We start from the raw sequence: 71026 nt of genomic DNA, 5'->3' as shown, positions 1-71026 counted from the left end.
CGTTACGAAACTACCAAATGAAACTCTCACCTTACCTCATCGTTGTGGCAGAATTAGTCTAATAACTGAACGAAAATAAAAAACGTAGTTTCTGCAGAAAAATTTTAAGCAAGCTGAATTTTTGTATGTTACGTTATTTAGTCATGCTAAATAAAATGTCAAAAGTCTCCAGCATTCTGTTGTAAGCTTAACGAAAAAGACTTCAGTTTAAAATTTGAGCTTTGTAGACCAAGTAGTTTTTGTCTGCAGTGCCGGACGAAGAAAAAGAAGAAAATACAGCCTTTTTGGCGATTTTTACGCTTTTCAATTGCTTATATTTCGGCAACCGCATTACAGAAAATTTTGAAATTTTGCACACTACCTAAGAAAACGACTTTCTTTCGAACGAGGTATTCGGAATTACTTCAGATGTTTGGGAGGCGGAGAAATCGACTCCCGAAAATCTGCAACTTAGATTCTTGCATATGTAGTCAGTCAGTGATTTTTTTACTTAGCGAGGAGTCAATGCCATGAGTCATAAAGTATGTTATCATTTTTACCAAAACTATTTTACTCTTTTAATATCCACATGAATGCAGCGATTTATACTTTCAACTTCAAATTGAGCGGGAACTATCGTTTGTATTAAAAAATTGATACCGACTATTGTTGTATAGAATTTTCTCATCTTTAAATTTGTATACATACTTTTATTGCCGTAAAATCAATAGCAACAGAGATATTACCGAGAAACCAATTTTAAATCCCCTATAAGCATTTTTCAGCACTGTAAACCATTAAGCGTATAGCATTCTCTCGTCTATTTGCAAAGTAATGAAATATAATGATTCTGATATGGAATTCAGTGTTAAAAAATCCACCAACGAGTTGCTTAACTTTCCAGGCAACATTTGGTGGCGCCATCTGTTCTGCTATTTTATTAAAAACATTATATATTTTTTAACTACTATAAAATGGAAAAAATGCTTAATTTTGAGAGTAAAGTTGGGTTTTTATAAAAAATCATAAATGCTAATTACGAGTAAATCGTTATTAACTCCGACCCTATTGGAGATACATACGATCCCCTTTATCTCCCTACCCCTCGACCTTTAACCACCAAAATTTAACAGAATCATTCTTTTTACTTTCCCGGATGTTATGGGAAGGTAAAAACAGTGATATCAGCATATGACGTTGAATAGACGGTAAGCAAGTACACTACGTAGTAAATACAAGTATGTACAAAATTTTTCCATAATTTTATAACATTATAAATTTATGTATTTATAAAATGTGCAAAAAAATACACCAACACAAGTTACATACAGAAATTCGCCACAAGTAGAATAAAATTATGTACTAAACATTGACATTCTCGCTATTTTTTAATTTTGTTTACGGACACAACAACCAGTGGCTTATTGTAGGCTATAAAACCACTAAGCACTGGTGTGATTGTGAGTTGGCATCTCTGACCAATGAGCTGGCCACGTGGAGATTTCTTCACCATAAAGGAGGATGCACACATGCGGCGCGGCAAGGAAAAGCTGTGTCGCAAACGCGTCTTCGCCGCGCGGCAGCACAACCACACAAGCGGCAATCCGTTTACATTTTGGCGCATGCGTTCAGTATTCAAGATGGCGAACGATACTGACACTGCCGCTATCCACGTGTTTAAAAATTTTGTTTGGTACGGCTTGTTTTATTTAGCTAGAAGATTTCGCTAGAAAATTCGAATGGAGATTTTGGATTAGAGATATCATATTGGCAAGAATCTTGCCGAAATATTTTGTTGGATCGATAAAGAACTGATGTACAAAGTAAGCTTATTCTTCGATTAAGATCTCTCGATAAAGAATACTATTTCGAGTAAGATTCGGTTGTTTTGTTCTTTGAATTAAATAATATATGATTACTGTATTTGTGTCGATTTTGTGTTAAATTTATTATTCTTTTCTCTTTATTCTGATGTTAGTTATCTCGGTTAACCACGTCGAACTTTCTGCCATTAAAACACCAGATGATTGTCTTTTCTCACGTGACTGCTAGACGAATTGTTATTGGCTGATAGAAACGCGTCTTGGCGGCGGCCGCCGCGAAAGATAGAATTCGACCAACTTTCGCGTCACGAGAAAAGCGGCACGAAATAGACCTCTGCGGCGAGAAAAAGTGACGTCATTCTGTCGCTTTTCCTTGCCGCGCCGCATGTGTGCATCCGGCTTAATAGGGACTCGTTTCCCATAGAGAATGCTCTCCGACGACAGGACCTTCTATAAAACTTGGCTGATCGTCTAGTGTTTTGTTTTATTCCTTCAGTCGAATACAGTCTTATCTTTACAAAAAGCAATAAGGGCACAGAATGTACACACTACATTCCGTATCCTTATCTACACAGATTCAAAACTAAAGATTGGTATCACTTAACTTATAAAGTAATAATTCGCCTCAGGATAAACATTATTCAACCTCTATTCTAAGAATTAATTTCTAATTAGAAAATCAAACTTATGTAATGTATGGTAATAATTATCGATATTATATTCAGATCCAACAAAATTAATATTAAGAAAATATTTAATAATTTTTTACTGTACCGTATAATATCAACTTTTCTTATAGACAAAATCTTACACCTTTAAAGAACCTATTTTTTAAATTTCTTATTTAAAAAAATAAAAATTATATTAAAATTTATAAAAATGAAAACAGCACAGACTCTTAATTCTTCAAATTCTTTTTTATCTTGCTTTAAATTGCACTTTTAACTCTTTAGCAGGTCGAAGAAGAATTTCTGGACATAGAGCAATCTTATCAGGAAAAGCAACAGATTTGACAATGAAATGACGTAAAATATTGCTTATAATAATCTTCTCCTCCATCAATGCAAATTTTTGGCCTAATTACAAAATTGCACAGTAAATTTTACATGTAAATACATTCCATTACACATATATTGTACTTACCAATGCAATTTCTTGGCCAAGATGAAAAGGGGATGAAGGCAAAAGGAAGTCTTCCTTTACGGTTCTCTGGCAGGAACCGATCAGGATCAAATACTTCAGGATTTGGATAATACTGAGAATCGTGATGTAGTAAATAAATTTCAATAAAAATAAAGGAATTTGCTGGTATAGTCATTGTATCATCTAAAAATATATGATTCTTTCATATTTTTTTTCAATTTATAGTACGAAATAATATCGAGTTAAATTGCTTACTTAATTTTACGTCTTTTTTATTTTGTACTGAGATAACTGAAACTGATGGTTATAACCTAAGAGATTCCTAAATTTACAAGATTAAGTTAAATAACAGCTTTTCTTTATTCTTTTTAAATGGAAGACAGAGTAAAGTCGTTTTATTAGGTCATGCATTAGTTCTGTCTTTTATTTAAGAATAATAAAGAAAATAATTACTGACAGCGCGGTTCTCCCCAATTAGGAATTAAAAAATAAATAACCACATAAATATATATAGTTTGTATTGCTATAGTTATATATTTACCTTTATAACACAGTCTAAATACTTCATCTCTTTGATATCTTCTGATGTAATTGATGTTCTCTTATCATTTCCACATACTCTAACAACCTCGTCGTATACTTTCTGCTGTATATCGGGGTAAAGTCCGAGATTGTATAATGTCCATGAATGCCTACTGAAGTAGTATCGTGGCCCTGGAGCAAGAATAATTCTAAAGTACTTAAGAATACGTCTCGTGTTATATAAACAGCTTATATACATACAGCGAACATAAAGGTATTCACTTCTCTGATATCTTTTTCAGTAATGTCTCCATTACTCAAATGATGATGGAGAAGAAGGGTGAGGAACGGTTGCGTGCCTTATTTTATCTCATGGGCAATGCAGCACGTGGGACAAGCAATCTACGAAAGGTAGTGATTTCCTTCTCTGAGAAGACTTTCAATGGGAGACTGGCCCGTATTTAGTTATTAAACAGTTGAATAAATCCGGATAACTCCATGTGACTATCTCTTTGGTCAAGTGCGAACCTGCGACCTACCAGTATTAAGTGGTTTTCCTCACTTGCTCATCAATAAATGAATAAGAATGTAATATCTCATACTTAAACTGCTTACATGTAACGATATCAAGTTATAGCAAACCCTGTATGTAGAATATTATACCTTTCTTGTAAAGCTGTGCAGAGTGTTAACAACACGATTAAATTCTCTTCCTGAAGGTGTTAATTTGAAAAAAAACTGTCCGATCAGAACCAAGGACACATATTTCTGCATAGCATCAATTCTTCAATTCTAAAATTAAAGGCAAATATATAATTTAATATAAATAATTCAACATGAATATCAGAAATATTTATCTATTAATTGACTTGACATATTCAGATTCTTCATCCTGTTGAGCATTTATTTCCACTCCTGCTGATCATATCTGTCGGGAGCAGTGCATTCAAGAACAAGTGCATCTTGAAACTCATAGTGTGTTATTAATGGAGGCTGACGAAATGCCACTCGTCACTCTGGAGCATCTTACACATGTTTTTTGGATTTAACTGGCATTCCGTGCGAGCATTTTTGTCCATTAAAGTGAAATCTGCCGTAGAATCTCGGAAAAAGTTTCACACTTTTCAAGGGGTACAACGACAGTAATAGAACACCTTGCACAAACGTGGAGCTTGATACAAACGATTCTCGAATATTTTACGATTTGGATAATACTCAGGATGAGAATATAGTGCATATATTTGTAGAAAAATATAAGAATTTGCTGGTGTAATCATTGTTTCATCTAAAAATATACCGTATGTTGTTTTTATAATGTATTAATAGAAAAGTATTAATACAGGTATCCCATGTATAATACGGGAGATACGTTCCGAAAAAATATAGAATAACGAGAGTTTGTACTTAAAAGTTGTGAAAATTTCTACGGAGAATTTCTCAAACCGTATTGTACGAAGGATACCTGTCTATATTTATGTATGTGGTAATATCACTTACTTAATTTAAAATTTTTGATTTCACTTTCAATAACTGGGCTGATTGCTATAACCCAGGATTTTCCTATAACTGTAATCATTTCTATATCTGCTTGAGACTTATCTGCATGCCAAGTTTCACAACGATACGACAACTCCTTCTTCATGCGCTAATTTTTCATGGCAACGAGTGTACATGTTGATAACAAATAGATTAGACTTGAACATGAACTGAAAGAATGCAAATTAATACTATGGATATTTAAATATTAGAAAATTTCCTATAAGAGGACACTGAAGAAATAATTCTTTGATTTTGAATTAATGGGAATAATTTATCTGACACGAGCAATCTGCCTCTCGAGAGAACTTTGAATGAGAAATTGGTCCTTATTTCAGAGTTAGATTGCTACATTTGTCTATTTGTAAAATATTATTGAAACTAGAAAATTCAATGAAAGCTTAAAAATTTTAACCCAAAATATCAAATTTTATTTATCTATATAAATAAAAATGTACATGTTCGTTTGTTCCTAATAGCTAATCTCCGAAAGTTCTTAACCGATTGCTTTCAAATTTTCACACAACGGTGCATTCGAATTCGCGCGTGTTTTTATATAATATAGATGTCGAAGTCCCCCCACGGGGAAGAGGGACAAATTACGGCTTACCGTGAAGAACTGGGCTACTATTATACTATTTTAGATGCGGTTTTTTTGCGTTTTTGATTGCGTTTTAATAGGGTACGTTAAGAGAATGTACACTAAGAAGGGATTTTTCGAAATTCCCCCAACGTGAGGGAAGTGTTATACATTTGTAATAGATAAATTTTGAGTCACAGCAACGCGTGGCGAGTACTGTAGTATAACATAAAAAAATAATTTCACTACAGTTAAAACAATGGTGATTTTATTTTCAGACATATTACACCAAAGACAAGATTCTATTACTATAATTTTATATTATTAACTTTTATTTCTTCCTCCAATTTGAATTTCAGTCATACGTTCTTGTTCAGTTGAAAGTTGAAATTAAAAAAAGTTCAAATTTCAAACCTTTCAACTTTTTAAACACATTATTTCAGTATTTAATTAAAGATACAAAATGCATTTATTTTCTTGCTTCTTTTATAATCTGAAAAACAAACATTAAAAGTAATGATGAGTAAATAATATTAAAGAATTTTACGAAAAAATATCTAAATTTGTATAAGGTTAAAAAAATCACCCTTTTATCGCTTCTGGAATTTTAAATTTATTCCATTCACAGATCTAAGTACTAATTGGCCACATTCGATCATTTTATCAGGTTTCTCTTTGGCATATATTCGGAAGTGACGTAATATATTAGCTACTACCACTTTCTCTTCCATCAGGGCGAATCTCTGCCCTGAAATTTTAAAAACATTAATATATTATTTTTCGACGATAGGTGGCACAGTTGTAAAACGTCGCGCTATGGTCTTTAAACACAAGATCTGAATACGATACCGTGATACATTGCGGCAGTCGCCATATTGGTTCCTTTGTGGTAGTGTATACGGTGCTTATAAAGCGAATTTGGCTCTGTTTTTTTTTTCATTTCAATTACATGGATATCTTGTTATCTATTTTTGTTTTAAACTATTTGCTATTAGGCACCGAATTGTAAAATTGAGTCAAAAAAAGACGTAAGATTTTTCTGTTTTCCTCGCATACAAAATTAGGAGAGCTAAATGGCTTCAATATTGCAGAAAAGTCAAGTGTAAACAACTGAGAATTCGAGGCTGTGTGAGGTTAGTAGATAAAATAATGTTGAGAATATTACAAAGTTTTTGCAATAAATTTTTGTAATGTAAAGCGGCTGAATCTTTTAGTATCTAAATTCAAATATATCTAAAAATACATTTGAAGAGTTTCAATTTGAAGTTAAAAGAGTGGATCAGAGAAAACTATTGCTGCTGATCATAAAAGCAAATGTGTAAATTATTACAAATATCATAAATAAACGTCGACATTTTATCTCTTTGTTTAAAATTATATTTCTATAAACACCGTACATACGACCACAAAAGACCCAAAATGGGAATTGCCGCGATGCATCATCAGACCTTGTGTTTATTGACCTTGGTTAACAGCATAATAGCGCCATCTATCGTCAAAATTAGATATTATTTTACCAATACAATTTCGTGCTCCTGCAGAAAATGGAATATATGAAAATGGATTTCTTTCCTTGCCGTTTTCACCATAAAATCGTTCGGGATTAAATTTCTCAGGGTCTGGATAGAATTCAGGATCTCGATGTAAAGAATGTATAAATATATTCACTATTGAATTTTTGGGTACAGTTGTCTCACCTAGATATTATATTATTGAAATTGAGTTTATAACCATAAATTTAAAATATAATTATAAAACTTTACCAATTTTAAATTCTTCAGAATGCCAACGGGATATGACAGGAACTGGAGGATAAAGTCTTAATGTTTCCTGATGATGCGACCATATTTGTAAATTTAAATTTGCAATTTAGGATTTTTAGATTATATGTAATTTACCTTAATAACACATTCTATATATTTCATATCTCTCAAATCATCGCAAGTAATTGGCCGCTCCCTATCATCTCCAAAAATCGTGTACAGCTCTTCATAGGCTCTCTCTTGTATATCGGGATATAGACCGAGATTATAAAGTGTCCAGCTGATTCCTATAGCTGTAGTATCGTGACCCTAAAGAAACGGGATTAATATCAAAATGTATAGAACCCTGTAATTCAGTAATTGAGTTTAGTTTGCATGTTTTAATTATCAATGAGCAGCAACTTATGTGTATTTTTAATGATGAGAATGCACAAAGTGAATTTAAGAGTGCCTTTATTTTTCTATGCCCATTGTGGTTAGGCCCACAATGGGGATGGACGAAACTCAACATATCCATGACAAACCACCCATAGTAAATTATTGGGGGCTGAACCTGATTGAATTTTAAATCTCGTAGAACAGTAGGTTTTAAGGTGATTTAAAGTATATGAGAAGCCGTATTGATTGTCGTGTCTTTGAATTACTAGAGGATACAAATTTAATTATTATTAATTTATTCAGTGTACTTTAATTTATTTATTAAAGCGAGATAACTATACTTCTACTGGATATTCGGTGATGACCGAATATTCAGTAAGAGTATGGTTATCTAACTTTAGCAGTCAAAGGTACATTTTGAATTTTATTATTAATTAATCAATCATATGTATTTAAATACAATTTAAAAATTAAAATAAATGTATCTTAAACATTACATACCTCAAACATGAAGGTGTCCACTTCTTCTCTGATATCTTCTTCAGTAATGTCTCCATGGATTAAATGATGATGAAGTAAAAGATCTAAAAATGGCTTTTTCTCTTTCTTCTGAAGGAAGACATCTTCTTCGCTTCCATCTTTCAATTCTTTTAAAATTTTTATGAATTCTTCTTTTCTCTCCGATATGACCTTAGATTTTTTGAGTTATATAATTAATAAAAGATTTAATTTTCTTATAAGGTTGACAAATTAATAATTGTTCATGAATCATTTATCATTTGCTATGCATTAGGAAAAGTAGATTTTACTCACCTGTCTAGTGAAATTATGTATGATGTTCACATATCTCTTGAATTTTTTTCCAGCTGATGTCAAGTAGTAAATGAAATCGAATTGATACCACGGATACATCACTCTTTCTGTAACCAAACTATCCATTCTTATAATATATATATAACGTTTTAATTTATAGTAAATTAATTTTCTTTTTATTGTTTTTATAAGAAAACTCACTTTCCCACTGCTTGAACGTATTCAGAACTTTCGTTTTCTTGTGATCTCAACTTTACTCCCATTGCTGTCTCTACAATGAGATATTTGTCATAGCAAATTTTATGAAATATTAATTTTTAGCATAAAATTTATAATATTTACCTCCAATTATGTCTAATGTACAGAGAGACATCAGAGGCACAATATCGATCCAAGAGTTGGGTTTTAATTTATTTAATTTTTGTACAAGAACAAATGAATGTTCGTTGAAGATGGGTTGAAAGGTTTCTAAGATGTTAAAATGAAATGCTGGAGTTAAAAGTTTTCGTCTTTGTTTCCATTTTTCCTTGGTACTACAATAATTAAAAGTAATTTGTAAGATTTCAATGTAAAGTAACAAGAAACACAAGAAAATAGAGCCAATAATAGAAGGAAATTTATTTCAAGGACATTCATTAAGAGTAACAAAGAGGAAGAAAATTCAAGAATATTTGAAGCAATCTCATTGAATCTCTCTTCAGAGTTATGATTAATGATGATATATAACACACTTAAAAGTGGTTAAAGATCGACTTTTATAATAGCAATTTAAAAAGCAAAACAATTTGTCTCCATATTGTAATCCTCGAAAAATTATAATAATGATAAGTGGCTTTAAAAAAAGAAAGAAGACACAGAGAAGAGTTGGATGACTAAAAATAAGAACGAAATACATGTGAGACCGCGGATTTTAGCGGGAAAATTTTGTAAATAAAAGGAAACTTTCATTTTTTTTGTATAGGAATTATTGTAAACATCCTCCTTCAATTATCAACAGTTAGGTGAGAAAATTGACACTTAGCTGTCTAGAACTGCAAGTCACAGTCAACAACGGACTGTTTTCCCACGCTAACGCTATAAAAGCCCACACACCCAGAAGCTTGGCGTGCGTGAGCACACGGAAGTTATTCTTGTACTTGTGCCCGTTAATCTCCATGTCTTCTCTCCAAGAATAGCATCCCGGGGAGAAGACATTCAACGACAACTTTCGTACCGTCGGCGACCGCCATACTTCTGTTATCCCATCTCACATCCAGAGGTATTTTGTTAGAATTCTGTGAACTCTCTCTCCGTAGTAACGGCATTAGGCCGAGCTCATAGCCGTCCCATTTTGAACTTGTAAAACCTTGCATTGATCCTATGTTAACCACATCTAATCTAGTATAGCGTATAGTAGAATAGACTTGTAACAAACTTTGTTGGTTGATCTAGTTAATCAATAAATCTATTTATTTGTTAAGACCTGTCTTCTGTCAATTTAAGGAAACCTGTTCACTTACCGACGCACTCCCCACTCACTTTTTGCCCTCCTAGCCATCCGAAGCGTCATCGAGATCGGGTTGTACCAACCTGTGCAGTGTAAGTAATCGGGAAGGTTTAGCCCCTGACCCTCTGCATATCTCACATACAGATATCTTCATGGAAATTGGATTGATAGAAATACGACACACAGTACGTGGATGTCTGCAAGACGTTGCCTTCAGTAGGACTTTCTATTGAACAGAGGAAACAGGTCCTTATTTATTGTGTAATACATGTGAAGGAATTGCCGAAAACTCTGGTTAGTCTGTTAATCATGCGCAAATCCACAATTATAGGTGTTAGTGGATTTATCAACTATTCTTGTAGGCTGAAGAAAGAATAGGCTTGCAATAAAATTTTGATTAAGAAAGTAAAATGATAAAATATAGAAGAATATTTCGATTAATTAAATAAAAACGAGCAACTAACGGGTTGAAATTTTTAATCATATTTTAAATTTATTTAATTTAAAATATATGCTCTCCACTTCAAATTAGTACTGTAGTGTCTTGCTCCTGTACATCATACTTTCCTGCTAAAGGAGTGGCCGTTTTTCATTAAATATTTAAATAAACGAGAAACGATTATCCTCATTGCAATAATGACTATTTCTCAATTTTATAAATATATTAAGACTTGAAATGCCTTTAGGAAATGTATTAAAATTATATAAAAATCAACGATAACTTTAAAAGATTTTTATTCCTTATTTAATCTATAAATACGAAAATTACAATCATCGAGTTAAATAATGATATAAATAACCTTGCAAACAGATAAAACTTTATCACTGAGATAATTCAAGTGTTGCAAGCATATAAAAACTCAATTAAATTACAAATATGTTTTTATAATATTGAATTTTTTTACCTTGTAAGCAGACCAGTTCCGATCCAAGGATGCATCAAATCATACAATCGCGATTTATTTAGTACATCGTTGTTACTTAAAATTGCCTAAAAATCGCGAAAATACTTAGGTTAAATACTTATTGTATTTTAATTATTTAGAAGAAACCTTCATACTTTTATATATTCGGTTTTATAAATATGGATAATAAACATTCTGTTGAAGGTGACAGCGAAGATTCGCTCCCTCTCAAACAACTTGTTCATTCCACACATTCTGCTAAATAAATCTTCAATAGAATTAGTGTTTAAGTAATTACATTTAACAATGCTTTTACTTACCAACTTGGTCGTTAACTTCTCGATTTTTAAATAAGAATTTCCAGAAAAAGTACCACATTGGAGCAAGTGTAAACAGGTGTAAACCATTTTTCTTCGCTTTTGTTACTTGTTCCTTCCATCGAACATACGAAATGATTGCAGTTATAGCAATAAGTAGTGCCACGGTCAAAAGTATATACGCCATTTTATTTCTTAAGTAATATCAGTTAAAGAATTATCTGTGTTTAAACTTACACTTCACCTATGCCCTTTATAGCTGATAAAGTCGTGTAAACATCTTCGGTAAACGTAATTAAAACAGAAATTAATTTAATGTAAAAAGGTTTTAGAACATAGGTTTTAGAAGTAAAATATTAGGCAATTACATTCTATACTTTAAATTTATCCAAAAGAGATTTATACGTATATGTGTTTGGTACATTCGGATAAATCCTAGATTGTTTCACTCATTCATAAAAGACAATAATTAAATTCATTTCAAGTCTCACCCAACAAAATTAATTAATATAAGTTAATTAAATCAAGAAATTATATTGTAATTTATAATTTATTCTTATTACTAAATATTACATAGAATTTTCTTAAAGAAAACACGTTATTTGTTTAGTTAATTAGCTAAAAATACACTTTTAAAAATTTATTATTGAAAATACGTAAAACGTTACATTAAAATTTGTAAAACTTGAGATACTTGAGAACTTGACTAAAGATTCATATTGTTTAAAATTCATCTTTTATCTTGCTTTAAATTGTAGTTTTAACTCTTTAGCAGGTCGAAGAACAATTTCTGGACATAGAGCAATCTTATCAGGAAAATCAACAGATTTGACAATGAAATGACGTAAAATATTGCTTATAATAATCTTCTCCTCCATCAATGCAAATTTTTGGCCTAATTACAAAATTGCATAGTAAATTTTGCATATAAATGCCTTTAATTGCTCACACATTGTACTTACCTATGCAATTTCTTGGCCCTGCTGAAAAGGGGATGAAAGCGAAAGGATGTCTTCCTTTACAGTTCTCTGGCAGGAACCGATCGGGATCAAATACTTCAGGATTTGGATAATATTCAGGATCGTGATGTAGTGAATAAATTTCAATAAATATAAAGGAATTTGCTGGTATAGTCGTTGTATCATCTAAAAATATATAATTCTTTCATATTTTTTTTCACTATAAAATACAAAATAATATCGAGTTAAAGTGCTTACTTAATTTTAAGTCTTCTTTACTTTGTCTTGCAATGACTGGAACTGATGGATATAACCGAAGAGTTTCCTAAATTTACAAGACTAAGATAAACAACAGCCGTTCTGTACTTACTCTTTTCAAATAGAAGACAGAAAAGCGCATGATCTGATGTAATGATTTTATTAAGATTTTACAATAATGATATACATACTTCAATTGCCTTCATTCATTCATCTCTTAACACAGTTACATAGTTGCATAAAACTTTTTTTATAATATGTCTAAAGAGAGAAGTTTAAGATCCATACAAATGAGCATTACAAAAACCTTAAAAACTTTCTAAGACACCAAACTATTATGAAAAAATAAAACCGAAAACTAAACCTTAGGGTTTTAAAGTTAAAAAAGGACAAAGAATTAAAGAAATTCAGTTTTACTCACTCATTTTGAATATACAGTACAGTATATTAACATTCACCAATGTGGATCTTTTAATTTTTAAATATTTTTTTATAATTTTTTGGGATTTAGAAAGTCGTTTGGGTAATGTAAAAAGTTAGTAAAGTCGTTTTACCAGGTCATGCATTAGTTCTGTCTTTTATTTAAGAATAATAAAGAAAATAATTACTGACAGCGCGGTTCTCTCCAATTGGGAATTAAAAAATAAATAACCACATAAATATATATAGTTTGTATTGCTATAGTTATATATTTACCTTTATAACACAGTCTAAATACTTCATCTCTTTGATATCTTCTGATGTAATTGGTCTTTTCTTATCATTTCTACATACTCTAACAACCTCGTCGTATACTTTCTGCTGTATATCGGGATAAAGTCCGAGATTGTATAATGTCCATGAAATGCCTACTGAAGTAGTATCGTGGCCCTGGAGCAAGAATGATTCTAAAGTACCAGTACTTCTTATCTTAAGAATACGTCTCGTGATATATATATATACCCCTTATATACATACAGCGAACATGAAGGTATCCACTTCTTCTCTGATATCTTCTTCAGTGATGTCTCCATTACTCAAATGATGATGGAGAAGAAGGGTGAGGAATGGTTTTCTGTTCTTACTTTGAGTATATACATTTTCGGAATCTTCATCCCTCAAGTTTTGTATATTTTCGTAGTTATTTTGCATTTCTCTTTTCCTTTCAGATATTATCTGTTTACATGGAAAACGTGAGATGAAGTTTATATTTCAGTAAAAATTACTGCCAAGTGATGTAATGTAGATACTTTGGCAGATTGCCATGTGTTGCGTGCCTTATTTTATCTCACGAGCAATGCAGCACGTGGGATAAGGCAAGGCAGCTCACATGCAATCTGCGAAAGGTAGTGATTCCCTTCTCTGAGAAAACTTTCAACGGGAGACTGGCCTCTATTTAGTTATTAAACAGTTGAATAAATCCGGATAACTCCATGTGACTATCTCTTTGGTCAAGTGCGAACCTGCGACCTACCAGTATTAAGTGGTTTTCCTCACTTGCTCATCAATAAATGAATAAGAATGTAATATCTCATACTTAAACTGCTTACATGTAACGATATCAAGTTATAGCAAACCCTGTATGTAGAATATTATACCTTTCTTGTAAAGCTGTGCAGAGTGTTAACAACACGATTAAATTCTCTTCCTGAAGGTGTTAATTTGAAAAAACTGTCCGACCAGAACCAAGGATACATATTTCTGTATAGTATCAATTCTTCAATTCTAGAATTAAAGGCAAATATATAATTTAATATAAATAATTCAACATGAATATCAGAAATATTTACCTATTAATTGACTTGACATATTCAGATTCTTCATCCTGTTGAGCATTTATTTCCACTCCCATCGCCGTTTCTTAATAAATATATTATAAAAATATACTAATACCTTATAAGATTAGGCAGCAATTAGATTAATAATAGATACCTGCTATAATATCAAGAGTGCATAGAGATAACATGCGAGTGATGTTCACCCATGGATCTTGTACTTGCTTTTCTAGTTTATCGATTAAAATAAAGCAATGCTTATTGATAACTGTACGAAAATTTTCTAGAATTTTAAAGTGAAATGCTGGTGTTAATAACTTTCGTCTTGGCTTCCACAATTCTCCGGATCTGTATAGAAAAATATAAAAGCCACACTCTTGATACATTCTTAGTACCAAAATATATAAGTTTTTTAGGTGTTTATAGATTTAAATATGTTTTAAAAAGATAACTGCTAGAGTAATAAAATTACAAAATTTTTATTTATAATAAATGAATTTACCTGGTAATTAACCCATTTCCTAGCCACGAATTTAAAACATTATACATCCAACCTTTATCTAGAACTGTGTGGCTGTTTATAATTACCTTGTAAAAAAGTACATCTAATTAATATAAAACGTACTTTTTAATTTAATATAAATATTTTTGCAAACTTTACTTCGATATATTCCGGTTTGTACAAATGTACAATAAAGTTTCCAGCTACACAAACAACGTACAGTCTCTCTCTTTCGTATAAACGACTTTTGCCATACATATACTGGAAAATCCCTGATTAAAATTAAAATAGAAGTTAATAAATCTCACAAATCTTATTAAAATAAGGAAATATAACAAACTTACAAACTTGAGGAATGTAATCTGAATTATTTCTATTCAGCATTACTTTACAAAACAAATAAAAAAGGTTAGGTATTGGTGAAACAGGTAAATTACACTCTTTAAGACGGTTTAACTGTTTGCGCTGGTTCCATTTTGTTATCGATATTAAAAAAACTACACAAACAACAATTGTACATAATTGCCACAACATCCTTTCAGTTTGAGTGTACAAATTCATAATAAATTTTGATTTTTAAACTTTGTTCTTAGATAAGGTATTTCTTATCTGCTCTAAACGCTTCCTATTATTATATGATTTATTTAAACAATTATCATATAAATGTAGTGTTAAGATGCTCCTTTTAAACACATGAATTTATTTTCTTAAAACATAAAATAATTTATCCTTTAAATGCTGTTATTGAAACAAAATACACGATTTTACAACTTTTTATAGTATCAGCAACAAAATAATTAGCAGCAGCAATCAATGTTTTAGTCAAATTATTTTAATATTTGAACAGATACTTAACTTTATTGTTTAACTAGCTGTTACCCGCGGCTTCGCTCGCGCGGATTTTGCAAGCAAACCCTATTTACATTCAATATTTCAACAACCATAGTAATTGTTATATAACACCTACCGCGAGAATCAAACCAACTGTTTTTAATTTGATAAATTTTCTCGAACGTTTACAATCGTTCTATAATCGAACCAATATGCAATAACAAATTCGAATTTAAAACGGTTCGAACATTTGGTAAAAAAAATTCGAAATATATAAAAAATACTAGCTGACCCGGCCACGCGTTGTTGTGGCTCAAAATGTATCTATTATAAATGTATAACACTTCCCCCGTGGAGGGAATTTCAAAAAATCCCTTCTTAGTGTACATTCTCTTGACGTACCCTATTAAAACGCAATCAAAAACGCATCTAAAATAGTATAATAAAAGCCGAGTTCTTCACAGTAAGCCTTAATCCCGTCACTTTTCCCGCTGGGGAATATCGAAAAATCCCTTTTTAGTGTATATTCTGTTGACGTAACCTATTAAAACGCAATTAAAAACGCAAAAAACCGCATGTAAAATAGTATAATAGAAGCCGAGTTATTCACGGTAAGCCTTAATCCCGTCCATCTCCCCCCACTGGGGGGAATTTCGACATGTATATTATATAAAAACACGTGCGTATTCGAATGCAACGTTGTGTCAAAATTTCAAAGGAATCGGTAGGAACAAACGAACGTTATATTTTATTTATATAGATAGATAGAAAATGATCTGCTTCAGTCCATTCTCACAGAAAAGCATAATGCCTGACAGAAAAGCAAACTTAGGTCGTCGGAAGTTAGCGCCATCTGTTGGACATAAAAGCCTTAATCCATATATAAATATATTTTTGAAAGGGGGAAATGGTGTAGGGGTATGAAAAACAGATAGTAGCCGATTCTCAGACCTACTGAATATGCATATGAAATTTGGTAAAAATCGGTAAAACCGTTTCGGAGGAGTAAGGTAACTAACATTGTGACACGAGAATTTTATATATAAGATTTATAACAATGTCTGAAATGTTATGAATTTAATACTCCTAAGTACTCAATGAAGACTAAACGTAATTAAAAACAAAAAATCGCATCTAAAATAGTACAGTAGAAGCTGTTCTTCAGGTTAGTACTTAATGCTCTCCCTCTCCCCCGGCGGAGGAAATTTCGAAAAATCCCTTCGTAGTGTTCATTTTCATTGCGTTCCCTACTGAAACGTAGTTAAATGCAAAAATTCGCATCTAAAATAGTACAGTAGAAAGCCATTCTTCAGGGTAATGCTCTCCCTCTCTCCCCTGCGGGGGGAATTTCGAAAAATCCCTTCTTAGTGTGCATTTTCTAACTGTGTACCAAATTTCACCTCTAGGTTCTGGAAATTTCTAGAAAAAACTGGAACATTCTCATTGAAGCGTCATACATTTTTGTAGTCAATCACTTTCAACCCCCATATCTCCTACACCCTTATAGCTATCGAGACGCAACCACCATAGTGCACGATGGGAGACTTGGGGCTACTACCACACACAAACATCATTCATGTGCAATGTGTAGTTTTGGCTGCAGAGTGAGATATAGGCACAAACACGTCCATATATATATATACAGGTACGCCCCTCACTTTACGACCTATCTGCTTAACGACCACTCGCACTTACGACCACTCGAGTTTCGACCTGCAATTCGGGGAATCCCCTTTCTCAGCTTGAGTGTCGGTCAGTGGCGAGTGGTGACATGCGCACTAAGCGTACTATAATAGGCTTGCGCTTACTATAATAGTCTTATAGTACTATAATCGGCTAATAGCGTGCTATAATAGTCTTTTTATGAATAAACTTGAAGTTTGTTGCATAATTTGTATAATTTTACAACGACCCTATATTCCCGGCACAAGCTCCTCGCTTATCAACAATTTGGCTAACGACGTAGTCGTCGGAACGGGACTCGGTCGTAAAGTGAGGAGTACCTGTATAGATAACCTAACCAGACGTCCCGTTTTGAACGGGACTGTCTCTTTTTAGAGTTACGAGTCCCGGTGTCCCCGAAATGAACTCTGGGACGCAAAATTGTCCCGTTTTCTGAAACCGCGCGAAAATTTGAGTAGTCGAGCCGGCCGGACGAGATCGGTGTGCGAGAGCAAACCGCGTCGTCGGTTGACGCGACGATAGCCGAGAGTGGCGAAGACGTCATCGCTCGCGCTTTGTTGACTAATTGTTTGGCAGATTTTTCGTTCGCCCACTTCTCGATATTTGTTTTTTTGTTGTTTGAGGCTCGTGTACCTAGTAAATAACTTAAACTTCTTTTGTTTTGGAATCATAAGTTAAAATGCCGAAACGCAAGTGTACGTTCAATGTTAACTTACAAGCAAAATATCCGTTTATCAAGCAAATAAATACTCCCTCAGATGTCAGATGTGAAAAGTGTCGTACAGAATTTAGCGTTTCCTATGGTGGTGCCAGTGATATTGAACAGCATTTAAAGTCTGAAAAACATAAAAATGCCGATCGTACCGCCGCTTCGAGTTCTTCGATGTTAACCTTTTTCAAGAAATCGGACGCACCAACTTTAAAGGATTTGGATATCGCCGCGGCAGAAGGCATCTGGGCTTATCACACGATACAAGAAAACCACAGTTTTCGCTCTAATGATTGTGCGTCGAAATTAATTCAATCATGTTTTGATCCCAAATTTACATGCGCGCGTACGAAATCAGAAGCTATTGTAGTAAATGTTTTGACGCCTACAGCAATGAAAGAATTAAAAGATGATCTTGATAAGTCCAATTGTATTACAACACTAAACGACGCTTCAAACCACGGTAACAAGAAAATATACCCTATTCTAGTGCGCTTTTTTCAACCTTTCGTAGGTGTGCAAGTAAAAACTTTAGATCTCCAAGACCAACCAGGCGAGACTTCTGACATCATTGTCGATTATTTAAACCAAGTGTTGACAGATAATAATTTGACAGCAAAAGTCGTGGCATTTTGCGAAGACAATGCCAACGTCAATTTCGGAGGTGCGACTAGGCGAGGAACTAACAATGTGTTAACGAAATTGCAATCATCACTGAAAAAGCCATTGATAGGTATTGGATGTGGAGCCCATGTAATTCACAATGCAATAAAATCTGCTGCAGATAGGCTACCCTTAGATTACGAAAGCATTATTGTGAAGATATATTCATTTTTTTATATTTACACGATTCGAGTTGAAGCTCTAAAAAAGTTTTGCGCCGAAACTGAAACGAAATATCAACAAATGCTCGGCTATAGCAAAACTAGATGGCTTGCTCTTATGCCTGCCTTGGAAAGGGTTTTAAAAATGTATCAGCCATTAAAAAACTACTTTTTGAGTATTGAAAAATGTCCCCTGTTACTAAAAAACTTTTTTGAAGATCCCTCATCCGAATTGTGGCTTTATTTTTTACACGCTCTGTCAGCAAGTTTTCATCAAGCTGTATTGAAACTGGAAGGTCAGACTGTATCGGCAATTGAAGCTGCAAAAGAAATCAATCAACTAAAAGACAATTTGACTCAGAAACAGACCAATCAGTTTCTTCCATTTATGGTCCGTCAATTAATAGTGAAATCGAAAGATAATGTTACTGAACATAAGCGTACTCAGCAAAAATATGTACTCCAATAACCACCACCTTATAAGTTGCTGAGGGAATTTTTAATTAAGAAAACTAACGTTTTCGATCTATTCTAGTTTAAACCTGAGGATGATCTATGTAATAGATCGAAAAGGTTAGTTTTCTTAATTAAAAATTCCCTCGGCAACTTATAAGGTGGTGGTTATTAGAGTGATAATGTTACTGACATAGATAAAGAGTTTGTGAAAAGGGCGGCTACAGAATTTTATCAAACAAGCCGTGAATATCTGGAGCAGTGGACTTGCTTTCTTACCAAAGAAATGGAGATATTTTATTGGGCAGATTTAAAAAAGGTCCCCGCATGGGAAGACGTCCAAAAATCTCTGGATGTATTAATTGAAAAGGAATATATTGACTGTAATAAAGATGCAGAAGTTTTTGACGAATTTTCGTTAATTTGTAACTACGTTACATCGGATAAAGCAGGGATGAGCATCACGCGGCCCGCTGGCTGCTTGCGGCCCGTTAAACATGTTTATGCGGCCCGCCAAGCATTTCTAAAATTGAATTTATTTTATCGACTTTCTCCCATCAATATATTGTTATCAAATTAATTATAATAAAATGGTACTACATACTAAACCGAAACAATTTTTTTGTGACGAGTTACTCACTTGTCGACGACTTGTTCAAACATGCAATACGAACGCGCCGCGTCTGTGCTTGTTTGTGTTTGTTTCTGTCACGCAATCAGTCAGACTGGTAAGCTGTGAACTAGCAATTTTAGCAATTCTTGTGTTTCTTAAAAGGCGTGAGTGCAATATTATTGTCAAAAAGGTAATATTAGAGTTTTTTTTTATTCAAAATTAAGTTTTCCTACAAATTTTTTTTAACTTTCAAATTTTTAATCCATAATAGCATGTCGGAAAAGCAAACAAAAAAACGGAAGGTTGCGGATGAGCACAGGCATTTCCAAGAAAAGTGGAAATTTGATTATTTTTTCACTTTCGTCAAAGATAAAGCTGTTTGCTTAATATGCTCAGAGACTGCGTCGACATTAAAAGAATATAACATAAAAAGGCATTACGATACAAAACATGAACAACAATATAAAAACTTAACAGGACAATTCCGGATAGATAAGTTTAATCAAATGGAGAAAAACTTGGAAAACCAACAGGCTATTTTTAAAAATCAAGCTATTTTATCAAATACGGCAGTAAAGGCTAGTTTTGTCGTCAGTCAAATACTGGCAAAAAAAATGAAACCCTTTGCGGATGGAGAGATGATAAAAGAATGTCTGACTGCTGTTGCAGAAATAGCATTTCCTGATAAAATAAATATTATTTCAAACATTAGTTTATCAAGATTCACCATTGCAAGGAGAATTGAAGACTTGTCCGAGAACATAGCAACAACGCTTCGTGAACGCATTGCAAAATTCGAATACTGTTCTTTGACACTTGATGAGAGTTGCGATATTAGCGATACAGCACAACTGGATATATTTTTACGTGGTATTGACACCAAATTTAATATTACCGAAGAATTGTGTTCACTGATTTCAATGCAAGGGACTACAACCGGCAAAGACCTGTACGATAAACTAAAGTCTGTGTTGGAAAATTTTTCAATTTTATTAGAAAAGATTATTGGTATATCGACAGATAGAGCACGAACAATGTCAAGCATGGATGTAGGAGTATCGGGAAGGCTATTTCAAGACATTAAGAAGGTCACAGGAAGGGAAATATTCGTTAACCACTGCATAATTCACCAGGAAAATTTGTGTGCGAAAAGATTGAGTTTGCCGAATGTCACAGTACCAATAATTAAACTAATCAATTTTATAAAGTCGCGCGCGTTAAATCACCGTGAATTTAAAGAATTCCTGAAAGATTTAGAAACTGAATATGACGACGTGGTTTTTAATACCGAAGTACGTTGGCTTAGTAGAGGTGCAATGCTAAAAAGAGTATACAACTTAAAAAGCGAAATACAATTGTTCTTGGATATGAAGGGATATGCCTTTCCTCATTTCGGTAATAAAGAATGGATGTGCGATTTTGGGTTTCTTATCGACATGACTCAGCATCTCAATGATCTTAATATGGAACTTCAAGGCAGAGGACAGTTTATTCATAATTTGAATGATAAATTCAGGGCTTTGAGCGCAAATTAAAATTGTGGAAACAGCATCTTTTGCAGAATAATGTGTCTCACTTTCCACATTTAGAAAAAGAAAACATTACTACTTCTCAAAAATACGCACAATATATAGACATTTTAATCAACGAATTTCAATTACGATTCCAAATGTTCAAAGCTGAGAAGACAGCGGTTTCCAAGAAAATGTTTTCCTATGTGAGCCCTGAGAAATTTCCGCTTTTGACGAAAAATGCAAAGCAAATGATGTCTCTGTTCGGAAGTACGTATGTTTGCGAACAATTATTTTCAACCATGAAATTAATCAAAAATGACCACCGATCAAGACTGAGTGATGCACGATTAGAAATGAAAGCTGCGTATGTGTAGCTACCTCATCAATTCCGGCTGATATTGATCAGCTTGTATCGAAAAAACAGTGCCAAATTTCTCATTAAAAATTTCAAGTAAATTCGTTTTTCTGTTCTTTTCTTGTTTGTTTTTATTTTGCATTAAAATTTGTATATGAAATCTTTACTTTTTTTAAATTTTATATTTTTTTTATTCTAATGTTTATTATAAATAAAGTTTTGTAAATTATTAATAAATGTTACTTTATGTGCGGCCCGCCAAAAAATTTTAAAATTTTAATTGGCCCGTTGATTAAAAAGGTTGCTCACTCCTGGGATAAAGTAACCGAATGGAATAATCTAAATGTTTCCACGGAAACTCATTGGGTGGAAGTATTCAAACACTTTCAAGCCAACAATCTCCACCATAAAAACTTTTCTATTTTAATTGAATATATTTTATGTTTGCCTGCTACAAATGCTCCAGTAGAAAGAGTATTTTCTATGATGAACAAATTGTAGCCATCTGAGAAGACCTAGTTACAAATTTCAGTTTTAAAGGCGATGTTGATAATTAAGGTGAATATAAAAAAAACGTGCCAAGAGTTTCATTCTTACTTAAAATCATCACCAGCTATATTAAAGCAAATTTGTTCCTCTGATAAATATAAATATAACTAAACGTTTCGGGTATATATATTTTTTAATTCGTAACTTTTAAGCTAACTGACTTTTTCTGAATAAATAACTTTAAAAAAGTGTTTTTTTATTGACTACCTGTTAATTAACCTAAATAAACCAATGTCCCGTTTTGAGTCAAAAAATAAATGGTCACGTTATGTATAGATAAAAAGATAATCAATCACTCACCACTAGCAACGAGTTACGCTACTTTCCCGGCTGCTATGAGATTTTATTTAAAAATAACTTTTATATTGTTAATCATAATAAATAAAATTTTATTGATAAAAATAAAAATTTTTTAAAAAACAATGGAGTCAGGTAATCATTCTTTACTTATTTGTACTATTAACCAGTACACGGAAAAATAATTCTCCAATCCTTTCTGACTTATGGAAGCTAAAAAATTCCAACATTCTAATCCATTAACTTAAAACAGAATAAGATCTGGGGTTAAAAAAGGTAAAAACAAAACAGGTTAACTTTGAGAGAAGAAACATTTTTTATTTTACATCACACTCTACCCTAAATGCATTTCGCCTCTATCGGCCTCCTCAGTAGGGTTTCTCACGAACAGAATGTGATACAAGTTAGCCATCAGTGATAAACAAACAATTTTCATCGCGTTTACAGTTTTATGTCTGATTAAACCTTCTCAGCACTCCGCGGGTACCACGCCAATATTTAAATTCATTACATTATTTTGCATAATTATCGCAAAATGTTCCTTAAATTTTCTTTTTACTACATTTTTTCCCTATATAAGATTTTTATATTATTAATAACAATATGGCAATTATTCGCGTAACAATGCGAAAACAGGGGCGGTATTTACTTTAAGCCGTATCGCAGCCAGATGTTCTGGCAACCTCACTTGTAGTTTTCTTTTCGTTTCTCCAACATAGAAACTTGGTATTCCACATGTACATTAAAGTCTATAAATCACTCCCTCCTCCTCCAATAATTTTTTTTTCCTATATGATCTTGTCTCTGCCAATCCAAATAACCTATTATTTGAATCGGAGCCAATAGGGGAAAAAAGTGATCACGTGACATAGGTGTCGCGCATATCGATACGGTTGTAAACAAGCTGTTCCGTTCGAAGGATAGCTTACTTTATAATAATGGAAGAACGAAAATATTTTTTAGGAAGGTTAACAACGGTACAATTAAAGGAAGAATTAAAAAAGTACAATGCCAAGTTAGCTGGTAGAAAAGCCGATTTAATAGAAAGGTAAGTTAAAATAATCTACATCTATATTTTTATCGTTAATTATTACATTTATAATTTCAAGTCCTTATAACTATTACATGATAAGGTAACTTACCAGTATATGAAAGTTTTAAGGATAAGATTTCACAAAATGCACATTTTTCGTCGATAAAAACATTTAAAGATCAGTAAAGTTGTCATTGATTCTTTTCACATTTGCCTAACCAAAACATAAGGTCAAAACTTTAAAATGAAGTTTTTTCCTCTTGGAATATGGTCATGTACTGAACCTGATATATTATAACCAATTTATACCAGTATCTGAAATGTTAACTGTACCAATAGGTTATCACTGTAATTTAGAACAACAATCAACACAAACAAAACTACTTTCTATGAAGTTCTAAGACAATATAAGAGATATATATCTGAATCTTTTACCAAGAGAAAACAATTTTTGGAGTAATTAAAATAAATATAATCAAAATGTCTTTTTTATTGGTCACAAGTCTTCTTACTTGTTTCAATAATTTAATGCAATAAGACTAATTTCTTCACCAATAAACTTTTTGTACAAGTGAATTTTTGCCCATTTTCTTTTACTAAATCTGGCATACACTATATATATATGCCATATTTAGGTGCTTGTCAATACTGTTCAGTTACCTTATACTGTTTATTTTTATATTATATGTAATATATTAAGGTAAGAATATAATATATAATAATAATTTTTGCCTTTCCTGTCAATGAGACAGAAAAAACTAAATAAAATATTGGTGATCATATGTTAACTAGTTATTAAACTTGTTTACAATAATTTTCAGGTTACTGGCATATGAGAGGAATCAGGAAACTCATAATTTTTCTATATCCTGTGATAGCTCTCCTGAACTCAAACTTCCTGATTCATCTGAATATAAGGATCTCTCTCCAAGTTTACAAATACCAGTTTTGACTATAGATACAATTGATGCCTACATGGAGATGTCAGATCAAAGAATGCCACTGTCTGCTGTGCAGATGTATTTTAATGAATTCTTATTAACAATAAGAGGAACAAAAGAAAAAAAATTTTCATATTTTAAAGGTAATGTAAAATCTGAATTAACCAAGGGGAACACATATTATACAGATTTAGTAATTACAGATGATGGGGATATAGAAAATGCAATATGTGAATGTACAGCAGGTAAAGGGCCTAAAGCATATTGCAAACATGTATGTGTAACACTATTGGCAATAGAAGAATACGGAAGAACAGGCAATTATAAGTGTCACAAAACATGCACTCAGGTTCTGCAAACATTCCATCAGCCTACCCGCCAACATAAAGGTTCCCCAATTAAGGCTAGTGAGCTTCCATTTCATTTATTTAAGAAGAGAGGAATGAAAAGGAAACGATTGGAAGACATGAAATTTGACCCCAGACCATCTGGCAGTTCAATCTCTGATTATACAAACTTTGTTATTAATTTGGCAATGAACATGCAAAGTGGTTGTGCAATACCGATATTACAATTAAGGCAACCAGCAAACATGAGGGCTTTAGAGTCAGATCATGATTATTGCAAAAGCACAATGTCCGAAATGTTTTTAAAAGCTTTACATGTAACTGAAGCAAGTAGGGAGTACATAGAACATTTGGAAAAAGAGACCCGATTACAACGAAAAAGTGCAGTTTGGAAGAAGGAACATTTGTTGCGTTTGACATCTTCAAACTTTGGAAAAGTTTGTAAATTAAAATCAGCAGACAGACTAAAATTGTGTGACTCGTTACTGTCAAGTAGGCCAATAAAAAGTAAGGCAATTTCTCATGGCTTAAGGTATGAAAAAGAAGCAATTGAAGCATATTCTTCTTTTGAAAATACTCCTGTGAAAGAATGTGGCATGTTTCTTCATCCAAAATACCCATTCTTAGCTGCAAGTCCAGATGGGCTTGTGGATGATGATAAAATATTAGAAGTTAAATGTCCTTACTCCAGTTTTAAACTTCCTGTGAATGTGCAAAATGTACCATATTTGGAATGTACTGATGACAAAATTACTTTAAAACGGAATCATGATTATTTTTATCAAATCCAAGGTCAATTAGCAGTGACAAATAGACAAGTTGCTCACCTGTTTATTTACACAAAAAGTGACTTCAAAGTTTTTATCATTCCAAGAGATGATAAATTTATTGCAGACATGACTGAAACACTAATTATGTTTTTCCATGAGCATTTTAAGCCAGCTCTTTTAAAAAAGATGTTCTATAAACATTAAGTTTATAAAATAATTGAGCTAATTGTTATTTTTATTTTACAATTTGAGTTTATGTAAAATTTTTCTAGATGGTAAATTTTTTAAATAATAAAAAGAGATTTTGTTTTAAAGATTAAAATTTTTTATTTGCTTACAAATTTACAAACATTTATTCAACTATAGTACAAATTTTAAAACCACTATATTACTTTGAATTGAAGTTCCATAATGAAGACCTTACTGTGTATGCTAGTATACATTCTTAATCTTAGAATTTATAAGCAGACAAAAATTTAAAAATACTATAAATGGAAAACTTAAATTAGGCTAGGGTCTAGAATGAAAAAAACATTATATACAGAATTAATAGAGCTAGACTAACAGTGAAACAAATTAAGCATCTCTGCCAACAAGGCATGGTCTAAAATTGCATAACATAAAACATATAAATATAATTTCACTGCCAAGTTTGGTTACTGTCGGATGCATGTGTTGCCTCAAAATCTTATATGTACGAGCCATTCCTATAATACGTTCAATATGTATTCTTTTACTAGATATTTTTCTGTCTCGAGATAACAAACTGCTGCTCAGCTGTGCTTTTCCTCTCATAAAAGTGGGTGTATTTACCACAACATCTTTAGTAATTAGCAAGTCCTGAATGTTAAAACCTCTATCAGCCATTACACAGTCTTTTGCCTCTGTTATTTTACACAGTGAAGACCTTTCTGCAATCTGTCGATCACTTGCAGAACCACCATAGGCTTCTGAAACAAAACTTACTAGACCACCTGGTGTGCAACCTACAACTGCTTTTAATGTGTTGTCATTTTTATATGATGACCATGTAGCCTGCTGTGCAACAGGATTTTTTGGTTTGCTTATTTTGCATTCTAGAGAATCAATGATAACTCTAGTATTTGGAAATTTCATTTTAAAATCTCTAGGCATGTATGTATCAACAAGAGATCTTTCACTCCATATATCCAACTCTTGCCATTGTAAATACATGAAATTGATCCAAGTAATGAAAACGTTTCGTACTGTTTCTTCAGATACACTAAACATCCTACTCAACTCAAAATTTGCTGTATTCAATCTTAATTTTATTAAAGTCAAGAACAACTGGTTTGGCACTGCAAGTGTTACAACCTGAAACTTGTAATATTTTAAGCTGTATGCTGCTGGTCCCAAACTTTGTAGTACAAAATTGAAAGAATTGTAGTTCTCTAACCCAGTATAGTAATGTATAGCATTGTTGTCAAACTCAAATCTTTCAACTGACATTGGGACTTCAAAAGTATGGGTCTGTGTAGTTACACAGACCATAGTGCTTGCCACATTATTTTCAATAAGACAAGTAGCCTTTTCCTCCTCCTCATCTATTATTACTTCTCCTCCTATTTCTAATGTACCAGTATCCATTATATAGCATGCATGATGATTATCTTGAACTTTGCGTTCACGGTTTTCTCTTCTTGCTCGTCTGCTCACAACCGAAGGTGCCTCTTTTTTAGACCAAAGAAATACATTTGGTACAGCATCAGCCTTCAGTTGTCTCTTTGCTGGGATGTTTTCTAATAAAGTAAAATAAATCTATTTATTTTTCATTTAGCATAAAGAATTAACAATTAAATCCATGATACTATATATATTTTTTATCCTTTGTTAACTTAGCATTAATGCTATGTAAGTGCTCAAAACTAGCCTCTACTGTTAGGGCTTATCACGCCTAGATATTAAAACTAAACAGAGACTTTTGATGTAAACATCAAGTATTTTTCAAGCGAGGTGTTTGAAGCTTCTTAATTGCTAATAGCTTGAAAAAAAATATTGTACAGTTATTATAATTCTTTAAAAAATGTGCTTACCAAAGATATTAATTTCCTTATACTGATCAGGTGTGAAGTGATTTTTACACACGAGACTGGATGAAGTTGGTTTCCAATTTGCTCTTTTAACGGCGTGAATCCATTTCTTTCGCAATGCTGGATTTTTTGGAAACTTGTGACCGCCACTATTAGAACAATGTGGTACACAGCACCACATACTTGGCATTTTTGAAATTTAAAATATTTATTAGATTTTCGTTTAAAGAAAAAACAAATGGTACTTTACAACCAACAACGTATCGCTTAGTCTGTTTACGACCTCATCGATACTAGCGCCGCGTGCGGAATAAATTTCACTTTTTTCCCCTATTTAATTAAACTTTCACAAAAAATGTTTTAGTATTTTTCAAAAAACCTTTAATATATGGAAAAGAAACATCTATTCTACGAGTGCGCCTGTTCAATGCACTTTATGTATTGAACAGGCGCACTCGCGTCACTGAAATTCTGTAGATAAATTCCAGTATTCCACACTAACCTGGTACCTATGTAATTAGGAATTATTTTCATCTCAAATAATGATAAACAGAATTAGAATTAAGAAAGGATTTAACGCAATCATAATTACTATTAAAATATATGCAAATTACGATAAAGTTTTTAATAAAAATACGTTATAATTATTTCAAATCCTCGAATCAAGAGAGAGATAATAACGAGGGTCAGAAGTTAGGGTATACCGTAGTACTTATACATTATACTACTACTGTATACCCTAAAAATGACGATTGACATGTGTCCCTGAATTGGCCGAAAAAAATCTTGTCACCCTACCTATACCAATAAGATGAGAATGGTTCAAATAGTAGTCAATTTGGCGAAACTGTAATCCTATTTCTCTCTTGCATAATGTCTTCGACTGCGTCGTAAAGGCGTGCATAATCTTCGAAGATCTGTTATTTCAACAGGTATACTGAAAATTTTAAGCCATTGCACTTATAGAATATCGGAGTAGTGATTTTAAGACATTTTAGTTACAAGCAAAGGGCTACAAGTCTACAATTGTTGCAAATTCCTGTTTGAGCTTTCCAAAATACAGAAGACATTACTTTAGAATAAATGAAAGATCTCGACATTTGTAAATTTCATTTATTAGAAAATCAGGATTCAGTTGAGTTGAGTTGAAAGTTGAAATTAAAAAAACTTCAAATGTCAATTGCAAATTCAAAGTACAAACCTCTCAACAAGATATTTGAACTTTTTAAACACATTATTTCAGTATTTAATTAAAGATACAAAACGCATTTATTTTCTTGCTTCTTTTATAATCTGAAAAACAAACATTAAAAGTAATGATGAGTAAATAATATTAAAGAATTTTATGGAAAAATATCTAAATTTTTATAGAGTTAAAAAAATCACCCTTTTGGAATTTTAAATTTATTCCATTCACAGATCTAAGTACTAATTGGCCACCTTCGATCATTTTATCAGGTTTCCCTTTGGCATATATTCGGAAGTGACGTAATATACTAGCTACTACCACTTTCTCTTCCATCAGAGCGAATCTCTGCCCTGAAATTTTAAAGACATTAATATATTATTTTTCGACGATAGGTGGCACAGTTGTAAAACGTCGCGCTATGGTCTTTAAACACAAGATCTGAATACGATACCGTGATACATTGCGGCAGTCGCCATATTGGTTCCTTTGTGGTAGTGTATACGGTGCTTATAAAGCGAATTTGGCTCTGTTTTTTTTTTCATTTCAATTACATGGATATCTTGTTATCTATTTTTGTTTGAAACGATTTTCTGTTAGGCACCGAATTGTAAAATTGAGTCAAAAAAAGGCGTAAGATTTTTCTGTTTTCCTCGCATACAAAATTAGGAGAGCTAAATGGCTTCAATACTGCAGGAAAGTCAAATGTAAACAACTGAGAATTCGAGGCTGTGTGAGGTTAGTAGATAAAATAATGTTGAGAATATTACAAAGTTTTTGCAATAAATTTTTGTAATGTAAAGCGGCTGAATCTTTTAGTATCTAAATTCAAATGTATCTAAAAATACATTTGAAGAGTTTCAATTTGAAGTTAAAAGAGTGGATCAGAGAAAATTATTGCTGCTGATCATAAAAGCAAATGTGTAAATTATTACAAATATCATAAATAAACATCGACATTTTATCTCTTTGTTTAAAATTATATTTCTATAAACACCGTACATACGACCACAAAAGACCCAAAATGGGAATTGCCGCGATGCATCACCAGACCTTGTGTTTATTGACCTTGGTTAACAGCATAATAGCGCCATCTATCGTCAAAATTAGATATTATTTTACCAATACAATTTCGTGCTCCTGCAGAAAATGGAATATATGAAAATGGATTTCTTTCCTTGCCGTTTTCACCATAAAATCGTTCAGGATTAAATTTCTCAGGGTCTGGATAGAATTCAGGATCTCGATGTAAAGAATGTATAAATATATTCACTATTGAATTTTTGGGTACAGTTGTCTCACCTAGATATTATATTATTGAAATTGAGTTTATAACCATAAATTTAAAATATAATTATAAAACTTTACCAATTTTAAATTCTTCAGAATGCCAACGGGATATGACAGGAACTGGAGGATAAAGTCTTAATGTTTCCTGATGATGCAACCATATTTGTAAATTTAAATTTCTAATTTAGGATTTTTAGATTATATGTAATTTACCTTAATAACACATTCTATATATTTCATATCTCTCAAATCATCGCAAGTAATTGGCCGCTCCCTATCATCTCCAAAAATCGTGTACAGCTCTTCATAGGCTCTCTCTTGTATATCGGGATATAGACCGAGATTATAAAGTGTCCAGCTGATTCCTATAGCTGTAGTATCGTGACCCTAAAGAAACGGGATTAATATCAAAATGTATAGAACCCTGTAATTCAGTAATTGAGTTTAGTTTGCATGTTTTAATTATCAATGAGCAGCAACTTATGTGTATTTTTAATGATGAGAATGCACAAAGTGAATTTAAGAGTGCCTTTATTTTTCTGTGCCCATTGTGGTTAGGCCCACAATGGGGATGGACGAAACTCAACATATCCATGACAAACCACCCATAGTAAATTATTGGGGGCTGAACCTGATTGAATTTTAAATCTCGTAGAACAGTAGGTTTTAAGGTGATTTAAAGTATATGAGAAGCCATATTGATTGTCGTGTCTTTGAATTACTAGAGGATACAAATTTAATTAGTATTAATTTACGGTTTTTCGTCGGATGAATAAGTTTATTTTTACAAATAGAAGACAAAGTCGCTCCAAAATTTAGATCATCACCATTTTTCTCTGATGTTCTAGAACGGAATTAGACAGCTGGACCTTCCTTTATAGGCTACGCAACTGCCTATTCTTTAAAAGTTCCTTTAAAAACACAGAAAACCAATAAAATTAGAAAATCTTTAAAATTGGTAATGGAGATCTTACGACGTACTAATCTACATTAAACAGCGCTCACTCTCAGTGGATAAAAGGAGCCAGAATCCCGGAAAGATAGGATGACTTAACAAGACGTCGTAAGATCTCCATTACCAATTTTAAAGATTTTTTAATTTTATTGGTTTTCTGTGTTTTTAAAGGAAATTTTAAAGAATAGGCAGTTGCGTAGCCTATAAAGGAAGGTCCAGCTCTCTAATTCCGTTCTAGAACATCAGAGAAAAATGGTAATCATCTACATTTTGGAGCGACTTTGTCTTCTATTTGTAAAAAATATTATTAATTTATTCAGTGTACTTTAATTTATTTATTAAAGCGAGATAACTATACTTCTACTGGATATTCGGTGATGACCGAATATTCAGTAAGAGTATGGTTATCTAACTTTAGCAGTCAAAGGTACATTTTGAATTTTATTATTAATTAATCAATCATATGTATTTAAATACAATTTAAAAATTAAAATAAATGTATCTTAAACATTACATACCTCAAACATGAAGGTGTCCACTTCTTCTCTGATATCTTCTTCAGTAATGTCTCCATGGATTAAATGATGATGAAGTAAAAGATCTAAAAATGGCTTTTTCTCTTTCTTCTGAAGGAAGACATCTTCTTCGCTTCCATCTTTCAATTCTTTTAAAATTTTTATGAATTCTTCTTTTCTCTCCGATATGACCTTAGATTTTTTGAGTTATATAATTAATAAAAGATTTAATTTTCTTATAAGGTTGACAAATTAATAATTGTTCATGAATCATTTATCATTTGCTATGCATTAGGAAAAGTAGATTTTACTCACCTGTCTAGTGAAATTATGTATGATGTTCACATATCTCTTGAATTTTTTTCCAGCTGATGTCAAGTAGTAAATGAAATCGAATTGATACCACGGATACATCACTCTTTCTGTAACCAAACTATCCATTCTTATAATATATATATAACGTTTTAATTTATAGTAAATTAATTTTCTTTTTATTGTTTTTATAAGAAAACTCACTTTCCCACTGCTTGAACGTATTCGGAACTTTCGTTTTCTTGTGATCTCAACTTTACTCTCATTGCTGTCTCTTCAATGAGAAATTTGTCATAGCAAATTTTATGAAATACTAATTTTTAGCATAAAATTTATAATATTTACCTCCAATTATGTCTAATGTACAGAGAGACATCAGAGGCACAATATCGATCCAAGAGTTGGGTTCTAATTTATTTAATTTTTGTACAAGAACAAATGAATGTTCGTTGAAGATGGGTTGAAAGGTTTCTAAGATGTTAAAATGAAATGCTGGAGTTAAAAGTTTTCGTCTTTGTTTCCATTTTTCCTTGGTACTACAATAATTAAAAGTAATTTGTAAGATTTCAATGTAAAGTAACAAGAAACACAAGAAAATAGAGCCAATAATAGAAGGAAATTTATTTCAAGGACATTCATTAAGAGTAACAAAGAGGAAGAAAATTCAAGAATATTTGAAGCAATCTCATTGAATCTCTCTTCAGAGTTATGATTAATGATGAAATATAAACACACTTAAACGATGATTGAACGAATATCCTCATTGGCAATAATGACTATTTCTCAATTTTATAAATATATTAAGACTTGAAATGCCTTTAGGAAATGTATTAAAATTATATAAAAATCAACGATAACTTTAAAAGATTTTTATTCCTTATTTAATCTATAAATACGAAAATTACAATCATCGAGTTAAATAATGATATAAATAACCTTGCAAACAGATAAAACTTTATCACTGAGATAATTCAAGTGTTGCAAGCATATAAAAACTCAATTAAATTACAAATATGTTTTTATAATATTGAATTTTTTTACCTTGTAAGCAGACCAGTTCCGATCCAAGGATGCATCAAATCATACAATCGCGATTTATTTAGTACATCGTTGTTACTTAAAATTGCCTAAAAATTGCGAAAATACTTAGGTTAAATACTTATTGTATTTTAATTATTTAGAAGAAACCTTCATACTTTTATATATTCGGTTTTATAAATATGGATAATAAACATTCTGTTGAAGGTGACAGCGAAGATTCGCTCCCTCTCAAACAACTTGTTCATTCCACACATTCTGCTAAATAAATCTTCAATAGAATTAGTGTTTAAGTAATTACATTTAACAATGCTTTTACTTACCAACTTGGTCGTTAACTTCTCGATTTTTAAATAAGAATTTCCAGAAAAAGTACCACATTGGAGCAAGTGTAAACAGGTGTAAACCATTTTTCTTCGCTTTTGTTACTTGTTCCTTCCATCGAACATACGAAATGATTGCAGTTATAGCAATAAGTAGTGCCACGGTCAAAAGTATATACGCCATTTTATTTCTTAAGTAATATCAGTTAAAGAATTATCTGTGTTTAAACTTACACTTCACCTATGCCCTTTATAGCTGATAAAGTCGTGTAAACATCTTCGGTAAACGTAATTAAAACAGAAATTAATTTAATGTAAAAAGGTTTTAGAACATAGGTTTTAGAAGTAAAATATTAGGCAATTACATTCTATACTTTAAATTTATCCAAAAGAGATTTATACGTATATGTGTTTGGTACATTCGGATAAATCCTAGATTGTTTCACTCATTCATAAAAGACAATAATTAAATTCATTTCAAGTCTCACCCAACAAAATTAATTAATATAAGTTAATTAAATCAAGAAATTATATTGTAATTTATAATTTATTCTTATTACTAAATATTACATAGAATTTTCTTAAAGAAAACACGTTATTTGTTTAGTTAATTAGCTAAAAATACACTTTTAAAAATTTATTATTGAAAATACGTAAAACGTTACATTAAAATTTGTAAAACTTGAGATACTTGAGAACTTGACTAAAGATTCATATTGTTTAAAATTCATCTTTTATCTTGCTTTAAATTGTAGTTTTAACTCTTTAGCAGGTCGAAGAACAATTTCTGGACATAGAGCAATCTTATCAGAAAAATCAACAGATTTGACAATGAAATGACGTAAAATATTGCTTATAATAATCTTTTCCTCCATCAGTGCAAATTTTTGACCTAATTACAAAATTTCACAGTAAATTTTGCATATAAATACCTTTAATTGCTCACATATTGTACTTACCTATGCAATTTCTTGGCCCAGCTGAAAAGGGGATGTAGGCGAAAGGATGTCTTCCTTTACAGTTCTCTGGCAGGAACCGATCAGGATCGAATACTTCAGGATTTGGGTAGTATTCGGGATCGTGATGTAAGGAATAGATGTGAAGCAAAACGAAGGACTTTGCTGGTATAGTTATTGTTTCATCTAAAAATAATTGGGCCTTTGGTAAATTTTAAGTTAAAAGATACGACCGTATAGGGTGGCCATAATTAAAATTTCTTTATTCAGAACATTATGTAGCTTTAAGCAATAAGTGTATGACACCAAAATTTCTATAGTCGTACAGACTATTCAAAGGATAGGAGGAAGGATTTTGCCAAAAATTGAATCAAACTTCCTCTAGGGCAGGCCATCTTAAACTATGGGTCGTGACCCCATTTTGGGTCGCTTAGCGAAATCTTGGGGTCGCGAGATTTTAATGCAAAATATTGAAAATAATTTGTGAGAGTTTGAAAATGGCACGCTTTGTGTCATAGGCGCGCTTTAATTTTATATTTTTGTATGTTTTTAAACAAATTCTAAAACTATATTTTTTTTATATGTACTGTACAGGTATACCTCGAGTTACGTCGCTCTCGAGTTACGTCGTTCCCGATTATACGTCGTTTGTCAAAAAAGTATATGGAAAAATAAAAATCAAGTTTAAGTCATTTTATTCGATTTTACATCCGTCCGCCACAAATATTGAAGTCGTAATATGACTAGAAAAGCGTTAAAAGCACATAAAATCATATTATAATATGTATATTTACAGTAAATGTTAATAATTTCGAAACATGAAAACATCTGTCTGTGTTTCTGTGTTGTCATCTTATCTAGCGGTCTTTAAGTGCTCATTTCCTTCATTATTGGCGTTTAGTTATGACGTAAGTCGTACTTTCGATTTACGTCGTAACTACACAAGTAAATTCGATTTACGTCGCCTCTCCTGGAACCAATTACCGACGTAAGACGAGGTATACCTGTATACTGTTTATATTGTTACCTAATCAATAAATCATCACAAAATATTTATATATGTTTATTTTATATTTTTTTTGGGTCGCGAAAAAAATCACAATCATAAATGGGGTCGTGAATAAAAAAAGTTTAAGAAGCCCTGCTCTAGGGTGTGCTTAGTAGGAAAATAAACGAAAACAAAATACAGCAAAAAACAGAGACCAATCTTAAGCTGACATTTTAATCTGTTGTTTTAAATATTGCGTATGTAGTACCTATCAGTGAAAACAATGACAGGGATCCGAATCCATGCAATTTCTGGTTGTGGGACATTTAAAAAATGTGATTTATCATAGAAATGTTTAAACAATCCTTACTTCCTCAGACAGATTTAAAGTATTGTATTGCATAGCACGTGAGAAGCATCGATGGAGAACAGTTGCGGTCAGCTGCATGTTCATCGCCTTCAAATTTCACACTTGAACGATCGAGGACATAATCATCAACATTTCTTACATCGGTAAAAATCCTCTGTAAAAGGCATGTTTCTTGTGGTAAAAATAAATGCAATTTCGTTGTGTTTTTTTTTCCGTTTTGCTTCGTATATTTTTCGGTAAAGTACTTTATAGAGGAAATTTTTTTGTAAAATCCTTTTCCTCATCCTTTGCCTAGTCTGTAATATGTGTAATACTTATAGCAAGTAGAGAAACTTTAAATACGATACCCCGTATACCAACTTGCTTACTTAATTTAAAATCTTCTTTGGTTTCTCTTCCAATTATTGGAACTGATGGATACAACCTAAGTGTTTCCTAAATTCACAAAATTAAAATAACTAACAGCAGAAATATGTAATGTATAATGTCAGAGTTGTGAATTTACCTTTATAACACATTCTAAATACTTCATCTCTTTGATATCTTCTGATGTAATTGGTCTTTTCTTATCATTTCCACATACACTAACAACCTCGTCGTATGCTTTTTGCTGTATATCGGGATAAAGTCCGAGATTGTATAATGTCCATGAAATGCCTACTGAAGTAGTATCGTGCCCCTTAAGCGAGATATAATTTAAAATAAATTTTTAAAGATATACTTATAAATATAGACTATATAGTCTGTATAGCCCTATTCATACAGCGAACATGAAGGTATCCACTTCTTCTCTGATATCTTCTTCAGTGATGTCTCCATTATTCAAATGATGATGGAGAAGAAGGGTGAGGAATGGTTTTCTGTTCTTACTGTGAGTATATACATTTTCAGAATCTTCATCGATAGCGACTTTTTTATCTTTTAAGTATTCTTGCATTTCTTGTTTCCTTTCAGATATTACCTATTAACATAGAAAACTTGAAATGACTCCTTCATCTTATAAATATAAATATACACATATAATAAATAAAGTTATTAAAATGAAACAACATTCGTTTCATTTCACTAAAGTTATTTAAAATTGGCATTGTCATCATAGTTACAATAACACACCGTGCATGTTTTTACACTGTAAATTAAGTTAAATAAAGTCAGAACTTACATAACTCCTATTTCTCCAGCTAATTATGAGTTCAGACCCTATTATGTTTCCAACGATCAGGAATGAAGGAAAAATTTTGTATGTATGTATCTATGTATGTGTGCGTGTTTGTATATTTGTGTTGACTTGTAGTTTGCTTTATGTTTGTTTATAATATTTATAATTTTAAAAATTCTCATCGGCTGAAATTCTTGTTCGAGTACTGGGAAAGTTGTACAAGAGCCCTTTTAAGATTTTTTAATGCAACAGTATAAATTTTATTAAAATCAGGAAATAAGCTGAAGAAAAGATTGAAAAGTGAGCACTTTGACTTAGAAAGAAGTGATCAGCAATTTGTTGACGTTTCTGAATGAGAAAACTTATAAAAATATATAGAACCTTGGATATTGAAAAGGCATTTCATTACAAGAGAAAATATATTTGGAGTTTCTCAAATTTGCATAAATACCAAAAACATTATAGACATGCGTAAGCATATACATGCTTAGAAGATAATATGAATGATATTGAAGCATTATTAAAATCAAATACAATAAAACTTCGCTTATGTGGTCACCCCTGAATTTCCCTGTTAAACTGTTAACATATAAATTATATTGCATTTCGGTGACCAGCTCAAAGTCGTCATTTCGCTTAAGTAGCTTAGTGACATCAATCTCCGTTTACGTGCCAACGGAATAGGAAAACTCAATATCAACTTTCTAACGTCAACATCCTTTTAAATGGAATTGAGCTTTGTTGTTATAGTTTTGGAACAGTTTGCCGAGTTCCCTCTCAAAGATCCCCCCCCTCTCTCTCTCTCTATATATATATATATATATACACGTCATCTTTGGGAGAAAACTATTGATTTATATATATATATATATATATATACATTCATCAATCTTTTTATAATCACACGTAGTGTGATTATAAAAACACTCACTTATGTGGCCAGAAACTATGTGGCTACATATGTGAGGTTTTATTGTATCGGAACATGGTTTGTCTGATTAGTCTGATGTTGGAAGAGGAGTTATATAGTGCACCAATCTTTCGTATTTGTTATTTATTTATAATAGTGGGAAAATTTTATAAACTAATGAGTAGGAAAGGGATGACGAAGATGGGAGATTGAACTTTGGGCTAAGTGATAAAAACACAAAGCTCTCAGCTAATCTTGGAAAATTTGTTTCCTTAGAAAGTATTTAATAGGACACGATGCAATACCAAATTAAAGGCTAAATTGAAGCTAACGAGAGCTTTATAACTTAAATAGATGCGCACTCTACCCCCTACACGTAGAAAAAATCATATTATTGAAGACTTACTTCTACTGAATGATAAAACATATAAATAGTGGAAGAAACGTGTTTACGAATGAAAAATTATAACTGTACTATATATTGTATATTGTCATTTGTAGCGAACAATTATTAGTATCTTATACTTTAATTACTTATGGGAAGTAACAAATTGATGTAATTACAGCAGTAGCAGTTAAATCACACCTTTCTAGTAAAACTATGCACAGTGTCAACAACGCGATTAACTTCCCTTCCTGATGGAGTTAAATTGAAAATAGTGTTAGACCATAGCCAAGGATATGTAAGTCTTCGTAATAGCAGTTCTTCAATTCTAGAATTAAAGAAAAAAATATTGTTAAATATAGATGATTCAAATCTACAACTTGCATGAAATTTCAATATTAACCTATTGATAGCCATGACGTATTCAGATTCTTCATCTTGTTGAGCATTTATTTCTACTCCCATTGCCGTTTCTAAATAAATATATTATAAAATATTATGCATATAAGATTTTCAAGTACTTATGTTACTCATAGATACCTGCTATAATATCAAGAGTGCATAGAGATAACATGCGAGTGATGTTCACCCATGGATCTTGTACTTTTTTCTCTAGTTTATCGATTAAAAGAAAGCAATGTTTATTGATAACTGTGTGAAAATTTTCTAGAATTTTAAAGTGAAATGCTGGCGTTAATAATTTTCGTCTTGGTCTCCATAATTCTCTGGATCTATTTAAGAAAGCACCCATTGCAAAAGATTAAAACAATGAATAGAAGAATAGAGTATTTAATATAGCAATTAACAATGAATGAATAAACATTTATGGCATCGTTTATTGATCATCTCCAAATTCAAAATATAATTCAAGAAAGAAAATGAGCGATTCAAAGAGTCATATTATCATCGTCGGAATGTGTGGAGTAAACTAAGGCTCTTAGCATCTTATTAACACCGATTCTGATCTTCAGAATAATAATGTGATTATGAGAAATGAAGTGTATGTCATTAAACATTTTGACGATATCGTCATTAGCAAACACGCGGAAACAATGGAAACGTAGTGAGAAATTGTCAATTATAATGGAATAGAATGATTCTCTCTAACCGCATAGAAGTTATTCTACGTTTAGACTACAAATACTCACTCTTTTATATATTAATAGTGTTATTTTAGTGTGTTTCTAGTACGTCTTTTAATTTAAATGTAGACAAGTGTGTAACTGAATTTACACACGTTACCTCCTATTATCTATACTTCATTTAAAACGCGAAGAACACCGATGACATTTATTATTTATTCATAATCAAGGTCATCTGGCTTCAAGATCATTGTTTATTCTGTAAAGTTTTGCTTTATCAATGAAAGTTGAAATAATAACATTGAATTTACCTTGTAATTAATCCATTTCCGAGCCACGCAGATAAAAAATTATACATCCAACCTTTATCTAGAACCGTGTGACTGTTTATAATCATCTTGAAGTATAATAAATTTATATTTAATTAATATGAAATATATATTTTAACATAACATTACACGTACTTCGATATATTCTGGTTTGTACAGATGTAAAATAACATTTCCGGCTACATAAAAAGCGAACATTCTTTCCTTGTCGTAGAAACGACTATTGGCTTGCACGTATTGGAAAATCCCTAATTAGAATTAAAATATAAATTAGTAAATTTGCAAGAGTCCCTTATTTTCAGTTATTAATAATTATACAATATATATAACTTACAAGTATTAGGATTAAAATCTTGATTTTTCCTCATCAGCGTTGATTTAAAAAATAAATAAGTTACATTAGGTAATGGAGAGATTGGTAAATTACACTCTTTCAGACGGTTTAACTGCTTGTAACGATACCATTTTATACCAAATATCAACAGAACTACACAGAAAATAACTGTAAAAAATTGCCACAACATCCTTAAAGTCTAAATGTACAAATCAATATTAAATATGATTTATTGGACCTTGCATTTTGATAATACTTTTATTATCTTCTATAAACATTTATAGATAATACGCTGATTTATTATTGTAAATAGAGATTGCGGTCGACGTTTTCAGCCCAAAACGTGAACGTCGGACGTCGAGCGCCGCCATCTGGCAATTCTAAAAGATTGATAATGGCGTTCGCTACGTCTAGCAAGGCGAGTAAAAGTTCGGCCTAAACTTCTTCATTTTTTTGTGTTCGGAGTTAAAATTATGACGTATTTTTTAAAATAATAATTATTTAAGCATTTATGAATAATATTGCAAAGAAACAGACGATTTTAATCCAGAAATTATTTAATTGTTCAAGTTTTTTGCAAGTGATGTGAAGTGCCTATAGAATTCACATATATTTCTGTTCATAATAGCTTATCATAATTCTGTAGGAGTAGGCTTGGTTTTCGAAGCATCTTCTACCATCAACAGCGTAATACGTTTTTAAATTTTCTAAAAATAATTTCCCGAACTGCTTTCGGATTTACATAAGCCAATACTTCCCTGAACAACAAAAGTATGAGGTAGTCCTATCGTACGGTAGGAGACACGACGCTAATTAAAAGTAATTATTTGGTGGTATTAAACATCCTACAAATACTTTAAAATACTTTAATTTGTTTATTTACCTTCGCTAGTAACATTCTTCGTTGTTAAACGTGTTCCGCCATTTTTCGACAACATCCCGCGAGTCAGTGCGCGACGTGAACGTGCGGCGCAACGTGTTTTACTTGGAGTTCGAACGACGTCAAACGTGTACTTCTGCTTGCCGTACAAGTTTAACGTTTGAACTACGGCCGCAACCTCTGTAATATTCTGTTATATAAAATTAGGGTCTACTTACATTTACACACAACAGTGACGTGACTGTGCAGTGCAATGATTTTTTGCCGGTGAGAAATCGTTGATTTAGTTTTTAAACCATCCTGTCCAGACTCGACAGTCACAGTGCTGTGCAGTGGCAGTGGCAGTGGCAGTGGCTTGGCCGTACCGTGAAAGTATATTTGACGGGAACGATATTTTCACTGACGATAAATTTTGTTTTCCAATGGATGACGAACATTTAATTGAAATCGTGCATCAACACCCTGTTCTATTTGATTTTTCTCATTCGAAATACATGGACATTGGGTATAAAATGAATATTTCTCTGTTTTTTTTTTTTTAAATAAAATATGAAATGAATGTTGGGAATTCGAATATATTCAAAAAATATAGATTCTTCATCTCGATTTTTTTATAAAGAGTATGAAACTCCCGTTCTGTTGATATTTTTTGTCCATGCTTGAGGTACCCACTTGCGGCGCTTTCTTGATTGCATTTCTTTTTCTTCTTCATCCAAACATATAACTATCGTAGCCAATTCATCCTCAGAAAAGTCCATGACTGTCACTGTTGTGTGTAAATACTCATCACTGTGCCGTGCTCGACGTCACTGTCACCAAACGGTCACTGTGCCGGCACGTCAGTGTTGTATGCAAATGGACGTTTCCAAAAAAGTGGCCTCTGGAAATTTAGTGCTTAGCTTATAAGACTTTGAAGTTTCATATCCAAGATCGGCGATAGCCGAGTGAATAAGGTGCAAGGCAATGAAGCTAGTCGATGTAAGTTCATCCTGTTTGAAGCTGGCACCCCACACGCAGTTTTAAATGTTGCCGGGAAAGTTGAGCAACATGTGATCAAATGTGTTGCTGAATGTCGAAACCAGCGGATTAGGATTTTTATCGCCACTTTAACAAAAATATCCCCAAGTGGCGATTTTGGAGCTATGAAGCGCGACCCCTGATTATTATTATATTTATAATGTTATTTACAATAACCAGTAAATATTCAATTATATCTACTTATATTCATGTAGTTACTACAAAATCAGACATTTGTAGTATTAACGCAAGAGAAATTATTTACTCGAGTTAACTTAATTGTTTTTATTTTCAAATGCTTCGTTGAAAACTCTCATACATAATTGCGTAAACAGTGTTACGACATAACAATGGATAAAACCACTGAACCTCCGCCAACATGCTGGACACGTGGAGTTTTTCGGGTTTTATTTATCTTTAAAAAAGCCATGCTTCAGCTAATCGATACTCTATTCGTCTCCAATTTTTCACCCAGAAATTCAATATCACAAAATTCAAGCGAGACTTAAAAGTATTTTTACAATATTTTTTATTATATCAAAAGTATAATAGTTTGTACACATCAAGTCTAGCGTTTAAATACAGATACAAAATATATCCATCTTCTGATATTGGATGTATTCATTTGAACTTTCTGAAAAACAAGCATTAAAAACGATGATAACAACAAATAATTCTGAACGCTTTTTTAAATAAAACACGACATAAATATTTATAAAATAATAAAGAAATTGCAGAAATATTACTTTACTGTAACACTATATGAAATTGTTTGAAAGATTCTTAGAAGCCAGCATTAAAAAAATAGAATCTATACGAAGAGATCAACAACGATTTTGATAGAAAAACAGTACAGAAATGTCAAGAAGCACTATAATTTGAAAACAGGAGTTATAAACACTGTATATATTGAATCTGAGGCCCACCAGTGGACAAAAGCATTGAACACTAGTCGTAAATTGGCACCTCGCAAACGGGGTTGTCACGTGGAGTTTTCCTGGTTTTCTTTACGTTGTAACACCAAAATAGGGGCAGTTTCCTATGGAAAATCCCACGTGGCAATCCCCTGAGCAGATCGCCCACATGTCGCGTTGTTGAAAGTAAACCTGGATAGTTTGAAATCAGTAATAACTTGCATTAGAGAAACTCTTAACCGATTTGCTGTATATAATAACTATGGATAGCACTGTAATTCCTTCTCTGTGTTGATCAATTCTACGTAGGATGCTTCCTAGATGCAACTGATGAATACAAAGAAGGAATTGTAGTGTTTGAAAATGCTATTAGACCTGTGAATTTCCCTATATTGTAACTACTGAATAAGTGGCCAATAACATTTAAAACATATGAATTAAAAAATAAGATCGTAATTAGCCGTGAAAAAATTAATAGTGCAGCAATGCTTGAAAGAATGAGATTAAAATATGTACACGATTTCAAGTATTATGCTAGTGTTTTTACTAGAAATGGCAGAAATAATGAAGACATAACGAGAATAATAATCCACAGCCAAGGATTTTACAGCATTATCAGTGGAATGTTATGGGCTCTAGATATTGCAATTAAATGTAAAACATTCCTGTAGAAAACTTACGTCATACCTGTATTGATTTAGCTTCAGAAACTAAGAGGAAGGGATAAAAACAAAATACAATTCATTAAAATTAAATTCTCAAGGAAAACAGACAAAATGAGAAACTAAATCGTATGTTTATTTAAGAAGAACGAGTCAAGAAGAGTGGCTTAAGAGTATTTTAATTTAGAACTTACTGGTAAAAGCCATAGAGTACGTTCATATAAGAGACAAAAAGAAAAGATAAACAAGAATATTGAAAGAATAGAAGAAAACTGGCAGGACATTGAGGAAAACTTAGTGAAACAAAAGAAGAGAATAAAGAAAAATTAACTCACATGAATCAACAATATGTCAATGCAGAGCAAAGATGATGTTGATGATGACAAAAAAGCATGCCCTTTCACCTTTTCTGGAATTTTAAATTTATGCCATTCACAGATCTAAGCACTAATTGGCCACATTCGATCATTTTATCAGGTTTCTCTTTGACACATATCCGGAAGTGACGTAATACATTACCTATCACCACTTTCTCTTCCATTAGGGCGAATCTCTGTCCTGAAAATTTTAAAGGCGTTAGTTAATATATCGCTTCGACAACTCCATCTATTTCCCTAATTTCAAGACGTCGATATATTTTTTCCATAGCCTCAATGAAGGGTTAATATCTTACCAATGCAATTTCGTGATCCTGCCGAAAATGGAATATATGCGAAAGGATTTCTTTCACTACAGTTTTCAGGATAAAATCTCTCTGGTTTAAATGATTCAGGGTCTGGATAGAACTCAGGGTCTCGATGTATGGAATGTATATATATGTGTACAACTGCATTTTTGGGCATAGTTATATCACCTAGACATTAGAACGATGGAATTCAGTCTAATCATGATATAAAAATAGAGTGTGGCTATTTATGCATATAATATGTATAGATAATTGGTTATTTGTACATATAATGCATTGTTTTTGATCTTTAATGACATGTATCTGAGCTTTAAGCAAAATTTTTTAAAAATTCACAAAACGTTTAAGAAATTTTAACAAAATAGTAATAACAAATGCAGAAATTATTTCTTTTGAAGTATATTATATAATGTTTTGATAAACGTAGTTTATTTGCGTATAAATAATGACTCTTTATTCATACACTATTTATGGTATTAGGTATTAGTAATTCTCTGTAGAAACTTATAAACTGATGATATCTTCTAAGATTAGCAAACGTAACTTTATAAAAAAAACCGTGTAAATTAGTTTTTAGGCAATATTAGGTATAATACTGTATAAGTGTCTTCATAAAGCAGTTAGGTTTTTATACTTACAATCAACACTTCAGTTGGACAGACAGACACAATGGAAAAAGGGCAATTGGAAAACATTTCAGTAGACAATCGGATGGTGTCCTATCACACGCTGCACTAACAATACTAATTAAACTGTGGTATTTAGATGTGTCTTGTTTTGTTCCTATAAGGAAAACAAGACACATTTTATTTTAAATAAGTATCCTTATTTAAAATAAAAGTACTTAGATGATTATTACTTATAATGACAATATGGAATTTTAAAAATTGTTTGCGGATTTTACACTGTTACACTTAATGTGACATTTTATTAAAATGATGCAAGTATGCATCATTTTAATAAAGTCTTCAGTTATAAATGATGTATACAAGAATAATGATTGTTTTATACAGAAAGTAAATAATTTCTCCATTTATTTATCATTTTTTGTTAAATTCGCTTAAATATTTCATAATTTTTAAAAGTATTTTGTCAGCATAATGATCAATGTGAGCGATAATAAAATACGATAATTACCTCATTATCGTAGTTTATTTTTAAAATTAGCTATACATGTCACCAAAATGTAAAACAATGGTGTATAAATAGCCACACATCCTTAAAGTATAAATTAAAAAATTCACCAATTTTAAATTCTTCAGGATGAGAACGGGCAATGAAAGGAACTGGAGGATAAAGTCTTAGTGATTCCTGAAGAACAGGAATTTATCAGCAAATTTAAAATTTTAATTTAGAAATTTAATTATATATAGTTTACCTTTATAACACATTCCACATATTTCATTTCTCTCATGTCATCGCATGTAATCGGCCTTTCTTTGTCATCTCCAAAAATACTGTATAGTTCTTCATAGGCTTTCTGTTGTATATCAGGATATAAACCGAGATTATAAAGTGCCCAACTTATTCCTATTGCAGTGGTATCGTGACCCTAAAGAGAGAAGCAGAATAAATATTGAATTACAGGATTAAATTTTGATTTTAAATAAGCAGATCTGAGCAAAATATTCATTGAAGAACCGATATGTAAGTCAACACCTGTGAGTCAACTATTCGATTGTATATTCTTGCTGCACGACTAAAAATTTTAAAAGAATATATTTACTCGTCTGAATATTTAACTTTAAATAATTGGATAAAGATGTAATCATTTCCAATTACCAATAAGATTGTGTTTATCCATACTCACAGACTGTTTTTAACTCCGAAATTTAAACACAAATTACTCAAAAATATATAGATATATACAATTATACGTTTTATAATTAAGTTTTAAAATATAAAAAAAAGTTTTACTTGAGAAATTGTATACCTCAAACATGAAAGTGTCCACTTCTTCTCTGATATCCTCTTCAGTAATGTCTCCATGGATTAAATGACGATGAAGTAAAAGATCTAAAAATGGCTTTTTCTCTTTCTTCTGAAGGAAGACATTATCTTTGTTCTCGACTTTTAATTCTCGTAAAATTTTAACAAATTCATTTTTTCTCTCCAAAATCACCTTGAATTTTTCAGATAATTTTAGAATTAAGAAACATAAACTTCTTACACACAATTTTACCGACCTGCTTAGTGAAATTATGTATGATGTTCACACATCTCTTGAATTCTTTTCCTACTGATGTCAAGTAGTAAATGAAATCGAATTGATACCACGGATACATTGTTCTTTCCGTAACCAAACTCTCCATTCTAATAATATATTAACGTTTTAATTTATATTAAATTAATTTTTTATTGTTTTTTATATAAGAAAACTCACTTTCCCACTGCTTGAACGTATTCAGAACTTTCGTTTTCTTGTGATCTCAACTTTACTCCCATTGCTGTCTCTACAATGAGATATTTGTCATAGCAAATTTTACGAAATATTATAGTTTTTAGCATAAAATTTATAATATTTACCTCCAATTATGTCTAATGTACAGAGAGACATCAGAGGCACAATATCGATCCAAGAGTTGGGTTTTAATTTATTTAATTTTTGTACAAGAACAAATGAATGTTCGTTGAAGATGGGTTGAAAAGTTTCTAAGATGTTAAAATGAAATGCTGGAGTTAAAAGTTTTCGTCTTTGTTTCCATTTTTCTTTGTTACTACAATAATTAAAAGTAATTTGTAAAATTTCAATGTTAAGTAACTGAAGGAAAAGAAAACAAAGGCAATAACAGAAGCGAAAACAGTGAATATATATTAAGAGTAGCAGAAAGATCGAGAGTGTGTGAAGTTTCAGCGTAACAATTCTGTATGAAAAAACGTATAGAAGAATTGTTATGCATAAAAATTTTCTTTGTCTCATCTCAGCATTGCAGTTATTCTGGAAGAATGATAATATGAATGAAAGCACAAATCGATCATTCACAGGACATTTATTTATCACACATACAGTGAATTCCGTGAAAATTGTTAAAGCAGAGTTACTTAATAATACGTATAAATAACCTTAAAAAGTAATAATTTAATACATTTTAAAACAAATACCTGGTTAGAAGACCAGTTCCAATCCAAGGATGCATCAAGCGATATGTTGGTGATTTATTAATTACATCGTTGTTGCTTAATATTGCCTTAAAATAATGAAAATTATGTTAAAAAATTGTAATTAACATATCTTAAAATCTGTATATGTAAAAAATACATTCTTACTTTTATATATTCGGTTTTATATATATTAACAATAAACATCCTGGAGAAGATAACAATGAAGATTCTCTCCTTATCAAATAACTTATTCATCCCAATAATCTTATAAAATGAAGCTACGACAGAATTATTTTGTAAATAATTGCAAATAACAACATTTAAACTTACCAACTTGTTGATTAATCTCCCGATTTCTAAACAGGAATTTCAAGAAGATGTACCATAGTGGTAAGGTTGGAAAAACGTATAAACCATGTTTCTTCGCTTTCGTTTGTCGTTTTTTATACCGAATATATGAAATTATTGCTGCTATAACAGTAATTAATGCCGTAATCAACAGTACATACGCCATTTTGTATTCTTAACTCGTATCAGTCAGGTTTTATCTGTGTTTATAGAATACACCTACAAGTCTGAAAAGCTGATAAAGTTGCAAACATACACAATTAAACATAAAATTTTTAATGGTTAATATAGCAAAATGTTGAAAAGACGATACAGTAGACTATTTAAGACCTTTAGTACATTTATTCTTCGTTATAGTGTCGTGTGTATGTTATTGAATGAAGGGTATATTCGAACGTTGTAGAAGATTTTTATACAGTTTTTTTACGTATAAATGCTTAATTTTTAATGTACTTAAAAGTTTTACTCGTCATTTTGTTTATATAAAATTTCACAAAGTACTGATAAAAAATTATCAGTTCATTGAGATTATTCGTTCAGTTGATATTATTGTGTTTTATATTTTAAAAATCCGTGGATAAAAGATGAATAAAAGATGATAATAAATAAACATATACAATGGATTCTTGACATAGAGCCCACCTCATATAGTAAAGTTTCGGTGTAGTGGACAGTTTGCGCTATTTTTTTGTGTATTAAATAATAAACTCTTGATGTAGTGAATAATTTTCTTTCATTTATTAGTGCCTATTTTTCAACACTCGAAAGAATTATCTCTAGAAATATTTTTTTCTTTAAATTTATATTTGTGCTATGTTTCAAGTGCTTGTATCATAAAGCAGATAAGGATACAAGTTCATTATCCTCGTTGGATCAAAAAACATTTTCTTATAACAGGTTATTACACTAAAATCTGTGTAATATGGATCTCTACTAACCGAAAATCTGTCTAAGATAGATCGTCTACAAACTCAAACTTGTCTAAAGCGAAATATACTGAATGATTATAATTAAGTATCCTTATTCAACGCTATTTAAAAAGAGGTTTAGCAGTCGACATGTAACCAAATTGGGTAAGGTGACATTTCAGGACATGCAGAAGACATTTCCATAATTCAATTAATTCCATGACTCTTCACTATGGTACTTTGACGCTGTAAGCGGTAAACATTTTATTTGCACAAGAAACAGACACCTCTTGATGCAGAAAACACTGCTTAATGTTTGTTTAGTGAGACCATTCACTGAATGAGTTCAGGTCACCACAAATGAAACCGTTGTTTGTGCTTGCAGCGCCAAAAGTGCCATAATGACACTAATTTTTTTTATACGGAAATTTCTTACGCAGATTCTAAATGTCACCGTACTAAATTTGGTTACAGCTGGACAGCGAAACATCTCTCTAAACATCGCTGAATAGAGAAATTTTAATAACGATCACCCTGTAAATCTCGAAACGAAATTATTTGCTACGTAAAACAGTAATATAAACTGGAAACCTGTCTAAACGAAGAAACCAAAGTTCATGCAACCAATATTCCAACATTAATTTGCACTTAAATAACGAAACATTTTCATATAAATGAAATAATTACCGAAAATTTATTCACATTTTACAATCAATGTATTACACTGTTAAAACTTTAGTTATAACCGTTCAAATTTTCTTTTATCTTGCTTTAAATTGCAGTTTTAAGTCTTCAGCAGGTCGAAGAACAATTTCTGGACACAAGTGAATCTTATCAGGAAAATCAACAGATTTGACAATGAAATGACGTAAAATATTGCTTATAATAATCTTCTCCTCCATCAATGCAAATTTTTGACCTAATTACAAAATTGCATAGTAAATTTTGCATATAAATGCCTTTAATTGCTCACACATTGTACTTACCTATGCAATTTCTTGGCCCTGCTGAAAAGGGGATGAAAGCGAAAGGATGTCTTCCTTTACAGTTCTCTGGCAGGAACCGATCGGGATCAAATACTTCAGGATTTGGATAATATTCAGGATCGTGATGTAGCGAATAGATTTCAATAAATATAAAGGAATTTGCTGGTATAGTCATTATTTCATCTAAAAGTATATTGTCCTTCCGTAAATTTTTAAATTAAGTTTATAATGTAACTATACGAAAATATATTACATTATATTATTTACTTAATTTAAAATCTTCTTTGGTTTCTCTTCCAATTATTGGAACTGATGGATACAACCTAAGTGTTTCCTAAATTCACAAAATTAAAATAACTAACAGCAGAAATATGTAATGTATAATGTCAGAGTTGTGAATTTACCTTTATAACACATTCTAAATACTTCATCTCTTTGATATCTTCTGATGTAATTGGTCTTTTCTTATCATTTCCACATACACTAACAACCTCGTCGTATGCTTTTTGCTGTATATCGGGATAAAGTCCGAGATTGTATAATGTCCATGAAATGCCTACTGAAGTAGTATCGTGCCCCTTAAGCGAGATATAATTTAAAATAAATTTTTAAAGATATACTTATAAATATAGACTATATAGTCTGTATAGCCCTATTCATACAGCGAACATGAAGGTATCCACTTCTTCTCTGATATCTTCTTCAGTGATGTCTCCATTATTCAAATGATGATGGAGAAGAAGGGTGAGGAATGGTTTTCTGTTCTTACTGTGAGTATATACATTTTCAGAATCTTCATCGATAGCGACTTTTTTATCTTTTAAGTATTCTTGCATTTCTTGTTTCCTTTCAGATATTACCTATTAACATAGAAAACTTGAAATGACTCCTTCATCTTATAAATATAAATATACACATATAATAAATAAAGTTATTAAAATGAAACAACATTCGTTTCATTTCACTAAAGTTATTTAAAATTGGCATTGTCATCATAGTTACAATAACACACCTTGCATGTTTTTATACTGTAAATTAAGTTATACAAAGTCAGAATTCACGTAAGGCCAGGAACACACATGCGTAAAATTGTGTGGCAGAAAACTTAATCAGAAATCAGCTTTCAGTTCAGTTTCTGTTTTACGCTTTTCTGCCAGAATACACATAGGCTACGTAAAAATTCTGGCCGAATAGGAAACACCACTGCCACTAACACTGCTAATTTTATTAATTTTTTCCTCTCATATATCTATCCCTTTGTACCTTCCATTTTTCTCCGCTTCCTCGTCTATAATATAGAAAATTTGAATTAATAGACTTGTATTCCGAATTGAAATAAAGAACGTGTGATCTAAATACTAGGCCTGTATAGCGATTCTACTAGACCTACCTGTTATTTGAAATTTTGCATCTAAAGCCATCCATAAACGTTGTTTAAATACAGTGTCTTAATACATGACAGTGTAGTGGTCGAACGGATTCAAGAAACTCATCTATTTCATTTATTTTTCGTTTTTTCGATACAGTCACAATTATAGGGTTAACTCTCATTGCCGCCATTGTTAGAATAAAAAGCACGTGTCTGTCTACTTTGACGTCACAGAAAAGACTTTTCTTTATTGGAGGAATTTTGGCGTAAAAATTTTACGGCGTAAAAAGTAGAGACATTCTCTACTCTTTTTCTCGTTTCAGCCAAAGTTTCAGAAAAGTTTTTACGTTTTCTGTTTTATGCTAGATTTTACGCCGAATTTTGCGCACGTTTCCTGTCCTAATTCCCGTTTCTTCAGCTACTTTTAGAAGTTCAACATGCAGATCACCTTCTCTAGGTGATTGATTCTTCCTGTTTTCAGCAGAGAAGCAGCGATTATAATACCGGTTTTAAAACGTGACTTAACATCAATTCATAAAAATGATTTAAAAAAAATTACTTTAAATATTGGAAATGCGTATTATTGATAAAAATTATCCTCTTATGTTTATGGACAGCATCTTAGAATACATTAATGATAAACAAGTGAGCAATTTTGAACAGAGAGGAAGAAAGAGCTTATTTAAGCTTTGACGGCAAATCTCTTAAACCTGCCAAGCAATTTAATTATCTAGAAGCTTCTTAAGAATTGTTGAAATATGTTCGCTAGAGATGCTCACAGATAGTTTCTTGAAATTAAGTATTTTATTAGTCACGACGAATGCCATTTGAAGATAAGAATATTGCAGAAGATAAGATAGAGAATGAAGAAATTCGATCATGTGTAAAGATGAAGGAATAATCTTCCTCGCATTGTTAAATCGTACCTTTCTAGTAAAGTTATGTACAGTATTAAGGACACGATTAAATTCTCTTCCTGATGAGGTTATACTAAAGAGCATGTCAGACCACAGCCAAGGATGCATATTTCTCAGCAATATTAATTCTTCAAGTCTGGAATTACAAGAAGAGTATTACAGGATATAGATTAGTCAATTCTGAAACTTGTACGAATAAAGTGTTTCAAAACCTGTTAATATTCTTGACATATTCGGATTCTTCGTCCTGTTGAACATTTATTTCTACTCCCATTGCAGTTTCTAAATAAGTATATTATAAAATATTATGTATAAAGATTTTTAAGTACTTATGTTACTCATAGATACCTGCTATAATATCAAGAGTGCATAGAGATAACATGCGAGTGATGTTCACCCATGGATCTTGTACTTTTTTCTCTAGTTTATCGATTAAAAGAAAGCAATGTTTATTGATAACTGTGTGAAAATTTTCTAGAATTTTAAAGTGAAATGCTGGCGTTAATAATTTTCGTCTTGGTCTCCATAATTCTCTGGATCTGTGTTACAAAGTAAACATAAAACCTTCTACATTATTAATGAAATTCTACAGTATCGTATCACAAATTAATATAAAATGTATAAAATCTTTATGTTTATATCTAGAAGCTTCTGTAGGTTATATAATAATACAATTCTCATTTAATTTTTATATAATTAAATATTTACTACAACTCTCTGAAACTTATCTAATTTTATAATTATACAGGGAGATAATAAAATACCTTAATTGGATCTCATTATTTCGGAAAAAGGTTTAGACAAAAGTTGTAGGGTTTCAAAGGGGCAATCAATTAGTGACATTGGATGTGACCTTGATCTTGACCTTCAAAATGATTTAAAGGTCAGGATTTTTTAAAATGGAATACATGTTTTGACCTTGAGTACCCCTAAATTTGACCGCTGGAGGTCATCTAAAGGTCATTCCCACACATGACCGTCAGTGATCGGCTCTTAAATGAGATGACCACTCATTACTGTTAATGACCACCTTAAAGCGTCAATGACGTTCAGCAATTGTCGAGGGTCAGAATTGTCAGTCCTAAACCGTATTTGTATTACTTAAATCGCTAATGGCCATTAATGAGAATGTGTTAGAATAACGTTAAATTATTAAAATGATTGAAGTTGATTAAAGTTTAATTCTTATACATAAATGAGTTTCTGGTAAAACGGGTAAACTCAAATCTGAATTGTTTTGACCATAATGGTTCATTTTTTCTTATGTGTGTGCCTTGAAATATAAATAGATACATGTTATTGTTGCATAAATATACGGTCACAGAGTTACTAACCACGCTTTTTCTTTCTTTCAATTGTCCTCGTATTTGCTTGTGATACTTTATTACCTTAAAATTATTATTTTAACAATGGATGCCATATCTGTGGAATAAAAAATTGAAATGGTTCTTATTTATGGAGAATCTTCAAAGAAAGTTGATAATGCTATTTCTCTGTATGCTGTACGTTTTCCAGATAGGAAACGATCACATGCATCTTTTTATTGGGTTATCCAATAATTCACTACTACAGGAAGTGTACAAACAAGCAGAAAGAATCGCCGACATATGGTTCCTGGAGCAAATAATGTAAGTGCTGTTTTAGCTCAAGTGGATGTTGATCCTCATGTAAGTACTCGACAAATAAGTCACGATCCTTGAATTTCTCAAACTAACGTATGTAAGATAATAAAACTTCACCCTTTTCACATGTCCTTGTGTCAAGAACTTCATGGCGATGATGTCCAGAATCGAGTGACATTTTGTCAATGGGCGCTTCAGCAAATACAAGAAAATCTAATTTTTATTCATAAGGTAATGTTTTCTGATGAGACCACTTTTACTAACCATGGTACAGTAGACATGTGCTGAATAGAAAATTAAATGGTCGATGGATCAGTAGAGGAGGTCTAGTAAATTTGCCAGCCAGATCTTACGTCACTGGTCTTCTGTTTTATGGGGATTTATAAAAACAAAAGTTTGTGAGGAAATGCCAACAACTGCTGAGAATATGAAACAGCGTGTCAGAGACACTTGTGCTCAACTGACATCTGAAGTTCTCAGTTGTTTACGATCATTTGAAGCGCGGATCAAGAAATGCATCGAAGTGGGAGGGCATCATTTTGAACATTTGTTACAAATTTTTTTCCGAAACCAATATCTCAAACAATGGTGAGAAGTGAAGTAACTCACCAAAAACAAGCACCCCGATATCAAGGGAATTCACTGAAAACAAGTACAGTCAAACCTGTTTTTATGCGGGGGATAGGGACCACATTAAAAAAAACGCATAAAAAATCTTACGAAACTTCACGAATGGCTGTAAATAATAGTTTTCGCAACACAATTAAAAAATATTTTTTAATGCGGTCAACAGGGACCGCATAAAAAAAGTCTCACATAGAAAATAACTCAAAACCGTACGAAATAGAATTTATTGACAACAGATGTCAGCACTTGACTGCATCGTCTGGTCTATCGTCTGTTTTACATATTTTTGTCCAGGTGGTGTTTTGTTGACTTAAAAAGTAAATTATTTCATTTTTCGCATATTCATGCAATAATATTACTATAATAAGTGCATTTATGCTATAATAAGTTTATTTAGCTATAATAAGTCAACGTAAGACATGACGAATCGCACGAGACTAGTCGCCAACTATACCGCACAAATTAAAAATTCGCATTAAAAAAATCGCACAAATAAAAATCGCACATAAAAAGAGCGCATAAAAACAGGTTTGACTGTACTTCAAAGGGAGCAGAAAACTACTACGTTTACTTCGCTACTCCTGGGTAGTGCTAAAAGTAGTGAATGCTTTTAAAGGTCGAAGTAATAAGGTTGTGAAAAAATGTAAATTTTACCTCCCCATCTATTTCAGTAAGAAAAAGTATAGTTTTTCCCGTTAGAGAAAGCTTTTAATCTTAAAATAGCCGTTAGAGAAAGCTTTTAATCTTAAAATAGCCTTGACCTTTGACTTAGACCTTAAGGTTAAGGGTATAACCGATTGTGAAATTTCCTGCTCTTTCCATTGCAGGGGTCAAAAATATGTATTCCTATTTAAATAAAAGACTTGATCTTCAAAGTGATTTGACGGTCAAGGTCACATTCAAGGTCACCAACCGATTGCCCCTTCGAAACCCTATAACTTTTGTCTAAACCTTTTTCCGAAATAATGAAATCCAATTAAGGTATTTCATTGTCCCAGGATAAAAAAACTCACCCTGTATATGTGATTTTCATAGTAATAAATATGAGAAAGTTTTTAAAATAGCTTATTTAAAGTAAAATAAAATAATTGCTAATTTTTATAATTAAATATAAATATAAATTACCTGGTTATTAATCCATTTCCTAGCCACGAATTTATAGGTTTGTACATCAAACCCTTATCTAGAACCGTGTGACTGTTCATAAGTGTCTTGAGGAAGAAATAAATCTAATTGAAATAAACTGTATTTTTACTTAAATACACGTATTTTTATATACATTACTTCGATAAATTCCGGTTTGTATAGATGTACAAATACGTTTCCAGCCACACAAATTGAATAAATTCTTTCTCTATCGTATATACGGCTATTGGCACACAAATATTGAAAAATCCCTAATTAAAATTAAAATATAAATGATTACATTTATAAAATTTCCTTATTTTTTAATTACTAATAATTATAAAATGTAGAAAACTTACAAACGTATGGATTGTAATGTGGGTTATTTCTATTCATCATTGATGTATAAAATATACGAATTATATTGAAAACTGGACGAATTGGTAAATTATACTCTTTCAGACGTTTTAATTGTTTATGTTGGTTCCATTTTATTCTTAATATCAACAGAACTATACAAGCAATAGCTATACACAATTGCAATAGCATGACTGCAGTTTGAGTGTCGAAATCAGTATTTAAAACAACTTTTGAACTTCGTATGTAGATAACATTTCTTAGATATTATATATCAGTTTAAAAAATGTAATTTATAAACATGAATAGCTGCTATATCTTTTTCTAAATACTTACTATAATAGCATCGAATTTATTAAACATAACAATTAATGTAGAAGGAATCGCTTACTCTGTTGTTTATAATTTAAAATATGTTCTGCACCTTCAAATTATCAATAGTAGTGGCTTGTCCCTGTATATCATACTTTTCCTTTAACAATAGAGTCGTGCCAATCATCTACTTAACACTTTTCAGAAACAGTTTTTTAATTGAAATAACGTAACTTGCATTTTTAATTATTATGCCTTTGTGTCCTTTTTAACTCTATTTAAAATTTATTTTGTATACTAGTACTTTCTATATATTAACAGGACTTATTATACTGGAAATTATGAATGCAGATATTTAGTCTTACAGATCATAAATAATGTTCTTTATTTAGTTCACCTGTAAGACTAAATATCTGCATCCATAATTTCCAGTATAATAAGTCCTGTTTATATATAGAACGTACTAGTATACAAAATAAATTTTAAATAAACGTAACTTGCAGTTTTCATTGGTAGTTTGTATATATTTAATCGGGGCCTCCTGCCCCTAAGATATCCATATCTGATCTTGAATTTCATCTATCTAACTCCGTTCTCGAGATTATTGAAAGACAGACAAACAGACAGACAGCCGAACAACAGTGGAATTTATAGGCTTACAGTTTTTTTCAAATTGCAGCCCAATGACACCAGTCAGCATGTAAATATGATTAGTGAAACAAGAGCAAAGAAGAAAGCAAAGCAAGCGATATCCGTGTTCACGGATACAGGAAATTTTGTTTAAATAATAAAAAAACGTTTTAAAATTTGAAAAGCCGTTTTGTAAATAAATGGTTTAGAGTTGCAAAACACCAGCAATGAATACACAGAACTGTTAATAAAAGCCAAAGGTCAACAATAACCTTATACCAGTTGCCTACAACCTACAATGTACTGAACATTCGAGCCCCTTTGCTCGGCGAGGAGGTTCCCCCGGACAACTGCCTGCTCGTTGAGCCAATCCAATAGCCCTGAGCTGAATCCACAGTTGGACGATTACATCTGAATTATTAAAATACAGATACCGATTACGCCCTGCAGGCCCCTTTTCCAACTGGGTCGCTCTCCGGATGCATCCCGTTCTTGACCCACTCTCCGGGCCCTCTTCAGAATTTTCGCTTTATCGGCAACCCTGGGGCCCACTGTCTTGTTGGAAGAACCCTCGACCTACCAAACTCGACCTACCAAAAATAAAAGTAATACAAATAAAACGGCAAAACCGTATTTGGGACAAGACTGTCTCGGAGACTCACTACTAAGCGGAATCACTTTGACACTCAAGGTGGGGTCACGTTCTCATTCTCCAATCTTCTTTGGTATCGCTGGTTTTAAGCGCTATCGTTCAAACTTTGCTGGCCACGACCACGAGATCGTCTTAGCAAGAATAAAAAAACTAAATGAAATCTATTCCGCACGAATACATTTATTTATTTATTTTTTCATTTTACGTGGCCAAATTATGCAAAAATTATAACAGCCGACTTAATTTTTTCACCTAACTAAAATATTATATAAATTCTTTTAAATAGCAGTGTAGACTGAAAATACGTATATACGTTTTTCACATAACACACACGGCATTTCTAATTTAATTATCATCTACACCGAAATATTATAAGACATTTTTCATTAAAATGCTATTATAAACAAAAAGTTAAACATTATTTTATTATAAATGATAAAATTATCATTAAACAATTACATCGTTTTATTCATCATTCAAATGTGTTTTTCCTATGATCTGTTTTACTAATTACTAGAAATTATTTACATTGATTCACTATATTTACACATCACGTGAACTATTAGAATTATCGTTATCAAATATCTATTAACATAGTTTATTCTAAGAGATGTGAAATGCAGTTACTCTAGCCGAAGTTGTCTAGGAATAAAATTTTGTGTAACCATCGTAATTTTCATTTTCTAACTTCACATTGTGTTTCTATGCGACAACGTGACTAGTGATCGATCTGACGAAGGTGATGCCTCCCGGGAAGACTTCCTGTAAGAAACTGGGCCCTATTTAGGTTATTACAATGTGAAGAAACTCGTAAAACTCCACGTGGCCAGCCCGTTGGCCAGGCGCGAAACCATCACCACCCACCAGTGTTTAGTGGTTTTATCTACTTGGCCATTGGTGGGCCCAAAATCTTCACTATAAGATCGAAATATCGGCTATTTTGGATAGTTTTCGAATGATGTTCATTTTGCTACATAGAAGCATAATCACTATAGAATGTAAACGCTACAAGAGATCCTTATAATATATTTCATATACTTGCGCCACGAAGAAATGTTTTCTGTTTCAATTAAAACTTTACTTCAACGTCACCTTTTTCATTTTGCTTTAACTGTTTTATTAAATAATAGTCCTGTTTTCAATGGACTTCAACTTAATACAAATATCATATAACAATGAATTAATATTACTGCAAGCTCTCTGAAAGAAAATGTATTCCTAATTAAATTAGCACTTTTGCAAAGTTAATCAGATTCAACTTTAAATTGTCCTTCAGAATACAAAGATTCATTCAGAAGTGTATCAATATGAAGTTTTTATAATAATTTCTTGATTGATACTCTTTCTTGATAATTGAAATAATTGTCACGAAATACTCGTGAAAAATTCACCCTACTTAGGTGCTAGGCACGTGAAGAAAACCCGGAAGACTCCACATGACCAGCTCATTTCCGGTGCGAACCAGTCTTCAATTAGGCCACCTGGCACTTAAAGATAAATTCTAAATACCTGTATGTCTATGCATACAGATGATATATCTAGAAGACATTTATGCTAGCAGAAAAATATTTTATGCAAATTTTAGTTACAATCTTTGACACTAGCTGACGCTAGTATGCACGTATTGAGTCCCATTTGCAACTCACTTTCTGCTTCTAAGAATCCCATTACTTTTGTGAGTCCCCACTCTCTAAAAAGCGCACTTAATAGCGGGGAATAAGTTATCAAATTATTAATAAAAACACTACTAAAACCAAGAAACGTTTCTCGATTCTTGTAAAAAAGGTGTAATGTCTTGACATGATACCATAACAATGAATACCTTAATTTCTACGAAAGAATTTAATTTTGTATACAATTTATACTCCTGCCTGGTTGTCTGTTCGCATATTTTTTATCACCAAAATTGTTCTCAGATGTAACACATGGTATTAAAATTTCAAAATGTTAAATTTTATTCATGTACAGTGACACTTCTTCCTAAAGACATTATTTTGATCCCTAAACACCAAGAGGGTTTCCAAGAGTAATACAATATAATGCCTCATAAATCTAGAACCGTAGGAATTATATTGATTTTTGTTTATTCTTTTACAGTAAAGCATGGAGCTATGTGAGAAGGAATGGATTTAAATTATCACAAGCAGACATACATATGAGGAAGTTTTCTTTGTTTTTTTTTGCCATTTTTGGGTTCAGGAGGTTCTCTAAACGTGGAGATTTGTAAAAAAAAAAAAAAAAAAAAAAAAAAAAAAAAAAAAAAAAATTAGAGGGTCAAATTTGACACGATAACAATACTTTTCCTTCTTATGTATAATCTATATTGCAGGCAGGAAAGTACAATATAGAATACGTTAAAGAGAAAATTATATATAAACATCTAGGAGTAATTAAGGTGCCAGAAAATGACGGAATTAATGATAACATAAATTTAAAACTTGATAGTAATTGAAACTTTTGTTTATTTAAGAATAATTAATGTAATATTAATAACTAAATCAAGTAACATTTAGTTTTCAATATATATATAAATGAGGATATTTGTTTGTTTGTTTGTTCGCTATGCACGCGTATGCGATTTGACCAATTGCTACGAAACTCGGCAATTATGTTTAAATACTTCTAACTTAGATATATAGAAATTGAATAGATACTTTGGGGTGGGATGTACGACAATATCTTATTCATTTCTGTCTACATTTTATTGCTGGTTTTACATGTCGCTCCATCTAATGGAAAAAATTTGTTATTGCTAACAGTTTGTTTGTTAAGTTACTGCAACGCAATACTTGAGCGATCTGCCTAGCGGAGATGCCTTCCGGAAGGTCTTTTAAGAGTACTGTCCCCTATTTAGGCGTTACAGACGTGGAGAAAACCTGGAAAACTCTTTGTGGCCAGCTCGTTCTGGCGAGACGCGAACCCGCGAACGAACTCCCAGTGTTTAGAGAACGGAACCGCTTAGATCACTGGTGGGCCCTATTGTTAACAGGAAACTATTTTCTGCACCTCTAATTTATGCATCATTCCTTTAAATTCTCTGTAAAGGAAGTAAAATAGTTCGTTAAAAATCGTACCATATTCCTTTAATAACTTTTCATTTTCTCTTCTATCAGTCTACTATATAAATAATCTGTAATCATTTCTAAAATTAAAATTTGATTTTAATGTTATAAATACATATTTTTAATATTGTAACAATCTTTAAAAAAATATAATTTTAAATATTATTTTTTAAGCTTTATTATACGACGTAATTATTTGTAACTGCTTAGTTAAAGTATTAATTAATAACACATATTTTACACGTGTTATGAATAACTAATCAGTTACGCATAATCACGTGGTACGAATAAATAATCAGTTATAACAAACACAAGCAGATTTAAAATACAACTGTGGCGTAACAATTCTATTTGTAACGTACTGTTCCAAGAATTATTTCGTATAATTTATACGAAATAATTCTTATACAAATACAATTTTTACGCCACAATTTACGTCACGAATTTACGTACTACTTACAATTTAATAAGATTTTTTATTTTTATTTTGTTGGTTAAATATAATGTAATAAACTCGATTCGTATCACGAAAAATATGTAAATAATTTTATTCTGAAGGCAAACGTAATCTATATTTCTCTCCATACAAGAAGTATAATAGTGTAGTCACGACGTACGATACCTACAACAGATGCTATTATCTAAATATGCCTGATATAAATAATGGACTCTGGTATATCAATAGAGCATCTGAAAAAAACTAATATTTAATCTCCAAAATATGTAGATGATTTTTTTCCTATTTTTGTATTTGACTTCTTCGAGTTAGGAATTCAATCTGATGTGTTACATTTACATTACTGATTACACTGTATATATGAATTATTTTCTCGAATATGAAAAATTTTTAAATCAATTTTCGTATTTCTCTAACTTTAAACGTATATTTTTCTACGTTATTTAGTTAAAAATTCAATTTTAAAGTACAAAAAAAGAAAAGCATGAAATGTTTAACATTAAAGATACACTTTAGAATACGCAAAACTTGTCATTTATTCGCAAAAATTTTACAAAGATAATTAATTATTTTGAGTAAATTCTTAATAATATTGTAGAAACTTTCTAGAATACAAAAATTAATTGTTTATGTCCAATACATACAGTAAAAATTGAATGATTCTATTTATCTCTCATCACGAATTGCAATCTTAACGTGTTTATAGGGCGAAGTACAATTTCTCCACATTCCATAATTTTATCGGGATGATCCAGAGATTTGACCCGGAAATGACGTAAAATATTAGTAAGGATAATTTTCTCTTCCATAAAAGCAAACTTTTGCCCTACATAATAAGAAAAATCAAGAGAATTGCATCCTGGGGAATACTTAAATTAATCCTTTGCTCAATACTTACCAATGCAATTTCTTGGTCCTGCTGCGAAAGGAATATAAGCATAAGGATGCCTTCCTATAGAATTTTCTGGTAGAAATCTATCAGGATCGAATATTTCAGGATTTGGATAAAGTTCAGGATCACGATGGAGTAAATATATAGCAATACAAATTGATGTTCCTGCTGGAATTGTGATTTTATCATCTAAAATTTGATAAATTTATTATTAATACCTCGGTATATCGTTTGTTTAGTTAATAATACACTTACTTAGCTTAAAGTCTTTATTATTAGTTCTCATGATAGCTGGAACTGATGGATATAATCTGAGAGACTCCTGTTAAGAATATTCATAATTAATTGCTTTGATTAACCATATTCAATTAATTAAATTATATTAACCTTTAGAAAACATTCTAGATATTTCATCTCTCGAAGATCATTTTGATTAACTGCTCTTTCTTTATCTTCACCAAAAATACTTTGCACTTCTTCATAGAGTTTCTGTTGTATGTGTGGATACAATCCTAAGTTGTATAGAGCCCAACTGATGCCAACTGCAGTGGTATCGTGTCCCTAAATCCCAAAAATTACCTTAAAATTAGCATAAAAAATCACAGAGAAAATGAAGATAGACAATTACATACCGCGAACATAAATGTATTCACTTCATCACGAATATCTTCTTCAGTAATATCCCCATTTTTTAAATAATGATGAAGGAGTAACGTGAGGAATGCCTTCTTCTTTTTGCTTTGCATATAGATATTTTCGCTATCATCTTCATTAATATTATCTTCCAGATTTTCTTGCATTTCTTTCTTTTTTTGTTGTATCACCTAGAAAAATAATTGGTACTCATTCATAGTTAATTAGGAAGATTTAATAATTCTAAAGGTACCTTTTTAATAAAACTTTGTATTGTGTTCACCACTTTTGTAAATTCTCTACCAGTTGGTGATATGTAGAAAAATATATCAGGCCATAGCCAAGGTGTTGACATCCTGTTACTTATCAATTCTTCTACTCTATAAAATATTATAAATAAATTATCTGCTAATGGATGAGTGATAAAGAAGAAACAATGCCTACTTTCCAATGGCTTTCACATATTCAGATTCTTCATTTTCTTGTGCCTTTATTTCCACATCCATTGCTGTTTCTGTTAAAGAAAATGTTACAATTTCAACACGTTAAGATCATTCACAAATGCCAGATTCAAGAATGATTATACAGAAGCTAGCATCCTAACTCTACAAGTAATTTTAAAATTCTTGCTCCACAGTTCTTGTTCTTTCGGAACAAAAATTTGAAAGAAGGAGCTGAAGAATTGATTTTAACATGAATTTTCCAGAGCAGACTTTAGAAACCAGAATCCTCACCGTGTAAACGATTATAATAAATACTTCTAGACAAAGAATTTTGGAATTATTTGAATGATTTTATCATGAATATCCAAAGAAAAGACTCCATAAGCTCGCGTTTTTAACATGTATTTCTAGAGCGAGAACTTACTGTAACGTTGCGCGCTATTTTTTACATGAACGATCCCTTTCGTGTGATTTGTAATTAGCAATTCGTCAGAAAACTTGCATCCCTACTTCATTTTATATACACAGTCGAATGTAATTCAATGGTTTTGCAGTTGCCTGTGTAAACAAAAATCTTTGAGAATATTTAGTCTTTGTAAATATCCTTTCAATTTTATGGTATTTGCGAGTATTAAATTATTATTATTCGTAGTAAATCTGTTGCTAAGTTACACTGTAGATACTTTCTACAGAAAGTTAACATTCATCTAGAGTTGCAACTTTTTTCAGTAAGCTTGATTTTGACACATCATGAAGGATATTACAAAGAGATGCTTACTCATAACCTTGCAATAAGTTTAAATAAATTTTGTAACTTTACAAATAATTTCTGTATTTTTCATCTTTTGCAGATTCATTTCTTAACTTTTATTCTGTTAAAACATGTTTTGAATATAATAGGCACATTTCAACACTCACCTGCAATAATGTCTAAAGTGCAGAGTGTCATCAGACGTAGAATATTAACCCACGGACCCTTATTTCTTCTTAATTTCTCAATTAAAACTTTAGAATGTTTATTAATCATCACCTGAAAATTTTCTAATATTTTAAAGTGAAAAGCAGGGGTTAACAATTTCCTCTTCTCCCTCCAAGTTTCTCCTGCACTAGAATGATTTAACACAATTTATGAGCTTAACTACCATTCTAATATTGTGAAAATCACATAAATTTTCATGTAATAATCCGAAAAAACTACATAAATGTACTCACCTGGTAATTAACCCGTTTCCTAGCCACGGTTTTGTGTATTTATACATCCACCCCTTATCTATAAGAACGTTGCTGTTCATAATAGCCTATAAAAATTCAGGTAGTGTGTTTACAGTAATAAAAATTGTTAAAATGTAACATATTTTATATAATTTACCTTTACATATTCTGGTTTAAATATTTCTACATAATATGCGCCTGCTAGTGAAGAGGCAAATATTCTTTCTCTTTCGTACAAACGACAAACAAATGTGGTTTCTTGGAATGCTCCTAAGAAATTAAGAATTTAAAGGACTTAATATTTACATTTTCCTTGTTTATATCTAGAGGAAAACATAGCTCAGTAAGGAATAGGGAACTCAATAGGACTGACATACTAGTGTTGGTTTGACAATGTAACACCTGAATGGTCTGACAGAAGGATTAGCCTAAATACGGCCAACTTTTTATCGAAATTTCTATAGAAAATTGGCCTTTTTAAATGCTAGACACGTAAAAACTCGACCATTGGTGAGAAATAAACTCGCAACCGGGTGAAACCACTGAGCAGTGATTTTACCTACTCTGCCACTGTTGGGTCGCTTCTTTACAAAGGATTTAAATAACTTAAAATATTGAATGCATTCAAGGCTTAAATAATAAAAAGTACAGATTTAAATGATACTGAAGTTATGTACAAGTAAATAATTTAATCAAGATGAAATGCCAAATAATAGGGATTCCAATCAACTCAATTCATTTACATGCAAAAAATTTAATTAATTAAGCTTAAAACATCATTGAAATCGAAAAAGAATAGAAAATTTAATATTATTACAATGCTAAAGAACAGAGAATTTAATGGAAATTAATTTTTAATCAAGCTGAGACGAAGAGTACAAAGGCAAAATATCAGAAAATATTTTTGAATACAATTCCATTGGTGAGAGCAATTACAATTTACGAATCTGGATTAGGACAAACGTTAATAATACGGGCAAAAGTAAATATAATGTAAGTGTAAATATAATGTAAAAGTAAATATAAGTAAAATAAATATATTAAAACAATTTACTTACGGATTCTTCGGTTGAAATCTTGGTTTTTTGGTAAGAAGGATTCTAGTATGTAATACCATATTGAAGGCAATCGCTGTATGGGTAAATTACCCTTTTTTAAAAGGTTTAAAGCCTTACGTTGTAGAAAAAATAACCTTAAAACAAGAAATAAGAAACCAGCAAATGCGATATAAAGTAAATAATACATGATTCTTTGTTATCAGTATACAAAATGACGAACTTTGAAATTGTTTACGTAATCACAAGCCGGAGTTGGAAAATCTCTACAGACGTTTCAGATGAAACAAATGATTAAATTATTAACTATTTGATACATTATAAATAATTTATTACATTTAAAAAATCATATAAAATATTTTTTACGCGAAAAAAACCCCTTTTATATTCTAATTTAATAATATATTCCGATAACAGATGCGCTATCGTATAATAAATACAGTTAAACCTGTGAACAACGGCCACTGACGAGAAGGTAAGAAATTGCCGTAGTTTGGAAATTATTTTGTAAGCATTTCGTTAAAAGGTGGCCGTTATTGGGAGGTTCGATTGTTTAATATATTTTTAATCTATTTGTGTTTCTAATCTAAAATTTTTACAGCTTTAAAATAAATAAAAATTCTGTTTATAACGCCCCGTTAATTACTTATGAAAGGTTTTTATGTATACATGTACAGTGTAATATACACAAAGTGGTGCTACTTCCTGCGGAAGTAGCGTGGAATGATGCAAGTAGTTTATGACGAGGTGCGCATTTAAACTCGCGTGCAGCTTTTCAGTGTTGTACGGGTGTGATTCAACCTTTATTTTATAGAATAAAGTAGTAAAACGATGCTAACTTTCTAAAAGTAAGATATTTTTTCCTTATGTGTTCTAAAGACTCAATCCTATTTATAAAACTTGAAGTGTTGACACTTCTAAATGTACGAAAACATCTGCGAGAAAAAGTGTCAATTCATATTAGATTCAAATCTTCTGAAAGCACTGTAAATAGAAGATCAACTTCCGGTACTTTACTACCGGATTTACTCCTCAGTTACCATAGCAACAGAGGAAGTGCATCATCCGGGAGTAAGAAGAGCAGATTCGATTGTTTTTTTAAACTAATTATAAAGTTTTTCTTATTAAAAAATATTTTTTCTGATAAATTTTATTGGTAATAAATCTTTGAAGATGTCAAAAGTCATATTATTTTCTATATTTTTATGTTTATTTATATTTTTTTAAAGCGCTAACTTTAATGAATTCTTGCTCAAAGAGTAAGAGTAAAAAGAAATAGAAGGGATAATTTCAGGTTACAGAAAGGTTAAAATAAACAAACTGTATAACACGAAACAAGTCAAGATGTGTAAATGATGTTAAAAATAATCTTTTAAACTTCATATTATAGCAGTTGGAGATGTGTAAAATGATGTTTTGCGTATCAAATCTATGTAATGATTCGCTCGAATTATCATGATTTTTATCTAGAAAATATAGTAATAATTTTATTGTAATAATTCTTATTTAGTAATTCTATTAATGGAGAACTTGAATGAGATGTATTGAAAACTCTTCTGCTTCTATAAGCATACATTTACAGCTTGGGAATAGTTTAAATATCAACAGCTTCTATCTTGTCTATTATAATTTATATCGGGTTTATATATATTATTCGCTTGAAGAAACATTCTCAGTTTAAAGGACATTAAAAATAATTATTGTCTAGAGGCCGTTGAATACAAAAGTAGATTTTTTTTCTATAGTATTAATCAGTGGTGGTGGTGGTGGTGATGATGTAGGAACGAGTTATAATTATATAAATTATTGTAAAATAAGCTAAAAATCGTGCTTGAACTATTAGAATAAGTTATAGTTGTTATCTTATGACAACTACAGTTTAAAAAAATAATAAAAATATTAAATTCTAGAATTTTGTGAGGTTGAATATTTTAAAAACACTAATATACTAGTTAATTCCAAACAGTTAGAAGTACACAATTTTTAACATTTATAATATATATATATATATATATAATATTTAATAAAATTAATTAATAGTCCAATATCACTTAAATTATTCTATTTTTGAACGAGAAATTTAAAACTTCTTTAAATATAATTTATCAAGCTGTAGTTCGCGAGATTCTTCTGTTATGTTACAATAAGATTTCCACGTAACAAACGGTTAAAAAATTCACTTCTATTCGATAAAACCTATGTTATCTTGCCTCTCAGATACAAAAAGAATGAATCCTTTCCTTTCGAAAACACAATTGATCCAGGATGAAGACATTCTAGACTTAAGAATCTTGAATAATTTTTAACTTAATTTTCAATGTATAACTGTGCAACAGCATGTGGTAGCAGAAGCTCTATTCTTCCCATCTGCTACACGCAGCTTGTCATGTAAACAAATCTGTTGTATTCCAGCGTATTTCATATTATACAAATTAATTCACTCGAAGAAACACATAATCCTGTACATCCTGTGAAGTATTGAAGTTATATATATATAAATTTTTTCTTTAAGAAAGTAACTATAGCAACAAAATCCATTAATCAACTTCTTGTCAAACTGTGTTTGTGACAGAGAAAAATTATCTAAAAAACACAAACAGGCTCCATAAAAGTGAATTATTTAAAAAAAAGTAAGTGCTATATATACAAATGTACATTTCTGGTTACTTTTAAAGAGTAGAAAATATATTTTTATAAAATTTTCTTACAAAAATTTGTCGAGATAATCGATATAAATTGCTGATTATCGCATGCTTTTCAGCATCAATCTTCATTCCCTGCCATCTTTTGGAAAGGAATATTCGGTTTCTCCAATACCTTAATATTAAAAAATTTTTGCATCTTTCTGTATAACTAATTTATTAATATACATTTAAAAAAATAAAAATAGCAATTTAAAAAAATCCTTCAATTTATTTATAAAATTCTTTTAGAAGTTCTAAGAAACGTAGAAACTAGCAATTAAAAATTCGTTTCTTGTGAATATTTGCTAAATTTCTCAGAAAATATAAGAGATTACGTAGTAATATTTGGTGATAATTTTTCTGATGCTGTTTTCTCTCGTGTTTTTTAACCAAAATTTCGTTATATGTTTATATTATCCTACAACAGCTTTATAAGCAAAACTTAAAATTTCTAAAAATCTAAACGAATTAAAAGATTATGTTTTTGTATTCTTCTGGCATGTTTGTCTGTTTGTCTGTCTGTCTGTCTATAAATTTTCTATGAAATCAAAAAATTAGAACAGAATTTGATCCAAACCTTCATGTAAAAACATTCTTGTAGATGGTAAATAAAGATTGTTTATCTCATAGCAGTGAAAATCACTTATATAAAATTTTTTAAATGTCTTTTTTTTTAAAACTCACTTTTTAATATTTTTATTAAATATAATTTATAAAAAAAATAATTGTTTTCCTCAGCATTTTTGTTTTATTTATAAATTTAAAAATTTTTATTTTTGTAACAAAATTCTTAGAAAAAGTTTTATGATAAAAGAAATTAATCATTAAATAACGAAAATTTATAAATTAAACTATTTATTTTTTAAACTTTAAATTTTTTTTATGAAATAGAAATAAATCTTAAATTTAATTTCTTTATTGTTTAAGTTGTTTACTCTAATTATATTTATTGAAGTATTTAAGTAATTTACTTAAATTTAATACTGTATATAAATTTTGCGTTTTTTTTTTAAATTCGAGTGTTAAAACTGTTTAAATATCAAATTAATGGTTCCTAATTAGAGAGTAAATATAGACATTTATATATAGATGAGAATGCTTGTTTGTTCGTTCGCTATACACTACTAGGCTGTTCGACCAAATGCTACAAAACTCGGCAGTGACGTTCAAATACTCTTAACTTAAGTAATGTCTTAATACCACCCCAAAATATTGATTGCATTTTTGTAAATCAATTAATTTCTATCTACATTCGATTTTCTGTTACACGTAGCGCCATCTATTGGCAAAGAAGTTAACAAAGTAATGTGGTGTCTTGCTCTTGTCCATCATACTTTCCTGTTAGCAATACAGCCGTGCCTATTATCTATCTAACTCTTTTCAGGAAAATTTTTGAATTGAAGTAACGGGACTTTTGGTTTAACCGGAATTCGTATGTGCCTCCTGTCTTTAATTTCTATATCTTGCCTCGACTTTATCTAACTTAGTTGTCGAGATTAAGGAAGAACAGACAGACAGGTGGACGACATAGGCTACAGTTTTTTCGAATTGTAACAATAATTTTGCTATAAATGCAGTATTTACGAGAACACACTTCCTACGTAGTTTATGCAATCTGTTGCAAAATATAAACAAAGTCATACGAAGTCTTTCGAACGTTAACGGTAGCAACTTCTATCACATGCGGGGCCATCACAACCTGTCTAACACGGATCACTTTTCAAATATTAATACTTCACCGGTATTAATTAGTAGTGGTTGACAATCCTCTCTTCCGGGAGGAGGTCAACGACTACTTTTTTGGCTCGAATTACTTCAACCCCTCCTTCCGCGACAGTCCCTTCTTCTACACTTATCACACACACACACACACACACACAATATCTTATATGCACAATATATCAAAAGAGTAATGACTTACACAAATAAAATAAAAATTCTTAACATTTTATTTTCTATTGTAAACATTTTTTATTGTGACGTAAATTGTATGTAAATGTTTATCAGAAGATCGATTGTAAACAGGGAATTGCCTTCTACATCAATTGTTCGAAGTACAAGTTAGTAAATAACATAAGTCTTGAAAAGACTGAATGTATACATATAGAAAACTATGTGCAAAGAATGTAATAAACCTTTTACATTCTTTACCCATAGTTTTTCGTAGTTCATAGGTTCTTGTATTCTTTAAAGATTCAGTTGCTGTAGTGAAGCAAAACAAAGAATGTTACACTTCATTACATCAACCGTTGCAATTGCATACAAGAAGTTAGGATACTTTTAAAATTAAACACGTTCAAAGCTTTGATTGGTTGAAAATTGATCGCAAGACTTACGTAAGCAACACGTTTATTGATTTCAACCAATTAACAAAACGAATTTGTATACTTTTTAAACTGTCTTAATCATGCTTAGATTGACGCAACCAGAAAATTTCTATAATTGAGGAAATTGTATATTATCTTAAATTTAAGTATTTTTACTACTTTTTCGGGAAAAATATCGGTCAAAAATGGACCCTCTAAGAATTTTTACATTTTTTGAACTCGGAGGATCTTGAAACGTCGAGAAATGAAAAACAAGTTGGACGCTTTTTCCTGTATATTTGGATGTTAGTGTATGTATATAGAAGCACGATTTTTCACTTTTTCTTTCTTTTATTTTGGAGCTTAATAACTCTTGTTATTTTTGTCGAAAATTTCTGAAATTTTTCATGAATGTTTGGTCGTAAGGGAAAAGTGTTTCTAGAATTTTTCAGGAAAATAGGACCATTGGCTCGAGAGATATGACCCCACCCCCTTAATATCTTCCGTACCAATCTGATGAAAAAGACAGGAATTATTAAGAATGAAAAGAAATAAAGATTGTCGGGAAAGTCCAGCAACGACATTTCCAGCTTTTCTTCGGATATAATACAAGATTAATTTTCTTTTATGGGAACTTTTCAAGTTAAGAACGACAAAAAAATTCTACATTCAACAAATTTCTTGTATGTAGTCGACTATACGAATGTACCTAAGTACAAACCTCATCAAAGAATGATGATATATAAAGGTACGTTATTACATGTGTGTATATATTTGCTATAATAACAGACAAGGCGTAAAACCAGAGGCCCTATTTAACCAAATAATTCCATTAACAAACCGCATCGATTTACTAACCTAACCTATCGAAAGGAAAGCGAACCTGATAACAATCAATAAGCAAAACAAAAGTGAATTGCTATCGATGTTTAACGATAAGGATTTTATCTTATTTATTATCTCAATAAATATTTATCTCTATAATAAAAATGTGTATAAATATTTTCCCCTGGCATTCAGCCATTACTTTTGCTTATTTATTCCCATTTACATTTGAAAATTCTGCATTTAATTAAGGAATATTTCTCCTTTTTTTCCCTCTCGCATTTAATTAACTTGTGAACTTAAATGAGTTTTATGGTTTAATTTCTTTACAGGTAATCTAGCATTAAAATAAATAAATAAAAACAATATATGGCTACTAACTTTAAATATCCCTTCCCCTTTGTTTTCTTGTTCGTTGGCATTTTATGTCTGTACAAGTGTATAAGGAACGAAAACTCTTGGTTCCCTCTGTTCTTTAGTATAACCGTCAAAGGAATCTTCCCAACGGCATCGTTATAAAATGG

General features: G+C 31.3%; 5 protein-coding genes across 7 annotated transcripts; all 5 read right to left on the bottom strand.

Moving 5' to 3' along the window:
• Positions 1 to 2706: 2706 nt before the first annotated feature.
• LOC136970253 (uncharacterized) lies at positions 2707 to 15257 on the bottom strand. The gene is made up of 25 exons (XM_067264678.1): positions 15063 to 15257; positions 14878 to 14990; positions 14719 to 14804; positions 14374 to 14564; positions 14232 to 14301; positions 14040 to 14166; positions 13420 to 13617; positions 13159 to 13332; positions 12463 to 12529; positions 12208 to 12390; positions 11984 to 12140; positions 11249 to 11448; positions 11084 to 11196; positions 10929 to 11014; positions 8880 to 9070; positions 8739 to 8808; positions 8538 to 8664; positions 8226 to 8414; positions 7482 to 7655; positions 7347 to 7413; positions 7101 to 7280; positions 6176 to 6331; positions 3487 to 3659; positions 2946 to 3144; positions 2707 to 2878 (listed from the first exon to the last, which is right to left on the bottom strand). The coding sequence occupies exons 1-25, from the start codon at positions 15250 to 15252 to the stop codon at positions 2721 to 2723; spliced, it is 3639 nt and encodes a 1212-aa protein (XP_067120779.1). The 5' UTR covers positions 15253 to 15257; the 3' UTR covers positions 2707 to 2720.
• Positions 15258 to 26213: 10956 nt separating this feature from the next.
• Positions 26214 to 27878, bottom strand: LOC136970252 (uncharacterized). The gene is made up of 2 exons (XM_067264677.1): positions 27692 to 27878; positions 26214 to 27397 (listed from the first exon to the last, which is right to left on the bottom strand). Exons 1-2 carry the CDS (start codon positions 27876 to 27878, stop codon positions 26214 to 26216), a joined length of 1371 nt encoding a protein of 456 aa, XP_067120778.1.
• Positions 27879 to 29045: 1167 nt separating this feature from the next.
• LOC136970251 (uncharacterized) lies at positions 29046 to 40047 on the bottom strand. The gene is made up of 22 exons (XM_067264676.1): positions 39821 to 40047; positions 39622 to 39734; positions 39469 to 39554; positions 38616 to 38806; positions 38479 to 38548; positions 38277 to 38403; positions 36385 to 36582; positions 36127 to 36300; positions 35990 to 36056; positions 34267 to 34449; positions 34043 to 34199; positions 33308 to 33507; positions 33143 to 33255; positions 32988 to 33073; positions 32292 to 32482; positions 32151 to 32220; positions 31950 to 32076; positions 31638 to 31826; positions 30378 to 30551; positions 30243 to 30309; positions 29997 to 30176; positions 29046 to 29227 (listed from the first exon to the last, which is right to left on the bottom strand). The coding sequence occupies exons 1-22, from the start codon at positions 40008 to 40010 to the stop codon at positions 29046 to 29048; spliced, it is 3135 nt and encodes a 1044-aa protein (XP_067120777.1). The 5' UTR covers positions 40011 to 40047.
• Positions 40048 to 42242: 2195 nt separating this feature from the next.
• On the bottom strand, positions 42243 to 47628 carry LOC136970208 (cytochrome P450 4c3-like). Of its 3 annotated transcripts, none has more exons than XR_010879957.1 (12): positions 47411 to 47625; positions 47246 to 47358; positions 47081 to 47166; positions 46505 to 46695; positions 46362 to 46431; positions 46165 to 46291; positions 45912 to 46100; positions 45357 to 45530; positions 45223 to 45289; positions 43967 to 44146; positions 43629 to 43851; positions 42243 to 42351 (listed from the first exon to the last, which is right to left on the bottom strand). XR_010879957.1 is itself a non-coding variant. In XM_067264632.1 (12 exons), exons 1-12 carry the CDS (start codon positions 47592 to 47594, stop codon positions 42339 to 42341), a joined length of 1467 nt encoding a protein of 488 aa, XP_067120733.1. In that variant the 5' UTR covers positions 47595 to 47628; the 3' UTR covers positions 42274 to 42338. The 3 variants fall into 3 exon arrangements, 2 of the variants coding, with proteins under 2 accessions (XP_067120733.1, XP_067120732.1); XM_067264632.1 differs by having other exon boundaries at positions 42274 to 42351; positions 43698 to 43851; positions 45912 to 46019; positions 47411 to 47628; XM_067264631.1 differs by having other exon boundaries at positions 42274 to 42351; positions 43698 to 43851; positions 47411 to 47626.
• Positions 47629 to 49060: 1432 nt separating this feature from the next.
• On the bottom strand, positions 49061 to 64890 carry LOC136970250 (uncharacterized). The gene is made up of 23 exons (XM_067264675.1): positions 64691 to 64890; positions 63790 to 63902; positions 63633 to 63718; positions 63339 to 63526; positions 62422 to 62491; positions 62231 to 62357; positions 61977 to 62168; positions 61732 to 61905; positions 61600 to 61666; positions 61351 to 61533; positions 61118 to 61278; positions 56834 to 56871; positions 55342 to 55598; positions 55142 to 55254; positions 54983 to 55068; positions 51957 to 52147; positions 51821 to 51890; positions 51618 to 51744; positions 49985 to 50182; positions 49727 to 49900; positions 49590 to 49656; positions 49323 to 49505; positions 49061 to 49255 (listed from the first exon to the last, which is right to left on the bottom strand). Exons 1-23 carry the CDS (start codon positions 64875 to 64877, stop codon positions 49098 to 49100), a joined length of 3210 nt encoding a protein of 1069 aa, XP_067120776.1. The 5' UTR covers positions 64878 to 64890; the 3' UTR covers positions 49061 to 49097.
• Between the last annotated feature and the right edge of the window lie 6136 nt (positions 64891 to 71026).

Source organism: Centruroides vittatus, unplaced genomic scaffold (genome assembly GCF_030686945.1).
Source record: "Centruroides vittatus isolate TY-2023 unplaced genomic scaffold, ASM3068694v2 contig_19, whole genome shotgun sequence".
Taxonomy (NCBI): Eukaryota; Metazoa; Arthropoda; class Arachnida; order Scorpiones; family Buthidae; genus Centruroides; species Centruroides vittatus.
The sequence above is the reverse complement of the archived record's forward strand: the minus strand, read 5'-3'. Positions and strand labels throughout refer to the sequence as shown.

Excerpts from the sequence above, each read along its gene's own strand:
- LOC136970251 (XM_067264676.1), bottom strand. The coding sequence starts at position 40,010 with ATGTTGTGGCAATTTTTTACAGTTATTTTCTGTGTAGTTCTGTTGATA. Across the intron at positions 36,301-36,384 it reads TGGATACCTTCATGTTCGCT|GGGCACGATACTACTTCAGT; the intron begins GTATGAATAGGG and ends ATCTCGCTTAAG. Across the intron at positions 33,074-33,142 it reads ATAAAACCGAATATATAAAA|GCAATTTTAAGTAACAACGA; the intron begins GTATGAAGGTTT and ends CGCAATTTTTAG.
- LOC136970252 (XM_067264677.1), bottom strand. The coding sequence starts at position 27,878 with ATGCCAAGTATGTGGTGCTGTGTACCACATTGTTCTAATAGTGGCGGT. Across the intron at positions 27,398-27,691 it reads TAAGGAAATTAATATCTTTG|AAAACATCCCAGCAAAGAGA; the intron begins GTAAGCACATTT and ends TTACTTTATTAG.
- LOC136970253 (XM_067264678.1), bottom strand. The coding sequence starts at position 15,252 with ATGTTGTGGCAATTATGTACAATTGTTGTTTGTGTAGTTTTTTTAATA. Across the intron at positions 8,415-8,537 it reads TACATAATTTCACTAGACAG|GTCATATCGGAGAGAAAAGA; the intron begins GTGAGTAAAATC and ends AAAAAATCTAAG. Across the intron at positions 6,332-7,100 it reads AGGAGCACGAAATTGTATTG|GGCAGAGATTCGCCCTGATG; the intron begins GTAAAATAATAT and ends TTAAAATTTCAG.
- LOC136970208 (XM_067264631.1), bottom strand. The coding sequence starts at position 47,594 with ATGGCGTATGTACTGTTGATTACGGCATTAATTACTGTTATAGCAGCA. Across the intron at positions 46,696-47,080 it reads GGAACTGGTCTTCTAACCAG|TAACAAAGAAAAATGGAAAC; the intron begins GTATTTGTTTTA and ends TAATTATTGTAG. Across the intron at positions 43,852-43,966 it reads AGGATCACGAAATTGCATTG|GACAGAGATTCGCCCTAATG; the intron begins GTAAGATATTAA and ends TAAAATTTTCAG.
- LOC136970250 (XM_067264675.1), bottom strand. The coding sequence starts at position 64,877 with ATGTATTATTTACTTTATATCGCATTTGCTGGTTTCTTATTTCTTGTT. Across the intron at positions 62,358-62,421 it reads TATGTGAAAGCCATTGGAAA|AGTAGAAGAATTGATAAGTA; the intron begins GTAGGCATTGTT and ends AATATTTTATAG. Across the intron at positions 49,256-49,322 it reads AGGGCCAAGAAATTGCATAG|GTCAAAAATTTGCATTGATG; the intron begins GTAAGTACAATG and ends TTTTGTAATTAG.